Source organism: Prionailurus viverrinus, chromosome A2, assembly GCF_022837055.1.
Source record: "Prionailurus viverrinus isolate Anna chromosome A2, UM_Priviv_1.0, whole genome shotgun sequence".
Lineage (NCBI taxonomy): Eukaryota > Metazoa > Chordata > Mammalia > Carnivora > Felidae > Prionailurus > Prionailurus viverrinus.
Window position 1 is genome coordinate 90381267 of NC_062562.1, and position 72089 is coordinate 90453355.

The 72089-nt window shown below is 37.2% G+C and overlaps 1 protein-coding gene and 1 pseudogene across 1 annotated transcript; one reads left to right on the forward strand and one right to left on the reverse strand.

Annotated features, from left to right (window-relative positions):
• Positions 1 to 14688: 14688 nt before the first annotated feature.
• Positions 14689 to 44100, reverse strand: LOC125153555 (transmembrane protein 138-like). The gene is given in 3 exon segments (XM_047836846.1): positions 14689 to 14763; positions 21790 to 21868; positions 43646 to 44100. Coding segments are annotated over 3 exon segments (609 nt in total).
• Positions 44101 to 44298: 198 nt separating this feature from the next.
• Positions 44299 to 53468, forward strand: LOC125153557 (elongation factor 1-alpha 1-like; annotated as a pseudogene).
• Positions 53469 to 72089: the final 18621 nt, after the last annotated feature.

Below are 72089 nucleotides of genomic sequence, written 5' to 3' on the forward strand. Positions count from 1 at the left end.
TCTATTCTAAATGACAGACTTGCTGGATAAAGGATTCTCGGCTGCATATTTTTTCTGTCTAGCACCCTGAAAATCTCGTGCCAATTCTTTCTGGCCTGCCAAGTTTCAAAAGAGAGATCAGTCACGAGTCTTATAGGTCTCCCTTTATATGTGAGGGCACGTTTACCCCTTGCTGCTTTCAGAATTTTCTCTTTATCCTTGTATTTTGCCAGTTTCACTATGATATGTCGTGCAGAAGATCGATTCAAGTTACGTCTGAAGGGAGTTCTCTGTGCCTCTTGGATTTCAATGCCTTTTTCCTTCCCCAGTTCAGGGAAGTTCTCAGCTATTATTTCTTCAAGTACCCCTTCAGCACCTTTCCCTCTCTCTTCCTCCTCTGGGATACCAATTATGCGTATATTATTTCTTTTTAGTGTATCACTTAATTCTCTAATTTTCCCCTCATACTCCTGGATTTTTTTATCTCTCTTTTTCTCAGCTTCCTCTTTTTCCATAACTTTATCTTCTAGTTCACCTATACTCTCCTCTGCCTCTTCAAGCCGAGCTGTGGTGGTTTCCATTTTGTTATGCATTTCGTTTAAAGCGTTTTTCAGCTCCTCGTGACTGTTCCTTAGTCCCTTGATCTCTGTAGCAAGAGATTCTCTGCTGTCCTGTATACTGTTTTCAAGCCCAGCGATTAATTTTATGACTATTATTCTAAATTCACTTTCTGTTATGTTATTTAAGTCCTTTTTGATCAGCTCATTAGCTGTTGTTATTTCCTGGAGATTCTTCTGAGGGGAATTCTTCCGCTTGGTCATTTTGGATAGTCCCTGGCATGGTGAGGACCTGCAGGGCACTTCCCCTGTGCTGTGGTGTATAACTGGAGTTGGTGGGCGGGGCCGCAGTCAGACCGGATGTCTGCCCCCAGCCCACCGCTGGGGCCACAGTCAGACTGGTGTGTGCCTTCTCTTCCCCTCTCCTAGGGGCGGGATTCACTGTGGGGTGGTGTGGCTCGTCTGGGCTACTTGCACCGTGCCAGGCTTGTGATGCTGGGGATCTGGCGTATTAGCTGGGGTGGGTAGGCAAGGTGCTCGGGGGCAGGAGGGGCAGGCTTAGATCGCTTCTCCTTAGGTGATCCACTTCAGGAGGGGCCCTGTGGCAGCGGGAGGGAGTCAGATCCGCTGCCGGAGGTTTGGCTCCGCAGAAGCGCAGAGTTGGGTGTTTGCGCGGAGCGAGCAAGTTCCCTGGCAGGAACCAGTTCCCTTTGGGATTTCGGCTGGGGGATGGGCGGGGGAGATGGCGCTGGCGAGCGCCTTTGTTCCCCACCAAACTGAGCTCTGTTGTCAGGGGGCTCAGCAGCTCTCCCTCCCTTTGTCCTCCAGCCTTCCCGCTTTCCGAGCAGAGCTGTTAACTTATGACCTCCCAGACGCTAAGTCGCGCTTGTTGTGGGAACACAGTCCGTCAGGCCCCTCCGCTTTTGCAAGCCAGATTCGGTGGCTGTGCTTGGCAGGCGAGCCGCCCCTCCGCCCCGGCTCCCTCCCGCCAGTCCGTGGAGCGCGCACCGCCTCGCCGCCCTTCCTACCCTCTTCCGTGGGCCTCTCGTCTGCGTTTGGCTCCGGCGACTCCGTTCTGCTAATCCTCTGGCGGTTTTCTGGGTTATTTAGGCAGATGTAGATGGAATCTAAGTGATCAGCAGGACGTGCGGTGAGCCCAGCGTCCTCCTAAGCCGCCATCTTGCCGCCGACCTTCAAGGTTAACTATGTTCTATGTGGATCTGAATGAATTTGTCTTAGCCAACTGGTTTGTGTATTTGAAGTTATTATTTAATCCTTCAAGTAATAACAGTTATGGTGCTTTTTTTTAATAAGTTTTAGTATCCCTTGTTATTATGGGTCACCTTTCTTGATAATGAGGGGATTTTGCGTTAATTAAAATGCTTCAGAAATCATACCTTAAATGTAACTTTTATTGTTGAGCATCCTACTCCATCAGAAAACTAAAAACAGATTTGGAGAGACAGAAATGTCAGCAGAGTAGGAGGATTCTAGGCTCACCTTGTCCCATAAATACAACTAAATAAATATCAAATCATCATAAATTCCCTAGAAATCAACCTGAAGACTGACAAAACACTAATGGGAGAGAAGAGGCCGTACTGAAGAAAGCAGAAAGTGTAAAGATGTGGTTTAAGGGTGAAACAAATCCTGCCTGCTGTGGAAGGGTAGGAGGCATGGTGATGGAGAAGGGTGAGAGAGGAGCTCACAGGGGAAGGCACAAGGAGAACGTTTCCTCATAGCCATTGGCTTGGGAAATGGGAGGGGCTGAATTGCCTGAATTCTTGCAACCACCAAGGCTCAAAAGCCTGGAGTTTTAAAGGTCAGTGGACTTGGCTGGAGTACAGCCCAATGGACACTATGCTACTGTTGGAGAAAAGGCAGACATACAACCTGGGTGGCATCCAGCATGGAAACAATGATCTGAAGAGCTCCTGGAGCACACAGTGGGAAGATTATTTGCTCTTCTTTGAGCACGTCCAGAGACACAGCATTTGTAGAGACGCTTTTCCAGTACAAAGGTGTGCCATTTCCTTCCTCCACCTCTCAGCATAAACACAGAGCCACCTGCAGGAAGTAGCACAGTGTGGACATTGGCTGCCTAACTTGCTTACACCAAGCCTCACACATCTACACTCTGGTGGAACTGACCTCCTCAGTCATACTTGGCTAAGTCCCAGCATGTCAGACCTCTCCTCCAGAAGACCAGCACAGGCCCCCTGCCTACACCATGTCTCCTGAGAGTTTTACAGGGTGTCAGTTCCAGAGCAGATGGTGACACATCTCATTTCACAACCAGAACAGAGCACAGTTAATTAAAACTTACCACATTCAGGCTAGGGAATATTAAACACTGCTCACAGTAGAAAAGGAGAGCCTCTGCAGATGACTGGAATGAAGGATAGAGCAGTCAAAACACAATCGCAGAGGCACTGGAGGCACTCCCTGAAATGCTAGGCCCTGGGCACTACATGACCTCTTCTTCATAAGGCATTTACTTTCATAAGACATTTTTCAGGAGCAGAAGACACATGGGGCTTTTCTAACACAGAGAAGAAGGCAGAGACATAGACAAAATGCCAAGATGGAGGAATGTATCCAAAATGACAGAATAAGAAGGCCATGGCCAGAGATCTAACTTAATTAAATGGATATAAGTAACATGCCTGATGGAGAATTTAAGGCAACAATCGTAAAGATACTCACTGAGTTTGAGAAAAGAATAGAAGACATCAGTGAGGCCTTTGCCACAGAGATAAAACAGTTAAAAAAGAATTGATCAGAGATGAAGAGTGCAATACATGAGATTATAAACACTATTGATGCAATGAACAGCAGGCTAGAAGAAGCAGACTTAGAAGGCAGTGTCATAGAAAGTAATGAAGCTGAACAAAAGAGAGAAAGCAGAATTATGCAAAATGAGAATAGAATTAGGGAATTCATTGATTCCACCAAACATAATAACATTAATATTATAGAAGTCCCAGAAGAAAAAGAGGGGAAAAATTTATTTGAAGAAATAATACCTGAAAGCTTCCCTAATCTGAGAAATGTAGCAGATATTCAGATCCAGAAGGCACAGAGAGCTCCCATCAAAATCAACAAAAGCAGGCCCACATCAAGACATATTATAATTCAATTTGGAAAATATAGCAGTCAGTGAAGAAAAAAATCTTAAAACCATCAAGACGAAGAAAGTCCTTCACTTACAAGGGAAAACCCATGAGGCTACCAGGAGATTTTTCATCAGAAATTTGGCAGGCCAGAAGAATGGCATGATAGATTCAAACTGCTGAATGGGAAAAATCTGCAGCCAAGAATACTCTATCCAGCATGGTTATCATTCAGAATAGAAGAAGAAATAAAGAGCTTCCCAGACAAACAAGAACTAAAGAGTTTGTGACAACTAAACCAGCCCTGAAAAAAATATTCAAGGGGATTCTCTGAGTGGAAAGGAGAGACCATAAGTGACAGTATAAAGCAGGAAACACAAAAGCCATAAAAATGAATATTTCTGTGGAAAATCAGTCAAGGAACTCACCAAAAAAGGATATAAAATATAATAACGTACAGCTACGATGTAGAGAGGAGAGGGGGAAAGAATGTGTTCAAACTTAATGGCCATCAACTTAATATAAACTACTATTTGCAGAAGAAGTTATTTACAAACCTAATGGTAACTGAATACCAGAAACACTAATAAGCACGCAAAGAGAAAAAGAGAAAGAAATCTGAATATATCACTACAGATCATCAGCAAAACATGAAAGAGGGGAAAGACAAGAAAGGATCAGAGCAAATATCCATAAACAACCGCAAAACAAGCAAAAACTTGCAATAAATATACTTATCAATAATTACTGTGAATGTAAATGGACTAAACACTCAATCAAAAGACATAGGGTGATAAAATGGATAAAAAACACAACCTATCTATATGCTTCCTGCAAGAGACTCATTTTAGGCATAAATAAACCTTCATATTGAAAGTGAGAGGGTGGACAAAGGAAAGCCAGAGTTGCAATACATATATAGAACAATGTGGGTTTTAAAACAAAAAAAGTAGTAAGAGACAAAGAAGGGCATCATAAAATAATAAAAGGGACAATCCAAAAAAAAGATAACACAATTGTAAATATTTATGCACCTAGCATGGAAGCACCCAAATATATAAAACAGTAATAAACTAAAGGAACTATTGATATTAATACAATAATAGTTGGGGACTTTAACACCTCACTGACATAAATGGACATATCATCCAAGCAGAAAAATCAACAAGGAAACAATGACTTTGAATGACACACTGCACCAGATGGACTTAACAGATGTATTCAGAACATTCCATCCTGAAACAGCAGAATACACATTCTTTTACAATGCACATGGAACTTCTCCAGGATAGACCACATCTTGGGCCAAAAAACAGGTTTTAACAAATATAAGAAGACTGACGTCATACCATGCACCACTTCTGACTGCAATACTATGAATCTAGAATTTAACCACAAAAAAACATTGGGAAAAACCACAAATACATGGAAATTAAATAACATGCTACAAAACAACAAATGGGTCAACCAGGAAATAAAAGAAGAAATAAAAAAGTACATGGAAATATATGAAAATGAAAGTGAAAACAGAACAGACCAAAACCTTTGGGATGCTGCAAAAGTGATCCTAAGAGAGAAGATTATAGCTGTACAGGTCTACTTCAAGAAACAAGAAAAGTCTCAAATAAACAACCTAACATTACACAAAAAGGAGCTAGAAAAAGAACAATAAACAAAGACTAAAGCCAGCAGAAGAAAGGAAATAATAAAGATTAGGACAGAAATAAATGATATAGAAATTTAAAAAACAATAAAACAGATCAATGAAACAGGAGCTGGGTCTTTGAAAAAATATTAAAAAAAGTAATTAATCTCTAATCAAACTAATAAAAAAGAGAGAAAGAAGGGATTCAAATAAAATCACAAATGACAGAGGAAAAATAACCAACACCAGAGAAATACAAACAATTATAAGAGAATATTATGAAAAATTATATAACAAATTGGACAACCTGTAAGAAATGGGTAAATTCTTAGATGCATATAATCTACCAAAACCGAAGCAGGAATGGGCGCCTGGGTGGTTCAGTTGGTTAGGCGTCTGACTTTGGCTCAGGTCATGATCTCACGATTCACGGGTTCAAGCCCTGTGTCAGGCTCTGTCCTGACAGCTCAGAGCCTGAAGCCTGCTTCGGAGTCTGTGAATCCATCTCTCTCTGCTCCTCCCCTGCTTGTGCTCTGTCTTGCTCTCAAAAATAAATAAACATTTAAAAAATTAAAAAAAAAATGAATCAGGAAGAAATGGAAATTTTGAACAGATTTATTACTAACAAGGAAATTGAATCAGTAATCAAAAAACTCCCAAGAAACAAAAGTTCAGGACCAAGATGACTTCAGAGGCAAATTCTCCTAAAGATTTAAACAAGAGTTAATACCCATTCTTCTCAAACTCTTCTAAAAAAATTAAAAGGAAGGAAAACGTTCAAATTCATTCTGTGAAAAAATAAATAATCCAATTAAAGAATGGACAGAAGACATAAAAAATATTTTTCTGAAGAAGAAATACAGATGGTCAACAGACACATGAAAAGATGCTCAACATCACTTCTCAGGGAAATGCAAACCAAAACTACAATGAGCTATCAGCTCACACCTTTTAGAATGCTCACACCTTTTAGTAACGTTAGCAATATAAACAAATCTTGGTAAAGATATGGAGGAAAGAGAACACTCCTGCACTGTCCATGGCAATGCAAACTGGTGCAGCCACTCTGAAGAACAGTATGAAGGTTCCTCAAAAAGTTAAAAATAGAACTACTTTATGAACCAGCAATTCCACTACTACATATTTACTCAAAGAATACAAAAATACTAATTCAAGGGACACTTGCACCTGAAATTTATAGCAGCGTTATCTATAATAGGCAAATTGTAAAAATAGTCCAAGTGTCTTCAACTGATGAATGGCTAAGGAAGAAGTTTTATGTATATATACAATGAAATATTACTTAGCCATAAAAAATAATGAAATCTTGCCATTTGCAAGAACATGGTTGTAGCTAGAAAACATTATGTTAAGTGAAATAAATCATAATGACAAAAATCATTTGATTTCCCTCATATGTGGGACGTAGAGAGAAAACAAATGAGCGAAGGGGAAAGAAAAAGAGGAAAACTAAGAAATAGACTCTTAACTATAGATAACAAACTGATGGCGATCCCGGGATATGGATAAGGTGATGGGTGAAATAGACGATGGGGATTAAGGAGGGCATTTGCTGTGATGAGCACTGCGTGCTGTATGGAAGTGTTGAATCACTATATTGTACACCTGAAACTAATATTACACTGTATGTTTTCTAACTGGAAAAGCTTAAAAAAGAAAAGCTTAAAAGAGAAATAAATAAAAGCTTAAAAACGAAAACTAAAAACAACTTGTGTATCAATTCATCAGTGATTATGTAGATTTAGATTAGGCTTAGATTTCCTTAGTTTTAAGGTAAGGTCTAGTTTCTGTTCCAGGGTTTCATGCAGGATAGCAGTTTACATTTAGTTGTCCTGTCTCCTTAGGCTCTTCTTTCTTGTGACAGTTTTTCAGACTTCCCTGGTTTTTGATGACCTTGACGATATTGAAAAATAATTATCATGGGGCGCCTAGGTGGCGCAGTCGGTTAAGCGTCCGACTTCAGCCAGGTCACGATCTCGTGGTCCGGGAGTTGGAGCCCCGCATCAGGCTCTGGGCTGATGGCTCAGAGCCTGGAGCCTGTTTCCGATTCTGTGTCTCCCTCTCTCTCTGCCCCTCCCCCGTTCATGCTCTGTCTCTCTCTGTCCCAAAAATAAATAAACGTTGAAAAAAAAAATTAAAAAAAAAAAAAGAAAAATAATTATCAGGTATTTTTGAGATTCTCTTATATTGGAATTTCTTTGATGTTTCTGTCATAATTAAATTGGGGTTATGAATTTTGGGAAGAAGAAGACAGAAGTCAAATACCATTTTCCCCATTATATCCAGGGTAAATACTAACATGGTTTATCATTGTTGATGTTGACCTTGAATACCTGTTGAAAATAGTGTTTGTCAAGCTTTTTCACTGTAAATTACTGTTCTGTGTGTGTGTGTGTGTGTTTCTTTCTGCCTTTCACACTATTCAAATGATTCCAGCTTTGTCATTTAGGAGTTCTTTCAGTTGACTCATGTTTGTCTTCAACACAGATTAATCAATGTGAGTTATGTTTTTGTTTTGTTATTTTGTTTGCTTGTTAGTTTTTGCATGTTTTTGTTCTTCTTAGCATTTCTTTGCTTTCTGCTTTAAGCTTATCTTAGTATATTTCTCCAAAAAGCCTTGGTTGTTTCTGGTTGTTTTTATTGGAGACTGTTATTTAAATATACGATCTGGGTGTTACATTTGTTGCTGGGGGTGTGTTTTCTCTGAGGTCATCTTATCTGACAGATCAAGGAAATAAGTGTACATATCAACCAATATACAGGCACATATTATAAATATTTCTATATGCAATCATCTACATCCACATGAAACGAAACATGAGTACATGTGATATCTCTAATTCTTGTCTTTTTTTTTTCAATTCTTATCCATTACCACATAGATCATTTTATTTTCATTGCCTTGCTTATCTGTAGCATCTAATTACAAAACAAAGAGGATTACCTCCCGCAATCCACCACCATTTACTTAATTTAATTCCAATATATGTGTATAGTAGTATCACAATTACTAACCCATGTCCACATAGCCTTTGGAAATATTTTATAAACTAGAATACATGAAATTCCTTTTGTCTTTAATATTACAGATTTTATTTATTTCCCAATTGATTTGTATTGGCACTGCTTCCCCCCAACTTAAGTGAAGGTGTTTCACACATTTTTAGTATTGTTAGAGTCTCCTATCATAGTGTGGATACCTTATCAGAAAGTTCCAACGTCCCAAATATTCTTTTAAATGTGTATAAATTAAGGTTTACCTTTTGTGCGCTGATGTTCCATGTGTTTTGACAAATGCATAATATCATAGCCATCATTACACTGTCACACAGAATTCTTTCACATGCTAAAAATTATCTGTGCATTACGTAGAAAACCTTCACACCCTAACCACTCCCAATGCTTGGCGTTCTCTGATCTCTTTTGTCTTCACAGATTTGCTTTTCCTAGAATATCATGTAATTGGAATAATACGCTATGGAACAATATACTTTTCAGGATGGATTCTTTTACTCAGCAATATTTATTAAAGTTTCTCCATATCTCTCCATTGCTTGACAGCAAATTTCCTTTTTATTGCTAAGTAGTATCCCATTTTATGTTTTTCTCTAATTAGGTTATCTATTTATCTATTGAAGGACATCTTGGTTGCTTCTAGTTCTGGGAAAATTATGAATCAAGCTGCTATAAATAGTTGTGTGTAGATTTGTGTGTGGTCTTAAGCTTATATACCAGTTGGATAAATACCTAGAATGTGATTTTTGGACTACATGGTGAAATTATGTTTGGCTTTGTACAATACTGCCGAACTATCTTCCAAGTGGCTGTGTATTCTCTCCATAAATGATTGAGAGTTTCTGTCAATGCGCATTCTCACTAGCATGTGGTTTTGTCAGGTTTCACTGGTTTATCCACTGTTGCTGTTGTTTAATTGTTGTAGTAGCTATTCTAATAGGTAATGTAGTGGTTCCAAATTTTTTAAATATGCTATTCCCCAATACTCTGGTTTCTCTTCAGATTGCATAAATCTTTCACCTTTTAAATATGCTATTCCCTAATAATAAGTGAGGTAGAGGGGTGCCTGGGTGACTCAGTCAGTTAAGTGCTGACGTCAGCTCCGGTCATGATCTCTAGGTTCATGGGTCTGAGTCCCGCATCGGGCTCTGTATTAAAGCTCGGAGCCTGGAAACTGCTTCTGATTCTGTTTCCCTCTCTCTCTCTACCCCTCCCTTGCTCGCACTCTGTTGCTTCTTCTCTCTCTTTAAAAATAAATAAACATTAATTTTTTTTAATTAACAAAAATAAGTGAGGTAGAGCATCTTCTATACTCTTAGTTGTCATCTATATAGCTTCCTTAGTGAGTTGTCTGTTCAGATATTTTACCCATTTTTTCATTGGATTGTGGGTTTTCTTACTGTTGCGCTTTAAGATCTCTTGCATATTTTGGATACAAGCCCTTTATCGGATAGGTGTTTTCCAGATACTTTTTCCACGTCATGACGTCATTCTCTTAACAATGTCTGTATAGATACCCATTTGTAGTAGCACCATTTGTTGAAATGACTACTATTTTTCCGTGGAATTGCTTTTGTGTCTTTAGTGAAATTCAGTTGTCTCTATTTGTGTGAGCCTGTTTCTGGGTTTTGTCTTCTTTGCTATTCGTGTGCCTATTTTTTCACAATACGACGCTATCTTGTTTACTGCAAGCTTGTAATACATCTTGAGTTATGCAGTTTCAGTTCTGTTGATCTACATGCCTGTTCTTCACTATGACCACACTGTCTTAATTACTGCAGCCTTATAATAAATTTTGAAATTATGTGATGTATGTCTTCTAACTTCATGCGTCTTCACTATCATGTTGGCTATTCTTTATCTTTTGGTTTTCATATAAACTTTAGAATCAGATTATCAAAATTCTAAAATTATTTTCTGTATTTAGATTAGGATTGCATTCAATTTATAGATTAAACTTGAAAGAATTTATATCTTAATTATACTGTGTCTTCCAGTCCATAAGCAAGGATTCCATCCTCATGCATCCTTAATTGAGAGTTTCTTTTATATGTATGCATTATTAAATTCTAAATATATAAGGATTATCCTGCTTTGTTTCTATTTATTTACTTCTAGTTTAAATCCACTGTGGTTTTGAACATATGTTATTTGATCTCTATCATTTTAAATATGTTAAAGTTTACTTTTAGACCCAAAGTATATCATATCTTCATGAATGTTCAATATGCTTTGAGAATAATGTATATTTTGGTATTGTTGGATGGGGTATTTAATAAATGTCAATTAGATCAAATTATTTAATGATAGCCAAGCAATTTCACACACACACACACACACACACACACACACACATTTCAATATATTACATCGTGGTGATTTTGATTTTAATATACAGCACTGAGGCACATGACACATAGCAGATGAAAACCACCACCACCAACAAAGTCTTTTTTATGACCTAGGTGGAGAAATAACATAAAAGACACCTGGTCCTGTGTAGGTGACATACACGTACTTATTGGGACATTAAAGAATGGCTCTTTATTCCCTAGACACTTGGCTAAAGATCAGCAGTTCAGGGCAAGTCAGAATTCTCTAATTCTGAAAAGGTTAGTCTAGTCAAGTTTCTTTGACATTACAGGAATTTTTTTTAAAGCAAAAGAGTATAATCAGAACTCACCAAAAAGACTCTCTTAGTCTCTTATACTCACACAATTGAAGTTATCCTAATCTTCTACCAATATTTCTTGAAGTATTATATACCCCTTTCAGAAACTTATCTCCTATTATAATGCTCATTTGAATATATATTAAATCATTGAATACCATTCTCTCATTTGCTGCTCTGAACGTCATTTGACAGATCCCAAAGTATCTAAAGGTCGGTGATGTTTAAATGAATATTTTTAACTGACACTGTCTTCTATTTGTGGCAGACACTTAAAAGAAGGCTGCAAAAGTTTTAGTCCTTTATATACTCCATTTTATTTTATTTTATTATTTTTTAATGTTTATTTGTTCTTGAGAGACAGAGCACGAGTGGGGCAGGGGCAGGGAGAGAGAGAGGGAAACACAGAATCTGAAGCAGGCTCCAGGCTCTGAGCTGTCAGCACAGAGCCCGATGCGGGGCTCGAACTCACAAACTGCAAGATCATGACCTGAGCTGAAGTCAGACACTCAACTGACTGAGCCACCCAGGTGCCCCTATATACTCCATTTTAAAGCACATTGGCTTCTCTGTGTTCTCATCTATCTCAAAACCACCCAGCCATTTTCCTTTTTTAACACTTACATTCTTTTGCTGCTAAAAAATATATTTTAACATTCCTTAAGTTTCAATTAATGTAAAGTTACTTTGTTCTGAAATAAATTTAAAAAAATATGGTTGCTTATACTTGGAACTTATGTACAGAGAGATAGATGATAGATAGATGGATGGATGGATGGATGATAGATAGATTGATAATACACAAAGAATGGTGATGTTGTATACTTAAAGGAAACCAAAAATATAATAAATTATTTCTTTTAAATTTAAAACATTGTTATAAATTATAATGTTGGTAGTAGTAGAAGTGGCAAGAGTGACCATAGAATCAGAAGTATAGTTTAGATAGTGAGAATATTGGACTACTTTGTCCTAGTCTACTCTGCCATCTATAAGTATTACTGTACCTTTGACCAGATTTTCTTCTTTTTTTAATTTTTATTCATTTTAGTGTCATTTCCCTTTTTGTTATCTGAGATGACTGGCTTAGTCTCTCCATTGCTTTCGAACTTAAAAATGTTGAATCTACCGTCTGGACATTAGCATTTGGGGGAGAAGTGTTATCGAATTCACTTATTCACAGAGGGTTAATAAGCTTTAATAGGGAAGTTGTGATGTATGACAGTTTGAAATGTGCTCTGGAGTGATAGAGTGATACAATGATTACCCATAAGTATTAATGAACTAAAGGAGAGACATAAGACAACAAAAGCATATTGAAAAACATTATGAGTTGTATAAACTTGAAATTTATGTAGAAGACAAAGCATTTCTGAAAGCATATTTCTTTGGATTTGTGAAGACATTCAATTACAGAAATTTAGCAAATGTTTAATGAATGAAAGGATAAAAGTGAGTTTTAATTTGAAACAATGAATATAATTAGGTTCTGAAGGTTGGGTTAATTGAATTTCCTAAAAAAAGGATTGTAATCCAGGAAATCAGAGGTCCAGTTCAAATTTAACTCAGGATTAATTCTAAGCCACTTACTGCCCTCAAGTCACTTTCTTCCAGAAGCTATTTTTCAAAAGTGAAGGCTGAAGAGAGCTGGTCTGAATGTGGAGTGAACCAGGAATCATGGAATATAAAGAGAACGGATGTTCTAAAATGGATGTTGTAAAAAAAAATGGTAACCATGTGACTTCAGGAGTATGAGGGTGCAGAACAAATGCCTAGTTTAACACATGAAACACAAGATGTACAGAAACAGACGCAGTACAATTCCAGAGAATACACAAGGATGGGTGAACTCCCAAAAAAGCAATTCTGTACACTGGTAACTGAGGCTAGGAAAGTCAAGAGGAAATAAAGAAATCAAATACATCCCTTCTTAGGTAGTTTTAAAACTCTCTCAATTGTCCTTATTTTTCATTTCCATATATTTTTTAAACCTTAATGTCATAAATAGAACACAATGTCTTTTAATTAGCAGTCCTTTGTTGTTGCTGTTGTTAGGTCACTGAGATTTTTCAAGCTGAAGTGCCCAGATTTTAATAGCACCAGGTAGTCAAAGGACATGAACGTGAATTTGACAGAATATGACAGAGAATTTCTGAAAACTCTTTATGCATGATTTTTTACATGATTTCATGAATGAAAGAATGTTAAAACATAAAATACATGCTGGAAAACAATGATTAGTTAAAACCTATAATATGTGTATGTATTTTCTGAGAAGTATGAATGATGGAAGTTGCAGAATGATAAACATAGAATAATTGTGTGCTTCATTCAAAGGTGACAAAATAACGTGGTTTTTTTTTTTTGTGGTAAAGGTAAAAATAATCTCCACTCATGAAAATGGATGTGTTTGTTTGAAAACCTTATATTCTACATGTGTTCCTTTCTTGATTGCTTCCTCATAAGCTTATTTAAGGAAAAAAATGTCTAAAATAAAAATCTGAAGTATGAGGGATTTTAGCTGTAGATAGCATATTGAAAGTGTATTGCGTAGCTTAAAGAATCTCTAGGTGAGCCAAAAACAAGACTTGGAGTTTACACAGTTGGGAACAGTACCCAAAGAAATAAAACAGAGATGCCCTCCCAATGGGCATAGATTCTGCAGACAATGTGCAGTGGGCACTTCTGGAAGCCAAATTTGACATTGGGCCTGATTTTTTGTTCCTAACTTCTGAACAAAATCGGTACATGTGATTGCCAGATTACCCATCTGTGCCCTCGCTGTACTGAATCATAGGTTTTCTGAAGTACAGAAGACATAATACCTGTTCAAAGGCAAATACCTGCACCACTGACAACAGCAGACCAATTGGTAGCCTCCCTGTCTGAAATGAGATAAATTGAAATTATGCAGGGTAATGATTCACAGACCTTTAACAACCTGAAAGCTGTAAGTTAGTTGGGCTCTGCTGTCCAAGGTGCTGGGGAAAAGGGGGTTGGAGCTGAGTCCACTGTGGTTATGAATGTGTAAATCCGTAGGGAAACACTTCCAACTTCTTGTCCTACATATAAGGAGCTTAGAAGTCACCACTCTGTCCTAACAGTAAGTGAAAAGGTGATCCCACTGAAAAATCATTAACTTCTTGGATCCCTATGGGAAGTGAGGGCACAATAAAAATTACTGTGCCTACGATTGGAGAGATAGGCAAATACAAGGAATCACAAGTAGAAACGACAGTGGAAACCAGTGCTGGGGTAGGAAAACCTGAACTGTATTTGATGAATTTCTGGAGGCTCAGTTCAGGCAACCCTGAGAGTGGAAAGCAGCACAGGACCCCGCCACAGGAAGACTCCTGCAATGTTATAAAACGTACTCCAGGAGCTTACCGGGATTTCCACAGTAAATGCCAGTGATAAATCTCATGTTTCTGGCGAGGGGAGGAATAAAGTCCCCTTTTGAAATAAACCAGAACACTCTGTTCTTCTTAACAAGACATGCCTCAGGAGAAACTAGTTAACCAGAGCCTAACCTGCTGGGGTTTTATCAGAATTTACCTAACCTGAAGGAAGGAAAATCCTCAACTCCGGTCAGACTTAATCATCCTGTCCCACCCAAGGCAGAGAAGTTCACAAGTTAGAAGTCCGGAGGCAGGTTCACTAAAAGATTGAGACCTAATCTTAATACCGTTATGGATGCTTCCTGTTCCTCCACACCTCACCACTATTTAGAGCAGTTCCTTTTACCTGGTACATCATGTCCAGCTATGAAGAAGAAATTACAAGGCATAGCAAAAGGCAAAAAAAAATTGAAGACAGAAAAAGCGGAAGGATCAGACATGGCAAGGATGTTGAAATAACCAGGCTAAAAATGTAAAGCAATTATGGTTAATATTCTAAGGGCTATAATGGACAAAGTAGATAGCATATAAGAACATTAGGCAATGTGAGCAGAGCAATGGAAATCCTAAGAACCAAAAATAAATGCTAGAAATAAAAAACATACTCAGGGCAATTAGTAAACTGGACACACATGAAGAAAGACCCTCTGAGCTAGAGGATATAAACAATAGAATACTGAAAAACTGAAAAAAGAGAACAAAGACTTGAAAGAACACATCACAATATGTAAGGACTGTGGGGCAACTCTAAAGGTATAACATAAACCTAATAAGAATACCAGAATGACAACAAAGACAAAAAGAAACAGAAGAAATATTTGAAACATTAATGACTAAGAAGTTAATTAATGTCAGACACCAAACCACAGATCTAGAAAGCTCATTGAACACCAGCAGGATTAATGCCAGAAAAACTACACCTACACATATTATTTTCAAACTACAGAAAATCAAAGACAAAAAAAAAATTAAAGAAGCTACAGGGAAAAAATTTTTAACATACCTTACCTATAGAGGACCAAAAATAAGAATTGCATCCAAGTTCTCCTCAGGAACTATCCATGTAAGGAGAGTGAGATGAAATGTTTCAGGTACAGAAAGACAAAACACCCATCTAGAATTCTGTACCCTATAAAGTTATCTTTCAGAAGTGAAGGAGAAATAAAGACTTTCTCAGGCAAACAAAAATTGAGGGAATTTGCTGTCAATAGCTTGCTTTGCAAGAAATGTTAAAATAAGTTTTTCAGGGAGAAGGAAATAATATAGGACAGAACCTCAGATCTACAAAAAGAATGAAAGAGTATCAAAGAAGGAATACATGCTAGTAAAGTAAAAACTTTTGTTTTTCTGATTTTTTTTCCTGTTTTTAGTTTATTTATTTTGAGACAGAGAGACAGACAGAGAGAGAGAGAGAGAGAGAGAGAGAGAATATCAGGGAGAGAGTAAACACAGAGAATCCCAAGCACAGAGCCTAGCGTGGAGCCTGATGTGGGGCTCAATTCCACGAACTGTGAGATCATGACATGGGCCAAAATCAAGAGTCAGATGTTTAACTGACTGAGCCACCCCGTTTCCTTATTCTTTTTTTTTTTAAGTTTATTTTTGAGAGAAAAAGAGACAGAGCACAAGTCGGAGAGGGGCAGAGAGAGAGGAAGACAGAAGCAGAAGACAGTGAGCTATCAGCACAGAGCCCAACATGGGGCTCAAACCCATGAACCTCAAGATCATGACCTGAGCTGAAGTCAGAGGCTTAACCAACTGAGCCACCAAGGTGCTCCTGTTTTTGTTATTCCTAATTAATACAACGGATAATTGTTTGTTAAAAATAATAGTAATGATACATTTGATTATATAGGCTATGCATATTCATCTACTCATATATACCTGCATGTATATTCATCTGTTTATCTTTATGCATGTCATATAAGTGAAATGAATAAAAACATTGACACAGGATAATGAGAGGAAGGAATTGGGATTAATCTGTTTATATAAAGTATGCACACTACACATGAAATGACCTGTTGCTATTTGAAAATGGACTTGCAGTCAGAGAAAGACAAATACCATATGATTTTGCTCATGCAGAATTTAAGAAACAAAACAGATTAACATAAGGGAACAAGAAAAAAAAGAGGGAAGCAAATCACAAGAGACTCTTAATGCTAGAGAACAAACTGAGGATAGATGGAGGGGAGATAGGTGGGGGTGGGTTAAATGGGTGATGAGTACTAAGGAGGGCACTTGTTATGATGAACACTTGTTATGTAAGTGATGTACCCCTCAATTCTCCTGAAACCGCTATTACACTATATGTTAACTAACTAGAATTTAAATAAAAATTTGAAAAAAATATGGACTTGGATTAGTTATACATGCATATTGTAAACTGTAGGACAACCACTAAAAAAGGTAAAAAAAAAATACAACTGATAAGCTAAGAGAGAAAATGGAATCCAAAAATTCTCAATTAAAACCACAAAAGACATAAAAATAGTGGAAGACACAAATAGAAACAAAGAACATGGGAAACAAATAGATAAAAGTGATAATTAGGGTAGATGTTAATTGAATTATATCAATAAAATTTTGAATATCAATGATATAATGCACTAATTAGATGACAGAGTTTAGAGTAGATCAAAAATATGTCCCAACTATATGTTGAGTGTAAGAAACCCACTTAAAGTAAAAAAGATACGTATAGATTAAAAGTAAATGGGTGGAGAAAATTATACTATGCTAATACTAATCAAAATTAACCAGGAGTAGGCATGTTATGTTAATTTTAAGTAGAGCAAACTTCAGAGCAAGTGAAGTGATCAGAGATAAAGATGGCATTACATAATGTTAAAGGGGTCAGTTCTCCCAGCAGAATTCCATAACAATTCTTCTTCTTCTTCTTTTTACATTTAAATTAGTTAACATACAGAGTTGTCATAGTTTCAGGAGTAGAACCCAGTGATTCATCCTTACATATGTCACCCAGTGTTCATCCCAGAAAGTGTCCGCATTAATAAGCATCATCAATTTAACCCATCCCTCACTCACCTCCCCTCCAGCACCCTTCACCTTGTCGCCTGTATGTAAGAGTGTCTTATCCTTTTCTTTTTTATTAAAAAATTTTAAATGTTTATTTGTCATTGAGGAAGAGAGAGACAGAGCGTGAGAGGAGGAGGGGTGGAGAAAGAGAGGGAGACACAGGATTTGAAGCAGGCTCCAGGCTCTGGGCTGTCAGCCCAGAGCATGATGTGGGGCCCAGACTCACACACCGTGGCATCATGACCTGAGCCAAGGTCAGATGCTTAACCAACTGAGCCACCCAGGCACTCCAAGAGTCTCTTATTCTTAACGTGTATACACCTAACAACACGGTGTCAAACTATGGAAGGCAAAAACCGATAGATCTCCAAAGACAACCTGATGAAACCACTATCATAGTTGAAGACTTCAACACCCCTCTCAAAAATGGAAGATCAAGCAGACCCCAAATCAGTAAAAATATACTTGAACTTAATAACACCATCGATCAACTGTATATAGACATCTATAGATTATTCCAAACTAACAATAGGAGAATACACCTTCTTCTCAAATTCACATGAAACATTCAAGATAGACCACATTCTGAGCCATAAAATACACCTTAGCAAAATTTAAAAGAATGGAAATGATAAAATGTCTGCTTCAGACTACAATGGAATACAACTAAAATTTAGTAACAGAAACATAACTGGAAAATATTCAAAAAGGTGGAGATTAACACACTTCTGAATAACACCTCGTTGAAGAAGAAATCTCAAGAGAAATAAAAAATATATTAAACTAAGTGAGGGAACACATGATTTATCAAACTGTGAAATGCAGCCAAATCAGCTCTTAGAGGGAAATTTACAGCACTGAATGCATTTGTAGAACAGAAGAGAGATCAAAAATGAATCATCTAAGTTTCCACCTTAGTACACTATAAGAATAAGGGACAATTAATACAAAGTAAGCTGAAAATGAGAAATAAGAATTCCAGCAGAAATCAATGAAATGGAAAATAGTAAGTCAATAGAGAAAATCAATAAAAACAAAAGCTGATTCTTTGTAAAGGTCAATAATATTGGTAAGCCTCTAGCCAGGCTAAGAAAAAAGAAGACCCACTTTCTGGTATCAATAATGAAAAGACAAGACATAACAAAAAATACCATGGACATTGAAAGGAAAACTATGAACAGTATTTGTTCACCAATTTGATAACCTAGGTGATATGGAGCAAGTCCTTGAAAGACCATCTTCCAGACAATAAAAGATCAGTGGTTGTGGTGGAAAGAAGGAGGCAGAGTTGAATAGGTAGAGCACACGAGATTTTTAGGGCCATGAAAATACTCTGAATGATGTTACAGTGATGGATATATGTGATTATACATTTGTCCAAACCCATAGAATGTATGACACCAAGAGTTAACCCTAAGGTAAATTATGGACTTTGAGTGATTATATTGTGTCAATGTAGGTTCATCTTTGGTAAAAAATGTATCATTCTGGTGAGTGGTATTGCTAATTGGGGCAGCTCTGCATGTGTGAGGGCAGGAGGTGTGTTTGAAATCTCTCAGTTTGGTTGTAAACCTAAAACTTCTCTAAAAAACAGTCTTTGGAAATAAATAAATAAACTTCTTTTACAACATGCACACACAAATCCGCAGGGATGTGAGCTTAAGCAAAATTCAGACTCCTTCTGACATCTAGTCACCCAAACTTCATTTTTCATTGTATGTCCTTAACTTCCCATTAATTCTTCTGTTTAAGAAAAAGTAAGATAATATAATAAGAAAACACACTTTGGTCCCCCTGCCTTGATTTTTATATTGAGAACTTACTATCCTGTATTTCAGTGGATAAAAGCTATGGTTTCCAATTACTTCACATTGATGAACTATGAGAGATACATAGTGCTAAAGGAATAAATTGAGCTTCTAGTTTGAGAAATATACCCTGGGTTAATTTAAAATATTTTTAAATTTACTGCCATGATTCTCCAAAATTCCAAACTATGTGATACTTTATTTAAGATACCCTTTTTGAAAGGAAAAAATTATGACATATATAAGCGGCTTATAGCTGCTATAAATCTATTGTTTTATCAACTGAACAGCCTTATCAATCCCCTCCCCTCCCACGAAAAAAAAAAATTAGAAGAACCTTTGGGGAGTGTTTTATGGGGCATTAATTAAATAATAAAATATATATCTCATTCATATAACCTGGTAATTAGAATAAATTGTATTTGGGTGCACCTGGCTGGCTCAGTCGGTTAAGTGTGCAACTTTGGCTCAGGCCATAACCTCGCGGTTTGTGAGTTCGAGCCCTGCATCTGGCTCTGTGCTTACAGCTTACAGCCTGGAGCCTGCTTGGGATTCTGTGTCTCCCTCTCTCTCTGCCCCTCCTCCACTCGCACTCTGTCTCTCTCTCTCTCAAAAATAAACAAACATTTTAAAAAAGTGAATAAATTGTATTTGGGTTTTTTTTTTAATTTGACCCATCAATATATTTTAGTACTTCAATAGAGACCAAAAAATATTTAAAGTATTTAAACCTGATTATATAAAACCAATAGGCTATTGACACAAAACAAGTAGCACACATAGAAGTAAACAACAAGACTTTTATGGAACAATAACATAATTTTGACAAGATAACTCTAAACTAAAACATGAATGTATGTCGTTTGTACTGGGTAATTGGTACCATCTCTCAGGGCTGGCTGACAGGAAGTTTTTGTTTGTAGGTACATATGTATATATGTCATAAATGCATGTTGGTTTTCCTTTTGCCAACGTCCCTTTGTCTTTTGGGCAATGGACTTCGTTATATAAGGTTATGAGGGATGGTAATGACAGCAGCTATCAGAAACACAGGAAGTATCAATCTTGTCAGAAATAGGGCATTAAAGTTCCCTTTTAGTAAAACACAAAAAGTAAATCAGAAGAAGTGATTTAGTATTTTCAAGTAGGAAATTGGCTGCCTAAATGCTTTTTTGCAATTTATTTCCAAGCAAACTATGAGTGTTTCAGTAAGTCACAGACTCTCCAAAATGTCTTAAACTCTCCAAAATCTATATACGTTTCTAACGATATCATTATAGCAATAACTATAATGGGTGCTAGCAACTCAAATTCAAAGCAATACTAAAGAGAAAATTTAGAGGTCAATATTCATCAGGGTTTTTGTTGAAGTACTATCAATAGAAAATACCTTTTAGGCTTCTCTAGTTCTTAGCTACTTTCCCTCTAAACACTGTGTTTCTTCCTAAAAAGGATTTTCTTTTCACCTTACATCTATAAGGATAAAGATTTTCTTCTCAGATAAATGAATGTAATGGAAGTAAATATTTTATTTATTTTTTTTAAAGTTTATTTATTTATTTTGAGAGAGACAGAGAGAGCATGAGTGGTGGATGGGCCGAGAGAGAGGGAGGCAGAGAATCCCAAGCAGGCTCTGCCCTTTCAGCCCGGAGCCTGTTGCAGGGGTTGAACCCATGAAACCGGGGGATCACGACCTGAGCTGAAACCAAGAGTTGGATGCTTAACCAACTGAGCCATCCAGGCGACCCTGAAGCGAATCTTTTTAAAAACTACATCAGCTTTCTCTATATTCATTTGATGAAGCCTCCCTTTTAAAAGGAAAGAAACAATGACTATATCCGTTTTAAGCAAGTCGTCTCCTTATATTGATTGCATCCCTTATATTTCTCTAAGTCTGAAAATGTCTCGCTCAATGAGTCTTATTTGTCCATAAATGTTTGTATGTAGGTATATATGTATGTTCCTACATACATATTAAAAATAGAACATGATTTCTTCCGTCTCTTTGTTTTACTTTGCAATGTTTCTACAGTAAGACCAGATCAAGAGTGGAAAGAGTATACAGATAAGTGGAAAACAAGGATTGCATACACAAGAGTGAGCAGGTTTTGAAACTAATTAAGAACCTTTCTACCTGGTCCTGAGCATCCCAAAGGAGGTGCAGAATTAGCCAACATGTACACAGAGGAATATGATGGTGCTGGCTTATGGGGAGGGCAGAGCAGGGAGGCACAGAACTTGAGGCTGGGTAAGCAAGTATCATAGACTTGGGGGCACTTTCCCAAACATAGAGCTTAACACCCAGCAAAGACTTAGAAAATAGGACAAGGTCACTGCTAGAGTGGCTCATAGAAACCTGAAGAAAATAATTGTCCACACTGAGCAAAGTGGGAATGCCTGAGTTTCTCTGGGGCACAGTACTAGAAGGGGTCAAATCGTTCAGAAAAGTGACCTTGCCAGAAGAAACATATTTTGTGAGAACAGAGCACCCAATGGAGGATTATATTCTGCAAGAATGTCCAAAGGACACATCGATTTACCAAAGCCATCAGGAACACAGTGGTGATAGAGGCACTGTCACCATTTTGTTCAGTATTGGCTTTCTTCTGCAGGCCAGGGCTGATGGCAAGACAGACAATCACAGAATTTGGCTCTATACCAATAGAAAAGGTGGAGCACCAGAGGGAACGTGGGAGTTTTTAACTTCCAGAAACCAGGGGACCACAATTACTATGGCACCCTGTGTATCCAAAAGATAAGCAAGGGTCTTGACCTAGAGATGCCTAATAAAACATAGGTCTCTGAAAGCAAGAGTTGGGCAGAAAATGGATGTGAATGTAGGTAGCTTTTTCTTTTTTCTTTTTTTTTTTTTTGTATCACTTGTCTTGTATATCTTCCTTTACCTTTCCTTAGAGGTATGTTTATTCTCACAATATAAACCTTTTCGAGATTGTATTTGACACAAACACACACACATACACATACACACACACATATATATGTATATATTATATACACAGTTATATCAGTATTCTCTACCAAACTGAGAGAAGCCTAAGGTGTAAAGCAAAATCACCATAGTTCGTTCTTCATGAACATTTTTTAAAGTTTATTTACTTATTTTGAGAGAGATTGGGGGGGGCGCCAGAGAGAGAGAGAGAGAGAGAGAGAGAGAGGCAGAATCATAAGCAGGGTCCACACTGTCAGGGCAGAGCTGGGATGTGGGCGATCCTGCGAGATCATGACCTGAGCCAAAATCAAGAGTCCTTCAACCAACTGAGCCACCCAGGTACCCCCCTTTCTTGTCTTTATAATCCTCAGCCTCATTGTTCAGTGTTTTTCTCCATTTTTTTTGGCAACCAATATCCTCTTCCGCCTTTATTCATTCATTCAGCTGATGTTTATTGAGGGTATATTACATACTAGTTTTACTGGCGATACAATAGTGAATACGACAGAATTTCTGCCCATTTGGCACTTACATTCTCTAAAAGAAAGACACAGTAGAAAAATGATCACGTAAAGTCCCAGGTAATGATGGCTGCTCTGGAGAAAAAAGAAAAAAAAAAAAAAAAGCTAGATAAGTGGGATGAGCTGCCCGGAGTTGATAGTGAGGTGTTTTACTGAGTTTTACTGAGCTCTTGTTTCCTTCCTTCCTGTTAAAACCATGGTTTTAAAATGAATGATTCTCTTTTTTTTAATCTTTTTATTTATTTTTGAAGGAGAGACAGACAGAGTATGAGTGGGGAGGAGCAGAGAGAGAGGGAGACAGAATCCAAAGCAGGCTCCAGACTCTAAGCTGTCAGCACAGAGCCCAATGCGGGGCTCGAACTCATGAGCTGTGAGATCATGACCTGAGCTGAAGTCAGACGCTTAACCGACTGAGCCACCCAGGCGCCCCACAAAATGAATGATTTTCATATTCATCTGCAGAGCTTTAAGAAAAATTACTACGGGATAGTAGTATTTGTGATTTGCATTAATTGTGGAATATAAGATTCCATCCTTGTTTGGTAGAAGCAGCATTTGAAGAAAGCACACAAAAGAATCTAATCCTTCTCTTTGGACTAGCACTGAGCCCTCTGCCTAAATAGTGCCCACCCCCAAACCTTGCACCAATATCTTGAATCTTTTTCTATAAACTATAAAGACGATCAAAACAAAAAAGATTTAACCTTCTCTTTGATCCTTATATGTGAACACCCGCCCCAAAATCAACATTTTCTCCAAACATGGAGGTTTTAATATTGCTATGCACTCTTTTGTAGACAAACGTGCAAATAAGTCAACCAGACATCCGAGTTCTAGTCTCCCGTTTTGATTTCTGTGCAGTGTTTAAGCATGGCCAAGGTAGAGTGACTGTCATCGCCAAGAAAGGCTGATGTTATAGGCCTTTTTGCTCAGATGGCGGCAAGGAAGTGACGGCTGCCCATGTTAATGGCCATAGCTAAGAATATCCCATGCTGTTAAATTCTGTCAGCACACTAATAGCCTAGTTTAGGCAAAGCCAATGCCACACCGATCTTCCAGTTCAGAGAACAAATATATTGTCTCCAAATAATAGATATAATCAGTGGCCCTTCTTTCTTCCTCTCTCCAGCACCAGAGAGCATGTGATCTGTTTTTCTCTCGCTATTTGAACAACAGTGATTCCACGCCGAACAAATACCCAAATTGACATTTACAGCTGCTCTGAAGAAGACATTTGGCAGCAATTTGAAAAATGACAGCGGGGTCATTTAGAAGACCTCATGTCCCATGGCATTTTTTTTTTTTTTTTTTGTCGTGCTGCCTTTCCCTGGTAGCTGTGTAGAAGCACTAATATGACAGCATGCTACATAACCTAGGTGACCTGAGATTAATTAGCTTGCCTGAGCCTGCCAGTATCATCTGTGAAATGAGCCAAATGGAAAAGAAATGGCAAAACCATACTAATCATATGGATTACAGAACATTCCGTTTTTGGCAGAATTTCATTTTGACAGATACATTTCAAACCGTAATTTATTTCAGTTTTATTTGAAAAACAAGATTGTATCTTGAAAGGATGGTAATTATATATTGGAATTAGATTAGGGATTTTGCTAATATGAGAGGAAAATAACATGTTGGAAAGTATTATCTAAATCCCTAGGAATATAAGAGTGCTGAGTAAGTCAAAGTTGCTTGAAAGTCATGTTTCAAATTGGGTCACACTCATTTTGCTGTAGCCATTTGCAATCAAATTTATGCTAGGTGAAGGGAAAGTAAAAAAAATAATGTGGGAGTAAAAACCCTTCCCTTAAATACCATATGCTGGTAGCTGTGGCCAGATTGTTAATGCTCTCAATTAAAATCAATATAACTCTCAGTCCTTTATTTATTCCTATATTATAAGGGCATCAAAACAAAAAAGGCCAAATTTGAGTGTTCAGCAAAGGGAAATATGGCTATGTTTAAATAGCTTTGGACTTAAAGAAATCTGATTCGGGGAAAGAACAAGATTGCTGGTGAGTAAATAGTAGAAAAGGAAAAGTATGGCTTCCATGTTGTTTTTTCTGATTGGCCTTGTACGGAGAGAGTAGATTTTCGGCTAGTAATATCTCTCTGTCATCCTAGGTATTAGTGATGTGGGCTACACGTCTCTGGTTACCCCTGGATACTTGGCTCCTAAAAAATATATTAATAGTATCAACAACAAAGGCAAGAATAAATGGGAGAAATAAAACTCTGTCAACAGAATCAGTATGCTGGGGACCACAGACTAGAACATAGAGCAGCATTCCTCCTGTCTGCAAATGCTTCCCCTTCTTTGACTGAAAGGATCCATGTCCTGCATATTAAACACACCCGGAATTGCAGTGAATATTCTGTGAAGAGTTCAGCAGAAATCATTGATTAGAGTGCCCTTGTTGTGCGAGCTACATTTTTTTTTCCTGCATAAAGCTCTAGAAAATATCAGCTATGCATGGATCCTTTACCCTGATTTTGATTTTGTTAGTTTCCTCTGAGAAATTAAAATATTGGAAAGCATTTCTTCATAATGCACTGGAATGGAGACACGATTAACAGATTTCCCCGTTTGTCTGAGTTAAAATTCACCCTAAAACATTTCAACAAGTAATTATATTACCAAATATTCAAAAAGGGTCCAAAAATACTAGCAATGAAACAAATAGTTGCTGGCATATATATATTATCTTTTCTGAAGCCTGAGATGACAATAGGTAGCTTAGTGACACATGGAAACAATGTGGAAATATTCCGAGTATTCCAGCAGTGTTCAGTACTCACTTCTTGTTGCCTACACAAGTACATCCTTCTACCAATGCCTCCTTCTTCTTTCTGCGTATTTTACTTTTCCCTTCCCTATTGGTTTATTACCATCAGCAAATGCTTCCATTTCCAAGCTGGTTTTGACTTGACCTTTGCCTCAAATTTCTGCCATACCTCTGTTGCCTTTATAACAAATCTCGTTGAAAGTGTTATCTATAGTTTCTTCCTATGTCTCCTCTATTTCCCATTAACCCTCTGTAACCAGACTTATATTCCATGATAACACTATGACTTTTTTGTCAAAGTAATCAATGAAGCTCAGTGTTACTAAATCCAATACCAAATCTAAGCCATAATCTTAATATGGAATTGGGGGAATATTCAGAAGCTGTTATTGAAATTCAAGTTGTCACAAGACAACTGCTCTTTTGCCACTGTGCATATTGTTCCCTGATACTTATCCTTCATTAGAGCTAATAAACTTGATGCTTTGTGAAGGCTATTCTGCCTTATGAATTGGATTATCAATCAGAATCCCAGACCACTGCCACTACTGAATGATTTGTAGATCTTACAGATTGGCGTCGTGAAGAGCATTGACTTCCAGACCTACAACTCAATATGGCAAGGGTACTTGATGGTTAGACAGCGAAGATGGAAGAAAGAGCTCAGATTTTGATGTCAGGGCAGTTGCCGACCCACTCTCAGTATGCAGCGGCAGAATTTCTGTGGTGGAGGTTTGTTTGTTTGGTGTTTGTTTAATATCTGTGAGTGAAAAGTGTGAAATTGGAAAAATAAATTCATAAGGAAATGCAGATTGAGAGAAGAGTGAGAAGGAGTATTACCGGGTGAGTGCTTAATTGATTTTTAGTATAAGTAGAATTGCCAAAAATATGAGTCAATTATAGCAGGTGAAACAAGCACTTGAAAAAAGTGTGATTGTACAAGGAAGGTTTTGTTGGGAATTTTTGAACTACAGTGATCAGTTATGATTTTATTCCGGTGTGACCACTAGTGATTAGCCATAGTCTCCTCTATGACACAGCACTAAGGTGACCATGGACGTTTATGAATGTAGTTCAAAGGAGTGTGACACGTTGTTTGAAAATATTAGTACTGCCTGGTACATCTTAGTTCTCTCAGATTTGTTATATGATCAGGAGACTTACAATTTCGGGGTAGATATAATTGAACAGAATGGATTGTTCAGGTAGAATCCCAGCAGTGTTCAGCACACAGAAAATCCTCCAGAATTTAGATGTAATTGAATTGACCAATTTGAAATGAATGAAGGCATGAAGTGAGCAAGTTTATGGTGAAAAGATTATCACCTGACTCTCTTACCTAATTTAAACACTGAAATATCCCCTCAAGTCCTTGAAATGTACAAGCAAGGCGAGATTGTTGTATGATGACAAGAAATGACACAACCACATTGATACGGCTCTGGTCCAAACAACTATATACTTTATGATACAGGCAATTCCTCTTGCTTGGGCCACCTTATTTCAACCTCATGTTGAGAGGTGATAAGGCATATAGGACGCGACCTCTTGCTACCATAACTGCCATGTATTGTTTAATAATGAGAAAAAGGTAGAAGCCATTCAAAAGAAGGAAGATGGCTAATAGAAAAATAAAAATGATAAGAAGAGAAATGGAAAAAATGGTTTAGGCGAGTCAGCTATTCAGGTGGTGGATAAAGGAAGATGGCTAATAGAAAAATAAAAATGATAAGAAGAGAAATGGAAAAAATGGTTTAGGTGAGTCAGCTATTCAGGTGGTGGATAAAGAACAGGATGAAAATCAGAATGATAGTGATAGTGTTGTGGTCAAATACTGTTGCTACTCAATCACTGGATCTCGACAGTGGTGTATCCCAGCTCATGTGTTGGCCTCTCTTCAAAGGCACCATAAATCCTTCTCCATTTATTCTAAATTGGATATATATAAGTCCAGTGATGCTTAGGAAGCATGGGGGGAAAAAGGAAAGGCTGTGATACATTAATGAAGGTATTCAGTTTCTGACCTATGACTGGATGTCAAGAAATGTTCCTCTTTGTTTGCTTTAATGATCATGCCAAAAAGAAGTCTTTAAAAAAATAATTTTATTGAGATATGATGCAATTATACACAATTTGCTTAACCCCCTCTTCACAATTATATTGAGCAATAGTAAATTTCAAGATTTCTGCTTTAGTTCTATTTTGTATTATATAAACAAATGCCCGCCCCCCCATTTCACCTTTCATTTGGTTAACATATATTTTTACATTCCTTTGATTTTAAAATTTTGATTACATTCTTGCGTAAATATATGCATTATAATCTATATATGACAGGTTTTCTCTTTTATTCCATTCTAATAGTCTCTTCTTTTAAATAGATGCTTATATGTTACCACGAAAATTTCATCGATAGTTATTTTTCAATTTCAACTATAAATATGTCTTCTAAATTCGAAACTCTTCAGTTATTTTCCCATCCTTCAAACATAACCAGGAAATTGGCATGCTTCATCTATCAACAGAAAGCCACACACACACATTCTTTTTATGGCTCTCTAGAATTCCAGTTACATTGTTTTAAAATATGAACTTATAGTAAATACGCACCATTTGCCAATAGTTCAAGTTTTCTTTCTTTTTTTCTTTTTCTTTTTTGCAATTCACAACCATCTTTAAAACAAGAAAGACTCATATATGAATCTATTGCATTTCAGTATTTAGTTTCAACAAAACACAACGTCTTGGAGATTTACAAACTGAATAGCTTTCCTTTCCATTGTATATGTTGAGGACAACTTTTTTACCAAAGTTTTGAAAGTTAGAGAATTCGTTGGTAGGCAGCCCTGAGCTCAGTTGATGATAATGCTGCTGATTGTATTGTGTCTGTTTTGAGGTTTTTGTTTGTTGTTTTTTTTTTTTTTCTTTTCCAGGTTTGGAGGCTCCTATTGAGATGTTCTCAAGGGCAGAGACTTTTTCCTCAGCTGGGTCCAGTCTACTAAAAAGCCCATCAAAAGTGTTTTTCATTTCTACCACAGTGTGTTTTATCGTGAACATTTATTTGGGGTAATTTCTTAGGATTTCCATTTCTCTGCTGACACTGCCCATGTTCTTCTTGCTTGCTGTCTGCTTCATCCATTATAAACCTTAGCATATTAATTATAGTTCTAAATTCCTGGTCTGATAATCCCAATATCCTTACTATGTCTTGTTCGGATGCTTGGTCTGCTTGGTCAAATGGTGTTCTTTGCCCTTTGGTATGACTTGTCTTTTATTCTTGATAGTCAGACATGATGTGAGGTCTCATAATCTTTTAGTTAGTATTTTAGTTACAGGATGGCTAGAATGGGCTGGACTTGGCTAGTTCCCTTCTTCCACGTGCAAAATTAGAACTGGCAGGATTTGGCTATTTTTCTTCCCTCAGGTCAGCTGTCTATGATAACACTCCAGCCGGTTAGACTCTGGTTAAATAGTTTCCCCTGAGGGTAGGCTATGTTAAGAAGAAAGCAGCTGTTTCTGGTTATTCATTTACTTTTTCATTCCTTTTTAAAAAATTTTTTTTTAACTTTCTATCATTTTTTTTATTTCCGTGGAATATTTCAAACATTCACTAAAGTAGAAGAAGCAGGATAATAAGCTCCAATGTGCGGAGCATTTCATCCTCAACAATTAACACGATTTGCCAGTTTCAAATAATTTACTTTCCCCTCTCCCTGCCGGAAACAAGGTGGGGTAGTTTTTTCCATTATTTATTTGGAGAACCTGCTGAAGTTCCTGGAGGTCGATCTTGGGAGCCTGGCGTTCTGTGACTCATCTCCCGCAGATTTGTTTTAACTCTCTGACTTGTCTGCACTGACCCTCCGGGAATTCAGCAGTTGCAGTTCGGGTTTTCCTAGCTTGTTTTGGTTCCACGCTGGTTTCGGCTATAGTCTCTACTAGGTAAGTCATAACTCCCTTGTTTGCTTGTTTGGTTCTCCAGTCGTGGGGGTAGTGGTTTGTTGGCCCCGTGTCCTCCCTTCTTTCCTAAATCCAAGAAGAGTTACTGATTTTCAGTCTGTTCAGCTATTTTTTTTTTAATGCTTATTTAGTTTTGAGAGAGAGAGAAAACAGAGCGAGTGGGGGAGGGGCAGAGAGAGTGGGAGACAAAGAATCCCAAGCAGGCTCAGCACTGTCAGTGCAGAGCCCAAGGAGGGGGCTCAAACCCACTAACGTTGTGATCATGACCTGAGCCAAAAGCAAGAGTCACATGATCAACCAACTAAGCCACCCAGGCGCCCCAAATGTTTGGCTTTTTTATTTGTTATGACACAGTGCGAATTTTTAAGTTACTTACATGGTGAACTAAGACTGGAAATTGTTTTTGTTTTGTTTAATTAATATACTATATTTTAGATTAGTTTTGGGTTATAGAATAAGCAGAAACTACAAGTTTTCTGTATGTCCTCTTCCTCCACAGAGTTTCCTCTATTTACTTTCCCATATAATTAATAACTTGCATTAGTGTGATACATTTGTTAAAATTGAATCATTGCTGATAGGCTATTATTTCCTAAAATACATAGTTTACATTAGGGTTAATTCTTTGTGTTGAATATTCTGGAAAAGTTTTGTTAAATGCATAATATTGCGTATATATCATTACAGTATCATATAGAATATTTTCCTAATCTATGCTTACTCTATTTTCCTAATCTATCCCTGTGCTTAATCTATGCATCTTTCACTCTCTACTTACCGCTAAATCCCAGCAAACGCTTATCGTTTTACTGTTTTAATATAATTGTCTTTCCAGAATGTCACTAAGTTGGAATGATACAGTATGTAGTCTTTTCAGACAGGCTTCTTAGTGATAAATATTTAGGGTTTCCCAGAGTTTTTTCATAAGTTGATAGTTTCCTTTCATTGCTGAGCGGTATTCTGTTAGGATGCCCCACAGTTTATCTATTCACAAATTACATGACATCTTGGGTGCTTCCAGTATTTTACAATTATGAATGAAGCTGTGTAACATTCATGGGCAGCTTTTAGTGTGAACATAAGTTTTCAGCTCACTTGGGTAAATATTTACAAGTGTAACTGATGGATCATAGGATAAGACTGTGATTAACTTCATAATAAGCTACCAAAGTGTATTCTAAATGAAAGTGGCTTTACCATTATTTTTTCCTGCAAGCTGTGAATGAGCATTTCTGACGCTCCACATTGTCCTCTGCATTTGGTGGTGTCAGTGTTCTGGGTTTGAGTCATTCTAGATGCACAGCGGTATTGTGTTGTTTTAATATGCGATTCCCTAATGACGTAGGATATTGAGCAATGTCTCCTGTGCTTTGATCTGCCATATGTATTGTTTCTTCCTTCTCACTTTGTATACATTTTATGTACTTCTGTTCCTTACCGCATTAGCAAGGACTTCCAGTGCACTGTTTGATAAGAGTAGGGAAAGATACTCTTGCCTTCTTAGGGGGAAAGTATCTGGTTTCTTGCCATTACATACATTAGTGTTTTTTTTTAGTTTTTTATTTCTTTAAATTTAAATCAAGTTTATTAATTTGCCCTCCGTTTCTAGTTGGAAATTTTTTGTTTTTTTAATCATTAGTGATACTGAATCTTTCCAACTACTTTTTGTGTACCTATTAATAAGGTTTTTCATGTTGAGCCTGGTGTGATGGATTATAGTAATTAATTTTAAAATGCTGATCCAGCCTTATGTACCTGGAATCAATTCTACTTGTTCATGGTATACAATTATTTTAATACACAGTTGAATTTTATTTACTAATATATTGTTGTGGGTTTTTAGATCTGTTTTCATGAAGGATACTGGTTTGTAGTTTGTTTTTTTTTCCTTTTTTGTCATGTTGTTTTCCAGTTTTGTTACTTGAGTAACATTGGCCTCAGAATGAATTAGGAAGTGTTTGCTAGATATCTATGTTTTGAAATTACAGAGAGTTGTATCATTATTCCTGAGATGTTTGTTAGAATTCACTATTAAAACCACCTGCAACAGGTAATTTCATTTTGGAAGGTTAATTATTGATAAGGTTTTTTTTTAATTTTTTTAATGTTTATTAATTTTTGAGAGAGAGATGGAGAGAGTGAATAGGAGGAGCAGAGAGATAGGAGACAGAATCAGAAGCAGGCTCCAGGTTCTGAGATGTCAGCCCAGAGCCTGACGCAGGGCTCGAACTCACAAGCCGCAAGATCATGACCTGAACTGAGGTTGATGCTTAACCGACTGAGCCACCCAGGCTCCCCGATATGGTTGTTGTAATAGAGATCTATTCAGATGATATAACTCCTTGTGTGAGTTTCTTTAGATTATGACTGGCATAGAATTTTTATTTCATTGAGTTACCTAATTTGTAGGCATACAGCTGTTAATATTTGTTTATTAACATTGTAATGTCCACGGGTTCAGTAGTGATGGCACTCTTAAGCTTCTGGTAATTGTAACTTGTGTCTGAGTGTTGGTAGCCTGAGCTTATAAATTTTACTGTGAAAGAAGACTGAAAAAGTAGTGATCCACATTTTGTTTTGGCAAAGGAAAAGTGTTGGCCTAGTTAAAGTGGGCGGTAGAAAAGATACCTAGTGAACTTACTTTGGTAGAACAAGTTTGAGAAAGAATGCTAATACTGCAAGCTGTATGTTATTAATTTCATCTCCTTAAGAACTACAAGAAGTTTAATTCAAAAAGGAGTTCAACTGTTTTCAATAAGGAACTCACTGAAAAAAATAAAATGTTCTAGAATATCTGTAATGAGCCTCAGAAGCTGTGACTGTTTCTTTATAAAATTATAATAGATGAGTTTGAGAAGTGAAATGAATAACATTTTGCTACTTAAGATACCGTTTTGGGCAAAGAGAAATTTAAAGGACCCATGTTTATAAAATTAATTGCTAAGATACCTGCATGGAATAATTCAGTTCAGAGGGAATATTTTCATATGGACATCTCAATTCAAGTTTCCTATAAACCAGTCAAATTAACAGAGCCTAGAAAAATTGAACCAACTATCTGAGCTACAATCATCCAGGAAACTTCACATAACATAGGTTAAAAAATAAATGTTATTTTTGTAAGTTACCAATAAAGTTGGTTTTGTGGCAGAAAAGAAGTTGTATATTACAGTAGGGGAGACAGGGCCCCATTAGAACTATTTTTTCTCTACAAATATTCTAACCTACCCAATATTTGTGTATCCTTTGTCATTGAAAAAATAGTTTCACACTTGTAGCATCTGATCCTTAAAATGTTGTGAGTTAGACCAAATATATGCTGTGTGTCCTCTAAGTGTTAGAGTCAAGAAAACTGAGGTTTGTAGAAGTAATTTTCAAGTTCCTAGAAAAGATAAGGAAAGATCTATACCTTTGGATAATGCAGCTAGTATTTTTTATTACACTAACTTGTTTGAAATTCATTATGCATTAACTACGTAATTTTATCTGGTTTATACTTAAATTAGTAAATTAAATAGCAATGCAAGTAATAAAAAAAATCACTCTTCAAAGAGATACAGACATTATTAACCTATTCTTCATTGGTGTGAGAAGGCAATAAGTCATCCAGAAACCAGACTATGTGTGGTCATAAAAAAACACAAACATCCCCTTGATTTTTAGAAAATATCACTGTGTCTGGCTTTCTGATTGGTATCATAAGTGACATTTAAGATCAAAAGAAAGTACTAGCGTTTCCTTCACTCTGCACCGTATATTCTAACACCTGATGTTATTTTCATTTGTTTTCATTTCCAAAATTTACATGTTATCTGATGTCCTTATGTAGATTAAAATCTATTTGAGGACAAGTACTTTTTTTTTTTTCTATTAACACACTCACTATGGCATTAAGAACAACGGTAGATGTTTATTTTTTTTAATTTATTCAATGAACAAATGAACGTAACTTTGACTCTTGTTACCAAAATTAAATTTTGTTTACTTCTGTTAAACTGGTACTAATCTATGCAAAGGCTAAACTTGTATTTATTTCCATGCATGAGCATTTTTCTCCTGATTAAGGAATGTAAAGAATAGCCCTTCTTGTGTTCTTTTTTGAAATAGTTTATTTTTTTTATTTGTTTATTTTTGAGAAAGAGACAGAGAGACAGAGAGACAGAGACAGACACAGAGCACGAGTGGGGTAGGGACAGAGAGAGGGAGACACAGAATCCAAAGCAGGCTCCAGGCTCAGAGCAGCCAGCACAGAGTCCAACGCAAGGCTCAAACCTATGAACCTTGAGATCGTGACCTGAACTGAAGTTCAGTGCTTAACCTGCTGAGCCATCCAGGCGCCCAGACCATCTTGTGTTCTATATTGATTTTTTTTTTTTGGATACTGTCATTACCTATAAATTACTCATAATATGTATCTCATATTAAGAACCTCAGAGTTCTTACATTATAGAATGCTATTTAGTAAAAGTTTGTTAGACGGACAGTTGCTATTATTAAAAACTTTTAAGGGGAATTATAAAATTGATTAATTCTCTGAAAAGGAAATGATTTCAGTCTGTTTTATATTCATGAAATTTAATTTCATGGTTACCCAAAAAGTTCAAATCTGTCAGTGAAAAAATGTCGTCAGCCTAATTAATGTCAAATTTTGGAAATGCACAGTCTCTGCTTTGAATACTGATATTTCTGGTTAAAAATAACTAAATTAAGACTCAGTAGAATTTAAGAAGCAATGTATTACCTGTTAGTTTCAAAAATGTTGATCCCTAGCTGAAACTTTAACATAAATCTTCAGTGCTGCCCCATTGCTACTTAATTCCATTTACAAGTTACTGTATCATTGCTCTATTCTAAGAGGAGGTAATGTGTTGTTGTTATTACTCATAATCCGAAATGTAATAGTGCCTGAAGATCTTTAAGCCACTTGAGGACTTAAGGCAATCTCAAAATGGTCAGACTTTCTCAGAAATGATCATTGTTTCAACAGCAGACTTAGACATCTGTTTAGATATTCAAGTCAATAGTTTTATTCCAAATGTTTCTCCAGAGTGCATAATGGAATTATGCGTATACAGATAGGTTGTCACATTAAAGGTTAACATTACTGTTGTAGCTATCAAAATACTTCACTGTGCTGAACAAACTGTTTTGTTTGCTTTTTGCTTTGTGTTACTAGGCTACTACAAAGTTCTTGAAGGTTTTTCTTAAACAGTGTGATGGCCAAATCCTCCTTGTGGGTGCCTTTTCCAGTTGGTCCAGGATCTTGTGTTTGATCCTAACAGTTGTCCTCTATCTAGAATTTAGGGATGACTACTGACGACTACTTTGTCCTTATACTTCAACTTAATTCAATTCAAAACTTTTACATTGAGCTAGGAACTGTGCTCCCCTTTGAGGATGACTAGGAGACTGTGCCCTAGGAGTATCCCTGGGGAGCAGACAAAGAGCTAGGAGAAGAGGCATGGAAACAAATAATGATTACAGTAAGGTTATAACAGAGGAAAACATTCACTTTTTTTGTGGATAAAAGAGGATGGTGCTACTAACTTTATCAGAAGGGGTTCATATTTATATGCTACCAATAACGATCTGATTATCCCATATAAAGCTATAATGTATAAATCTATAAAACACCTCCAAACTGACTTAAATTGTTTCCTTACTCTCTCAACTATCAAATGATTTTGATTATAGTATTTAATTTATTCTAATGAGAGTACAAAGTACATTATTTAATGGGTTAAGAACTATTTTTAGGGTCATAATTGAGGCCAAAAATCTGAATCACCTACCTTGAGCTCTTTTGAAAGTTCTGAGAAAGAGCTACAGATAAACTAGAAACCACGACATATGTACCATAGTTTGCTATTACTAGATGAGGCACAGTGAAAACAGGGATTGGCTGGTACATTTAATTTTGGAACACCTTAGATAATACTGATACTGCTAAGGGTTTGAGGTGTGTGTGTGTGTGTGTGTGTGTGTGTGTGTGTGTGTGTGTGTTTAATACGGAAGACATGAGAAGAAGAGTCTTCAATTATTTTTCCTTACATTGTTGATTGTTGTGGTTGTTACTCAGTCTTCTTAATAACTTATTTGTTGAATGTCATTCTGGTTCCTACTTTTTAGCTACTACTGTTTTTAGGTGTAATTTGTCTTCTGGACTGCTGCCTTATTGCACTAGCTATGATCTTCAATACAATGTTGAATTGCCCTGGTAAGACTAAAACACCTTGTATTCTCCCTGATCATGGGGTAAGATGGTCTGTATTTTACCATTAATTATAATATCACATACAGTTTTTGGTTTTGATTTTGTTTTTGAGACTAAATTTATCAGGTTGAGAAAATTTGATAGTATTACTAATTTGCTGAGAGGTTTTTATCATGAATGTATATTGAATTTTCTCAAGTACCTTTTCTGTCTCTTTTGCCATTAGCATATAATGTTCCTCTTTTAATATTAATTGAATTATATAGAAGGGTTTTTTTTTTTATGTTGACAACTTTGACTTTGGGTTTATTTTCTTGAACTAGCTTCTTCATGTGGAAGTTTATATTATTGGTTTGACTCCCTTTTCCTTTTTCTTTCTTGAATTTAATGTTATATATAAATCTAAGCATTGAATAGCTCATGAAAAAGCTTTTAACAAATTGTGTTTTCATCAGTTATTTTTGTTGAGGTTTTTTTCTTTTGACCCATGATTTATTACAGATATATTCTCTAATCTTGAAGCATGTGGATATTTTCTTGATACATATTAGTTAGTGATTTATGATTTGATATTACCATAGTTCATAACAAATTCTGTACAAATTGTATCTAACAAAATGTTTGTGACTTGTTTTATGGCTCAGCACATGGCTTTTGTCATGGAATGTTTGTGGTACATTTGAGAGAAGTGTGTATTTTACCACTATTGGGCATGATGTTATATAAATATCAATTAAATCAAATTGTTTGGTACAGTCCTTCAATCTTATATATATTTACTATTTTCTTGCCTAATTCTTCTATCAATGACTGGAAGAGTATAAAAGAGGCTAATTACTAATTGATGAAGAGGTTTTTTGTTGTTTTTTAAAGGTTATATTTACCATGTATTTTTCTTCTGGGCATTTTCTATTCCTTCAGAATTAGTTTTCTATATGGAATCATTTGTTCTTAATCTAAAGAAATTCTTTTAGGGATGCCTGGGTGGCTCAGTCAGTTAAGCGTCCAACTTTGGCTCAGGTCGTGATCTCATGGTTTGTGAGTTCAAGCCTTGTGTAGGGCTCTGTGCTGACAACTAAGAGCCTGCAGTCTGCTCTGGATTCTTTGTCTCCCTCTTTCTCTGCTCTCCCCTGCTCATGTTCTGTCTGTCTGTCTGTCTGTCTCTCTCTCTCTCTCTCAAAAATGAATAAACATTAAAAAAATAAAACGTAAATAAATTATTTTTAACAGATTTTATTTAGCAGTTCTGCTAGAGATAAATTCTTCCAGATTTTGTTTGAAGTGTCTGTGATTCATTGATCCTTTCTCTGCTGCTTCCAGTCTTCTGGAAAGTCACCTCCCCGCTTCCAAAAAATCTCAATGCCAAATGTGAGATTTTTTTTCAATCCTAGAATTTCCATTCAGTGCTTTTGAAAATTTCCATCTCTTTAGTAAAAAGCATCATTTATTCGCTCATGTTGTTGGCTTTCTTGTCTAAATTCTGTAACAGGCTTATAATAATTACCTTAAAATCCATTTCTGATCATTCTAACAGTGGGACATTTCTGGGTCTCAAAGTATTCTTTCTTTTGGGTAGTAATATGTTTTTACATTTCACAATATTTGATAAAATGTGAAATACTTTGATTAAAAAGGCTGATTTAAATTGTTAAGATTCTCATAAAAATGAGACTATTTCATCTTCCAAATCATCCATTTAGGTTTGAAGGATAGAGGGCCTGATGCATTGTGTAAGCTCCTCCCTGTTGGCTTTCTCTTGGTTCCTTCACATACGTCCTTACTCTCCATCAGGCCTTTGTTCTGTCCCTTGGCAGCTAGTGACCCTTACTTCTCCTGCTTCTACTCAAGAGACAGACAGTCATTTGATGTTCAAACTTTAGCTTTTTCCCTCTGACCAGCATTTAGGGAGGTGACTTCCTCCTCTCAATGCTCTGTTAAAGGTTAAATCCACCATGGATCTCATTGAGCAGGGGGCTTGTTACACTCTTATATTTTAGTACATTGGGTTTATATTCCCATGTCTACTTTCTTTCGGCTTAAAATAACTATGATTTTTGAGTATTTGTCTTGGAATAATTACTGGGTTTTAAGTGGCATTCCTTAGTGATTTTTTTTAATAGCATGGTACCATTTTAAAAATGCACTTGAGGATCTGGTCTTAAATTAATCGTGCTTGGAGCTACTGTGACTATCAATATAACAGTACTTGGGCCAAAATACCCATGGTTGGGGGTGACTCAACTGCATCCCAAGAATTATAGTTGTCTTGGGTAAATACTTGGAAATGAAAGACTAAGAAACATGTATACTGAGAATTACAGGTTTATGTTTTCTAGAGAATCAGGCAATAAGGCTTCCCAACTGAGTCAAATAGAAACTCACAAAAAATACATTGTAGACAAGCTTTGGACCATTCAGTATAAACACACATTCCTGCCATAAGAGTAAAAATGAGAATGAGTCAGCATATTGGAGGTCATTGAGTGGACAATCTTTATATCTTGCCAGGTAGGTATTAATCAAAATACCCTGGTCACATACTATTCAAATGAAAAAAAGAACAGTCAACAAAAAACAACAACAAATATCAGTGGCATGGGAAGGAATGCCACTCGGAAAAGAGGATGCCAGGCCATACTTGAGGAAAAAAATACCTCCTACAGTAATCAGAAGATAACTTAGGTTCACTTTTAATTCCCTTGCTTCAGGGGCCATATCTAGAAAGAAGTTGCTATAGCCGATGTCAGGTTACTGCCTATGTTCTCCTGCAGGATTTTTAAGGTTTTATGTCTCACAAATTATGTCTGTAATCCACTTAGAATTTATTTTTGTGTATGGTATAAGAAATTGGTCCAGTTTCATTCTTGCACATGTTGTTATCCAGCACTTGATCAAAATAAAGAGCTTCTGCACCGTAAAGGAAACAATCAACAAAGTTGAAAGACAACCTATGAAATGGGAGAAGATGCTTGCACATGACAAACCTGATAAACAGTTAGTATCCAGAATGTATAAAGAACTTACACAACTTAGACCCACAAAATGAGTAATCCAATTAAAAAATGGGCAGAAGACATGAATAGCCCTTCTCCCAAACAAGACATGCAGATGGCCAGAAGGCACATGAAAAGATGCTCATCATCACTGATCATCAAGAAATACAAAAAGAAATAAAAATCAAAACTACAATGAACTATCACCTCACATGTGTCAGAATGGCTAAAAATAACAGCACAAGACACAGCAGGTGTTGGTTGGTGAGGATGTGGGAAAAGGGGAATCCTCGCACTGTTGATAGAAGTGCAAACTGGTGTGGCCTCTCTGGAAAACAGTATGGAGTTTCCTCAAGAAGTTAAAAGTAGAACGACCCTAGGATCCAGGAGTTGAACTACTAGCTATTTTCCCAAAGAATACAAAAATATTAATTCAAAGGGATACATGCATTATAGCAGCATTATCTCTAATAGACTAATTATGGACATAGTCCAAGTCTCCATCAACTGCTGAATGGATAAAGAATATGTGGTGAGTGTAAATACGTGTATATACAATGGGAATATTACTCAACCATAAAAAGAATGAAATCTTGATATTTGCAAGGACATGCATGAAATTAGACTGTAATATGCTAAGTGAAATAAGTCAGTCAGACAAATACCATAGGATTTCACTCATGTGGAATTTGAGAAACAAAACAAAGGAACAAAGGGGAAAAGAAGAAAGAAGGAAACCAAGAAACAGACTCTTAACTATAGAGAACAAACTGACGGTTACCAGAGGGGAGAAGGCAGGGGATGGGTGAAATAGATGATGGGCATTAAGGAGTGCACTTGTCATGATGAGCACCGGGTGATGTATGGAAGTGTTGAATAACTACATTGTATGCCTGAAACTAATACTACTGTGTGTTAACCAACTAGATTTGAAATAAAAATTTAACAATGAAGATAGCTTAGAAAATGGGTTTCAGTTCATAATAGAACACAAATCCATGAAATTCAAGGAGAAATTCACAAGGAGAGAACAGAGATGCGAGGAAAAGAATTTAAGTTGAAAGGAGGTGACTGACTAAAGAAAAATTAAACTTCTAGGAAGAAAGTAACTGTATTATAGTATTTGTTGGAAATAGCAGGAGGCAGAATTTTAAGTTAAAAAAACTAATCGTGTAGACACTTAACATTGATAAACAGAGAAAACAACATGGTTGACAGGGATGTAATAAAATAAAGATATACTTTGAGAATGAGAGTTTTCTCAGAGAGAACAATTAGAAGAGACAAAAAATGTAAATCATAATTTTGAAATAGTTGGATGTAAGGAGTTAGGGCAGTTTTTGATTTTTTTTGTAATAATAGTCTTACTTTATTTTACGACATTTTTAACAACCAGAAAAAGAAGTAAGAACTATTCTTGTTCTCATCATGCAGAAATAATCACCGTTTTCAAGCACAAAATACTGCAAAATTGTCATCATAACAAATTTACGTTATTTTCAAATAGAAATTATTCTAATGTTATAGTGTCCGTGATAAAGACACTATCTTATTCACCGTTCAGAACCTAAAACAGTTGCTTCTATATACTAGTGTTAGTAAACACTTGTAAATGAATACTTTTTTTATGTAACACATGTTTATAAAAAGAAAAACCTATAATCACCCTGCTGTTGTAATTAGTACATTTTAGTACTAAATATCTTACCAGACTTTTGTTCATCAGAAATGTGTATGTATATTTAAAGAGATACCATGTATACACTAAAATGTGTATTTAATATTGTTTGAATATAGTCCTCAGTCTGTCTTAGGAAGCATAATTTTTCAGAGATTGTCAGAGTCTAGGCTAGGTTCAGAGGGGGGGATATTTGGCTTGTCCATCTTGTTCTGATCTTACTCATGCTTTAAAATGAAATCGGATGTTGCACCAACATCAGACCTGATTTTTTTTCTAATGGAAAACATGAATATGAGTGTATTCCAGTAACCCTGAGTTACATATAAAATATCTGGTATCTTTTAAAAATGCTTCACTTTCCATTTATCCGATCTGGTTTCATAAGAAGACTCGTCTTCTTGGATAACGATATTTACCTTGCATATTTTACAGAGTTGTCTAAAAATGTGGTAAAGTGCCCTATCTGAAAATACATTAAAATGTAATTCATTATAAAATTGATTACTGTTTCCAAGAAAGGATCTTTAGAAGATTCTCCCTCATGGCAAATGCTGCTTCATCACACACAGACCCATTTTAATGCTCTCCTAGTGGTATGATCTGTGAAGCAGTCATAAAATACGTTATACTAAATATTCTTTATACTTAAAAGTGATTCTTAAGCTCTTGATCTATATAATACCTGAAGTATCCAGTGATAACATAGTGCCCGATTGGATCGGATCTGAATCATGTTCTGCTCCCATGCAGTGTGCGTTTCTATTGGAAACTCTATGACTGCATTGCAATCTGAGGCCAGTAGACAAATGAAATCTTTGATTTACCTGCCTACAATTTATAGACATAGGATTTATATCTGAACTCTGCTGAAATAAAAATAGCCGTACTAATGGTAGTAAAAACCGTTTCTTATTTAAGTGTAAATCAGAGAAGGTGTTAAAACGAAATAGTAATCATTGTAGCTCTTTTTTCACCACATTATCTCTCATGGTGAGGTAAGATAAATTGCGTGAAGTATTGGAATGATTCTATATTTAGTTGATCTAAAAGTGGATTTGTTTACTCATACATGGCTAAATAAACTGATTAATGGATGCGATAGAATGTGATCGACATCGACAATGCATCATTCTTTCTACAACTCTGCAATACGGTATTGAATGAAAAGACCACGTTGGAAAAGTAACAAGTTTCATTAATCTAGATTTTGAGAACGTGCAAAAGAAAACATACTTTTATGAACAAATCTATCCAAGTATAAGTATAAAATAGTTGAGTGATAATTGTAAACTCTTACTTCAATATTGTTCAGAGCTGAGTTGAGAAACATTTTCCCTGTATCTATAAAACATAAAAATGTGAAACAAGGCTTCTAAGATGCTCAGGGAGGTCATGGAGACAGCGGTAGTGCACTAGTTTTTCAAATTTAAATCCAGCTTAACAGTAGAGTGTAACATGCAACTTTTCTTTCTCAGCAAAGAGTGACTTTTAGGGCCATTTTCTGAGTATATGTACCATCCAAGATTTTCTTCAAAAAAATGTATAGCAGGGCAGAGAGAATTTTATCTAAATTAATGAAATAATGTGGGTACCAGAGAAGTGACCTTCTTTTGTTTTTCTCATAAAATATTACCCAAAGCAATTCTATCACATTATTTTCTACCTTTCGTTACAGAATTACATTTTTGATGGAAATAGTCCTAGAAAACCACACTTTTGTCTATTTGGCCCCATGATAGTGACATTTGTGAAAATTACCTCAATTGTTAAGCTTACTTGAAATGACTATTATCTGCCTGTAGCAGCACTTAGACTTGTACTTTTAAATAGAAATCTGGTTGAGCTCAACAGCATTAAAAGTCAACAGACTTTTAAATCCAGTCTCTTCTCTGAGGCAGTCTTTTTATCTCTAAAAAGGCAAGGGGGTGAATCTCAGGTTAGGAAGACTTGAAAGCTATTTCTTACATTTTTAGTGCCATTATTTCGTGTGTGTGTGTGTGTGTGTGTGTGTGTGTGTGTGTGTGTGTGTGAGATATTTATATTCTTGAAACTCCTACAAAAATAGCTGCTGTTTAGCATGATACATAAATATTTTTACTAGGAGATAAAATGCTTGTTGATTGACATGTCACATACCTGAAATTTCAGCATTAAAACATTTGTCATTTGGGTTAAAATTCATTTTCCAAAACTATTTTCCAAAGAAAACCAATTTACCCCAACCTAGTAACATATTAGTAAATAACAGAAATTAACACAGATTAATTTATTTTGAATCTGGTTTTGTTCGCAGGTGCTTGATAGATGGGTGAATGGTACACTTATAAAAGATACTAGGATCTGATAAATATGCTAAGGTCATGGTGATGAAACGAATGATATACTGATAAGAAAAAGGGATTGCAAGGAAGTAAGTGTCCATCAGGAATTACGACTTATACCCAAGCTTTGTTTTGAGAAATGAGATGAATACAGTAACATGTTCCTTCTTTTCATATAACCTAAACATGGGCAAGCATATGTTCATACATAGGCTTGTGTGTGTGTGTGTGCACATATATTGATATTTATTAAAACCATCAAAAATTTTCTGTAAATGTATAAAATTTAGGAGGGTAAAATTAGGGAAAATACTTTGTGTGTGTGTGTGTGTGTGTGTGTATATATATATATATATATATATATAATCAAGACATCTAGAGTATTTTTTAGCCTCCAAACTTGGTTACCTTTACGTTATTGTAAAATTATTAACAGAAAAAATACATTTAAAAAAAACGAGACTTAGAAATTAGTGTTAGTTTATGCGTCAACACTTTAACTTAAGAGTTCTAATGCTGATTTTTCAATTGAGCAACTATTTTTCTATGGAAAAAGAAATCCGTTTCTTCCCTTATAAAAAGGGGAAAAAAGTGTCTTGGGTATAAAATCAAACTGTCTATAGTGTGATCAGTCACGAGCTTAGAAATGTCACTCTGCAACGTTCAGTCATTAATTAGTGTCTGGTGCAAAGAAGGCAGGTGCCAGGAGCCCCTCCTGTACTAGGCTAAGTGACAGCTTCCCAAAGATAAAGTCGCACAGCCTTCTGTGAGGAAGAGGGGTAGCCAGCAGGCAGGAAAAGGGGCAGAACTGAGGGAGGAAGCCAGGGAGGGTTATGCACTGAAGTCTACTGGGAAGCACTTGAATTTGCAAGAGGGAAGAGCTTCCTTCATGACTGCTGAATAGAAGAGTCCTGAGCCTGTCCTAGGAAAGTTAAGCTGCTTTCTGTGCATGAGCCATCCTCCCTCCCACCCTTGAACTTGCGTGAACTCCTCCTGCAGTCTTGAAGAGTACTGGGAGAAGCGAGGATCACCCAGAGTCCCTGCTGCTAGTCTCTGGAATACAAACAATGTTTGAAGTCCCTCTGTCCAGACCAAGTGGTTGGAGTCTTTGTGGGGTAAATTCCTGACCCAGACATGAAGGGAGATGCTGAGAACAAAGAACAGAGCTGTGAGGATGAAGTTAGGGCATAGAATGTTGGCCAGGCCAGCCTGGAAGATGAAGTGTGGAAGAACATGAGGGAAAGGATTGTAATAACCTGGATAATAAAAATAAAAAAAAAAAAAAGGCTAAACGACAGGGGCCAGTCAGGGTGGCTCTGAGAAGGAACTGACAAAGAGGTCACATGATAGCAGCAGGAACTGCAGGGAGAGCACCAGGCTGTATAAGCAGCTTTCCTCTGATCTCTTGGGATGCCTGGGTGACATTCCACAGAAAACAGCTCCTGGCTTTCTTCCCAGCACTGAAGGAAGCACCCGTTAGTCAAAATCAGCTTGTTTCCCTTGCTCTAAGACAAAGGCTTCAAAGACCCTGCCTGGGTCGATGGTCAGGAAACCACATGATGGTTTGGGGAAACTGGTTTTAAATTCTGTAAGTGGACGGGGGGCGCGGGCCCTGTCTGGGCAATGGTAACCCGCTGGTCCTCGTTTCCCCCTCGGGGCTCTGTGGCCGGTCCTGCCACTGTGTTTGGGCCCCTGCTTTGCTGGGCCCACCCCTCTCCTGCCCTCCCAGATCCTTGCGCCCAGCTCCTGACTCTCCTAGGCAGCCGTTGCCCAAGGCCTCGGTGAGGGGCAGACCCAGGCAAGAGCTTTCACATCTGCCCAAACACTTCCGTGGCCACCAGATGGGGGGATGAGGGATGGGGGCATAGCTGTAGTCGTGCTCCTTGGGGGAAGATATGCCGGCAGAGGAACTGGGTTTGGGGTGAGCACCTTGGCATGCTAGGAGCGGACCACCCTGCAACCCCGGACTCCATTTCCGGGGCCTGAAGACTATTTTTGTTTTAGTTACCTATCATCCACATCTCTTACCATTCCAGTTTTGTTAATTATAGCATGCGTTTGTGTGCGGGGTGTGTGACTGTGTGATTGTGTCGTGTTTGTATGTGCATGTGTGTTAACTTACTTTCTCCCATCATTCCTAAAATGTTTGTTGGAAATTTCTTCACTTGTTGCCTTTTTGTTTTAAATTTTTTTAGGGTTTTATTTATTTTTGAGCGAGAGAGACAGCATGAGTCGGGGAGGGGCAGAAAGAGAGGGAGACCCAGAACCCCAAGCAGGCTCCAGGCTCTGAGCCGTCAGCCCAGAGCCGGCCATGGGGCTCTAACTCCCCTCCAGTGCTTAACCGACTGAGCCACCCAGGCGCCCCTCTTCACTTATTTTCTTGTGTTCTATCCACAGAGCCTAAAAAGCATGCCTTGTATATGGGAAGCACTTAAGAAAACATGTTGAATGGATGAAAGATGAGTACAAATGGCCTATCTATATTAGCAATCCATGTCTCAAGTGTATCCTGACCTACTTACAAGATAAGAAATGTATGACTTAATATAGCATTCAAGATGTGTCTACTTAAAGACCTATATTTACAGGAAAGCCTGTGTAATATGTGTATACTGGAAAATGATACAATTTGAGTAAACTGTATTAAAATACACATAGTTTAAGTCAATCTAAAATGCTAGGTGTTAATAAAACCCCTGTAATTTCAGTAGTTTTTCTTAACATTAGAGCAGTTACATTATTGAATAGGTGTGTTGAAATCTTGTGAAGAGACACAGACACATCTAGGTAATCCAGCCATCTGAAAAGAAGTTTATGAGTATCAATAAAATCAGGTTTGCAAGCTTAGACTTTAAATGATGACATAGGAGTCTTAGGATTCATGGTGTACAGAAACTTCCTGTGGGAAACATGAAGAGAAATAGTTGACTTGCAAATCAATATTCAAAAATTAAGATCCTGGGGCGCCTGGGTGGCTTGGTCGGTTAAACATCCGACTTCGGCTCAGGTCATGATCTCACGGTCCGTGAGTTTGAGCCCCGCGTCGCGCTCTGTGCTGGCAGCTCAGAGCCTGGAGCCTGCTTGGGATTCTGTGTCTCCCTCTCTCTCAGCTCCTCCCCTGTTCATGCTTTGTCTCTCTCTGTCTCAAAAATAAATGGTAAAAAAAAATTTTTTTTTAATTAAAAATTAGTTAAGATCCTTTGGGCAGACGGATAATGATGTGAAAGCAGGTCAAGACATTATGGTTAAGGTTTGTGAAATTTGGCAGTTACCGCTGATGATAAAGTTGTAGGAAATTTCAGTCTTCATCCCCAAAACTAAGGTCAGCCTCACATTGAACTATCTTTTTAAAAAGAAAATTAGGTAGTACTTGGTAATCCTTATGCCTGTGTTCAAGGATCATACGAAGGGGTGCCAATAAAGAAGAAAGCTTGAACCACAAGGCTGACTAAACAAAATCACTAAGCTCTCTGTTAGTCTCAGGAGACGAACAATCCAATGAGGTGACAGAGGGTTGCTGACTCAGGAAATCCTTGACTTGCAGATCTGTCTTCAGTTTCCTAAATAGGTTTTTAGGTTTGTGGTTGGCTAACATTAACAAAAGAATTCTGGGTTCTACAGTAGATTCGGAAGCACATAGGCAATGTTTATAACATTCCTCCATTCAGTGTGGTGTCATATGCATTAGTTTCACTCACACTCCGCATTTTACTATGTAATAGAAGGCATTCGTCACCATCCAAGACAGCTATAATTGACTCTCTGCAAGATGGTAAGTGTGCTTCAAGACAGGTCTCCTTTCCTCTAAGGCTCAAACTCTACCAGCCAAAATTAAAAAATGAGTACTTTATCTAGCAATGCTCAGGTCAGACCCATCCCATTTATGTCATTAGGGTTCTTTTCTAGCTAACTTTTGAGTCCTGCTGATACACATCCTCTAACAGTTTTGACAAGGGGAAGATAACTAAGCGATTGGACATACCTTCTCTGCAGTGCATTTATAAATGCAGCATTTATGAAGTCTTGTCAACATCTCTACTCACACTTAATGTACCCCATAAAATCGATACATGTTGTAAAAACTGAAGATCAAAAAGCTGAAGCTATTTGTTGAAAGTTGCCTAGCTGGTAAACGCCACAGCCAAAGTTCAAATATTGGTTGTTTCACTCAAAATCTCTAACCAAATTTGCTAACCAAAATGTTACATGGTGAGGTCTGTCTTGGTGTTTGTTTTTAGCAGAATCTGGAAGCTGGTAGCCTTAAAAGGAATATAAAGTGTTTTTATTGATAGTTACATTGATTATACAAATACTTGCACATTGAATACTTAAGGAGATTATATAATCGACAGGGGCTTTATTGCAATAAAAATGCCACTGGAAAGCTTCAAACAAAAATTATAAGTCTTAAAAAAAAGAAAAATGGGGGACTTGATAACCATTCAATCTAAGAAGATGGGAGGCATCACAAATGGAATAAGAAAACTGAACCCAGGGTCAGAAATTAAAAAAAAAACAAAAAAAACAAAAAAAAACAAACCCAACTTGAATAGAGTATACACAAGAGCCTTAGAAATACAAGACCTTGGGGCACCTGGGTGCCTCAGTCTGTTAAGTGTCAGACTTAAGCTCAGGTCATGATCTCGCAGTCCATGAGTTCGAGCATCGCGTCAGGCTCTGTGCTGACAGCTCAGAGCCTGGAGCCTGCTTTGGATTCCGTGTTTCCCTCTCTCTGCCCCTCCCCTGCTCACACTCTGTTTCTCTCTCTCTCTCTCTCTCTCTCTCTCTCTCTCTCTCTCTCTCTTTCAAAAATGATTTAATGTCAAAAAATTAAAAAATACATGATCTTAGACACCTCTATAAATGAGGTTAAAAATAGCTGACGCAGGATAGTCTTTTGAAATTGCATCTCGTTTGTGTGTGAGAGAGCGTGCGATGCAACTGAATACAGCCTATTGATGAAATACAAATAAAGTCCTATATGATTAGAAACTAGAGGAGTGATGATCACTTTTGGGTGGACTGCGTGTTGGTTTATATGAGAATTTTCCCAGCATTTTAATATTTTGTGCTCACAAGCACCAACAGTTGAATGCAACAGTGTCAGCTGAAGGCAACAAGCACATGATGCAGATCCACTCCACGTTCTTCCTTTCTTTGCCTCAAGCTTGGACTTGGAAGTGCTAGCGGGTGGTCGCCATTAGTCTCCCCGCAGTTCAATAGCGTCAACTCTTCTTCCCACCCCCTCTGTTGAGCTTTCTTCACAATTTAAGATCATGTATTTGTAACAGTGCTCCCTTACTTGATGATCTGCCATGTCTTTACCTGTACTAGTATTTTTCCTTAGTAATTATTGTTAGGATTCTGGCTGTAAGTTCCATTGATACTGAGGACACTGTTCTAATCCTATTGTTCCTCATAGGTATTTGATTGAGCAACATGTGAAATTTTTAGCAACATATCCATTAGATACATGATAAATGATAAGTTGTGCTATGGGAAAATTTTCAAGATAAATGTAGAGTTTTTCTTAAAAAAATACATAATACTATGCATAGTGTGATTGCATTTTGATATGAAAGAGAAAAAATGAAACTGTATATAGATTTACTTTTGTATCACAGAATATATTTAAAAGATCTCCAGGTAGATAACACAAGGGTAACTACCTAGGTGTGTATCTCCCAATATTTCCTCCTGAAACTAAAAAGAACAAGAAAAAGAACAGAGAATGTACTAAAGTCATGCTTTTTGCTTTCATAAGTTGAAAATGGAGCATGCTCAAACTTTAAAATAAAAAAGAAGGTGGGGGGGATAAGTAGAGAAGTTATTAGATCCCAGTGGACACTATATCTTAATCCTGCCCTGCTGCAAGGCTTTGTGTTGAAGAGAGCAGACAGAAAGAGGGGGAGAGAAAGGGATGGAGGGAGAGAGGGGCGATGGGGGAGGAAACCCTCGAAGGGAGAACAGGGGAGTGGGCACTAGATCTAAAGTTAACCTAAAACCATTGCCCTTAAGAGTCTGACAGCTGTAATAGTAAAAATACTTTTTAAAAGTAAAGTGTTCTGAATGATCACAGCGTGATTTTCATAGAAGAAACTTAAGTTCTTGCATTGTGAATTGGCTGTCTTTGAAACACATAGCATTTGAGAAAAAGAAAAGGAAAAGGAACGGTATCCCTTGGGGAGAAATAATATAACTAAGATTTTAAAATACCATTTTGAGTATCTTTAAAAAAAAATAAATGAAGACCCGAACCTACAAATTAAAGGGCAAATAGGAGAAAATTATCTCAGAATGATTAAGTCTTAGAAGTATCCTCGTGAAACTATTAAACTTTGAAGATAGAGATGAAAAAAAATATTCGAGTTCTTTAGCCAAAAAAGATCAAATAGCTTACAAGGCCAAAAGGATGAAGGTGATATTCAATTTTTTTAAAAGCAACATTCAGAGCAAGACCGTAATGGAGCAGGATATGCAAAAGATCATTAAAAGAAAGTGTGAACCAAGGATTTTATATCTAGTTAAACATTCCTTAAATAAGAAGGTTATGGAAAAAGTTTTAAACATCTATGAATTTAGGGGATTCTTGACTAATGAGACCTTCTTAGGGAAACTCGAATGAGCTCCACTAAAACGAGATGCCTGGGGAAATTTCAACAAAAGGACAGATACCGAGCAGTTTAATATATGCAATTTAAATTTAATGATAAAAAGTGGGGATGGGATGGACTGCTAATGTACAAATTCTATATAGGGTGGCATAGTACATTTTTTTAATGGGAGGAAAAGATTCAAAGAAAGAATTCGAATGAGAGCATTAATTCTTTTTAATTGATGTATAACATTCTATTAAAGTATACTCCTTGACACATGTATAGGCAATAAATAGGAAATAAAAAATGCCCCTAAAATCAGGCAAAGCAGGTATTAAAAGTTGGAGTACGAAAACTGGAAACTAAAGGGCAATGAGGACCTGGGGTGGCTCAGTTGGTTAAGCGGCCAACTTCGGCTCAGGTCATTATCTCATGGTTCATGAGTTTGAGCCCCGCGTCAGCTCAGAGCCTGGACCCTGTTTTGGATTCTGTGTCTCCCTCTCTCTGACCCTCCCCCATTCGTGCTTTGTCTCTCTCTGTCTCAAAAGTAAATAAACATTAAAAAAAATTTTTAAAGGGCATTCACAGGGTATAAATACAAAGGTAATTAGAACAAAGATACAAACCTTCCAAAATATAGTTTTTAGTTAAGATTTAATCATATAAAGAAGCATAAATTAAAACACAAACCTGAATTATATAATCTTGTTACAGAAATAAAACCAAACATACCGACAGAACAATAAATGGGAACGAGCTTAGCTTACCTACTAAAAAAAAATAAAGATACTCCATTTGTTTAAAGAACAAGACCCAATTATGTTACTTTCAAGAAGCAGGCTGAAATTGATTTACAAAGGCAAAGTTTTAAGGAATGGTCAAATGTATGTTAGGCAAATAGAAACAGTAAGAAAGTAGGGGTAGCAGTTATATTATCAGACCAAGTATTATTTAAGCCTACAAGTGTTAACAATGAAAAGGAACATTTTTAAATGGTTAAATCCCATTGGAAAAAGAAGATGTTGATAAACCACAATAATTAAGGTAGAGAAGAAACTTCTCTAAAAGACCTTAGAAGCAATGACATCATGGGACAAATGAGCACCCCAATCTTCTTGATGTTGGTTTTTAAAGCCATCCTCAAATAAAATAACCAAGGCTCCTTAAATAAATGGTTGATTGCATGTCAAGGAGAGAGCAAGATGAGTTTGGAACATCTTAGGGTATAAAAAAGAAAGTAGGAGGTGCTCAGTGTATAAAGGAGGCATTTCAATCAGACAAACATTATTTTGGTTAGATACATAGTTGGTACCTACTGTTAAACTTCATTCTTCTTGTTGCATTATTTCCACTGTATGAATATATCAAAATGTTTGTATGCATTGCGTTGTTGATGGGCACTTGACAGTTTCCAGTCCAGATCTATTTAGGACTATGTTGCTATGATTATTTTTGTACATGTCTGTTAATCAGCACTTGTACATGTCTATTTTGGGTATATGTTTAGGAGGAGGACTGCTAGGTTACAGGGAATGATTCTGTTCAGCTTTGATAGATACCACCAATTTTCTAAAACAGTCATCCCAGTTTACTTTCCCATCAGCAGTGTGTGAGTTCTACTTGCTCCATATTTTCTACAAATTCTGTAATCTTCTTCCTTTCTATGTTGGTCATTCTGACTTTTTTAAAAGTCAGTAAAGAGAGACAGATTATCTTAAAGAAGTGATAGTCAAATGACAGGAGACCTCATAGCAGTTACTCTGGAAGTCCGAAGGTAGTAGAAAATACATCGTGAAACAACCCTCCCAGATTCTGTCCTTGACTTTCTGTAGCCTATCAGTAGCTCAACAACCTGAGTCATTTTATCAAAACATCAAGTCAGATCCTGTAACTCCGTCTCAAAATTATCCATTGGTTTTGCCTCTCATTTTAAGTGAATAGCCCAAATTATTTTTAATTTTTTTTTCAGTTTATTTATTTTTGAGACAGAGATAGAGCATGAGTGGGGGAGGGGCAGAGAGAGAGGGAGACACAGAATCGGAAGCAGGCTCCAGGCTCTGAGCCATCAGCCCAGAGCCCGACGTGGGGCTCGAACTCACGGACTGCGAGATCGTGACCTGGCTGAAGTTGGACGCTTAACCGACTGAGCCACCCAGGCGCCCCCAAATTCTTTTTAAAAAAAGTTTATTTTGACACACAGAAAGTGCAAGTGGGGTAGGAGCAGAGAGAGAGAGAGAGAGGGAGAGAGAGAGAGAATCCCAAACAGGCTTCACACTGTCAGCGCGGAGCCCGATGTGGGGTTCAATCCCACCAACCGTGAGATCATGACCTGAGCTGAAATCAAGAGTCAGACGTTCAACTTACTGAGCCACCCAGGCATCCCAAAGCCAAATTCTTCATAGAGTGTAGTAAGACCTTCATGAATTGATCCCCTCTTATGCTTTGTTCTACTTGCTTATTTGACCCTGACCACTTACTCTTAATCACACACCAAGTATATTCCCTCTCATGTACTTTGAATAGGCTGTTCCTTGGCCTGGAAAATTCTCCCCCCCCAGATGTCTACATGGCTTCCTTGTCAAATATTTTCTCAAATTGCTTAAATAGCAACCTTCTTGTCATGCCCTAGCCTTTTTCCTGCATTATTCTAAATTATGCCCATCTCAAATATGTTTTTTTATCTTAAGCTCGTGTGATACATGATTAATTTGTTAATTTTTTAATCCACTATTGTGTAGCCACAGCTTAAAACAACTATTGCATAAGAAAATCTTGAAAAAATAATCGTTTTTTCTCAGTGGGTTCGCCACCGGAACACAAGTGTGAAAATCACCACTAAACCTGAATCAAAATGGCAAAGGAAAAGACTCCTATCAACAGTATCATTATTGGGCATATAGGTCAGGCCAGTCTACCACTTCCAGTCATCTGATTTACAAACGTGGTGGACTGACAAAAGATCTACTGAAAAATTTGAGGAGGCTGCTGAAATGGGAAAGGGCTCCTTTAAGTATGCCTGGGTCTTGGCTAGACTGAAAGCTGACTGTGAATATGGTATCATCGATAACTCCCTGTAGAAATTCGAGACCAGCAAGTATGATGTAACTATCACTGATGCCCCAGGACACACAGGCTTTATAACCCTGATTTTACTATCCTGACTATTGATGCTGGTGTTGGAGAATTTGAAGCAGATCTCTCCAAGAATGGGCAGACCTATGATCATGCCCTTTTTGCTTATATACTGACTGTGAAACAATTGTTAACAAAATGAATTTCACCGAGACCCCCTAGAGCCACAAGATATAGGAGCAAATCTTTAAGGAAGTCTGCACCTACATTAAGAAAATTGGCTACAACCCCAACATAGTAGCATATTTGCCAATTTCTGGTTGGAATGGTAATAGTGTCCTAGAGCTAAGTGCTAACTAACATGCTCTGGTTCAAGGGATGGAAAGTCACTAGTAAAGATGGCAATGCCAGAGGAACCATGCTGCTTGAAGCTCTGGTTTGCATTTTCCCACCAACTTGTCCAACTGACAGGCCCTTGCATCTACTCCCCCAGGACGTCTACAGAGTTGGTTGGTATTGGTATTGTCCCTGTGTGCCAGGTTGAGGCTGGTGTTCTTAAACCTGGCAAAAGTGGTCACCTTTGCTCCAGTCAATGTCACAACTCAAGTAAAGTCTATTGAAATACACCATGAAGCTTTGAGTGAGGCTCTTGCTGGGGACGATGTGACCTTCTGTGTCAGGAAAACGTGTCAAAGATGTTCATCGTGTCAGTGTGACTGGTGACAGCAAAAATGACCCACCAGTAGAAGCAGCTGGCTTCATGGCTTAGGGAATATCCTGACCCTTCTAGGCCAGATCAGTGCTGGATACACACCTGTGCTGAATTGTCACCCAGCTCACATCTCTTGGGAGTTTGCTGAGCTGAAGAAGATTGATCACCATTCTAGAAGAAAAGCTGGAAGATGGCCCAAGTTCTTGCTATCTCGGGATGCTGCCATCGTTCATATGGTTTGTAGAAAGCCTCTGTGTTTTGATCGCCTCTTTGACTATCCCTTTCTGGGCCACTGTGCTGTTCATCACGTGAGATGGACAGTTGCTGTGGGTGTCATCAGAGCAGTGAACAAGAAGTCCGCAGGGGCCGGCAAGGTCACCATATCTGCCCAGAAAGCTCAGAAGGCTAAATAAATATTATCTCCAATACCTGCTACCCGGTCTTAATCACTGGTGGATGAACAGAACTGTTAGTGTCAGTTGGCTGTTTTAAATTTAAATAGAAGACTGGTTAATGATAACAATGTATTGTAAACCGTGAAAAGGAAAGAAGGTTTTGTGCACCATTTGTGCGCGCGTGCGTGCATGTGTGCGTGTGTGTGTGTGTGTGTGTGTGTGTGTGTGTGGCAGTTTTAAGTTACTAGTTTGTAGAATCTGTACTATTTGAAGGAAACAACTTGACCAAAAATCTGTTGCGGAATTCTGAGACCCATTAAAACAAAAGTTTAATGAGGGGGGGGAGAAAAAGAACAATGAATAACTTAACAGAAATTTATATTGAAAACACATTTTTAAGCTTATAGTTAGCTGTCTGAAGGAAATTGGTGTGATTTCCTCTATTTGCTTAAAATGTTTCTTTCCTTCTGGTTTTCAGAGGTTTAATTGTATGTGCCTGCTTGTACTTTTTCTTAGTATTTATACTACTATGCTTTCATACTCATTTTTGAAATTGTGGCTTGATAAGTGTCATAAATTTTGGAAAATTTTCTGCTTGTATTTTTTTTTATTTAAAAAAAAATTAACGTTTATTTATTTTTGAGACAGAGCATGAACAGGGAAGGGGCAGAGAGAGAGGGAGACACAGAATCGGAAACAGGCTCCAGGCTCTGAGCTGTCAGCACAGAGTCGGACGCGGGGCTCGAACTCACGGACCATGAGATCATGACCTAAGCCAAAGTCAGACGCTTAACCGACCAAGCCACCCAGGTGCCCCTCTGCTTGTATTTCTTAATACATCCATTCTTTCACCTTCTGTCTTCTGGAACTGCAGTTACACAATTTTCCATCTTTCTATCACATCTATGTGTTCCTTTCATACTTTTCTACAATTTCCATCTGTTTTCTTCATATTTATTTCTGGATATTTTCTCATTATTAGTCTTTGATGTCGCTAGCCCTCTCTTCCGTCTTATCTGCAACATCTGGTTGTGGTGCGCATGTTTTTAATGTCTAGAAATATTTGCCTTTAAAAAATGAGATGCCAGTTCCCTGGTGAAATTATCCATCTTTGTAAATCTATTTTATTAAAGTTATTAGTGTAAGTCCATTTTTGAAAACTCCAGTAGCTGGATTACTTGTAGATTTCTTACTTTATGTTCTTCCTGATTTTTGTCACTTGGTTTTCTTTCTTGTTGCTCAGGATAATGTTTACTGAATGCAGTATACATGAACAATAGCAAAGGCTCTAGATGACGTTTTGTTTGTTTCCCTACCACTACATTTAATTTTCTTCAGCTCAGGTTTGTCTTTGTGTCTGTTGCTCTGTTTTGCCTTCTAGAATTTACCTCTTTCAGGAGCTCATGTAAAAGCCTGAATTTTAACAGTAACCTCTCATTCTTGTCCGGCTGTGATACCTATTTCTGTCTTGCAGCACTAATTCTGGAAACTCTGATTAGTGTTATAACCTCTTGGGTGTCAGTTTTAACATTCTCAGCATCTCCTCCAATGCATGTATTGTTGATTTCAAGATGAGATTATGTGAGGACTTTGGGGCTCATTTGATTTGATTTCCAAGATAGCGATACTTCTTAAATCCTCACTGTCTCTGTATTTCTCTGACAGATTTAAACACCTTAAAAAACCCACTTTATTTGTTTTCATTTTCTGCAACAAGAGTTAGTCTAATCAAGCTATATCATTCTAGCTAAATGTGGAAACTCTCTTTACAAATTGATTTGGGGTTAAATTTGCGACTATTTCAGTTGATGGCATGTTGTGCTGATTGAGGTCTCAGAAAAGAGAAAAAAAGCGCTTTTATTTTTAGACCAATACATATTAAACTCAAATACCTTTCATTCTTTTGAGTCAGGCTTTTAATTTTAATAACAGAGAATGTATTGATGACTTCCAATTGTTATGGTGATTGGTTTCTTGTTGTACCATGCCAGTTTAAGGAAGCATCTATATCTGGAGAGAGATAGATACATACATACATACATACATACATACATACATACATACGTACCTATGGAGAGAGAGAGAGAGTTGGGAGAGATCTTTTTTTTTGTGACAGCAATACAATCCTTCTAAAAACAACAACATATAATAATTGTCCGCATTAAGCAAAAGAGAAATAAGAAGCAAGACTGGCTAAGTAATTTGTCATAATTTAACGGAATGCAAAATGAAGATGCGGGGCATCTTGTTTAAAAATGAAGAATTTCAAGAGGCCTAAAGCAAAGCTTCAAGTAGATTTCAGAATAACAACTACTCCTTTATTTCTAAATTTTATAAATAGGCTAGGGTTGAGGCAACTCTAAAACTTGCCCTCATTGTAATGTTCTAAGTAATTTCTGTAATGATGCGTTGTTGGGTGCCCAGTATGATATGTAGGCAGTAATACATAATCCACGAGGGAAAAAATCCATATAATAGGAATGTATACAAGTGGTATTTTTTTTAAAGGATATAGGTGAGCTGTGAAGGAAAATAACTTATACCTCTCTGACCATAGTTAGAAAAAATACAAAAACATATTTTTATATATTAACTATAATGTATATTTTCTTCTGGAGAACTCTGCTGAGAGCTGCCTACTTTTTTTAAAAAAAATTTAAATGTTTTATTCTTGAGAGAGAGAGAGACAGAGCCTGAGTGTGGGAGGGGCAGAGAGAGAAGGAGACATGGAATCCAAAGTAGACTCCAGGCTCTGAACTGTCAGCACAGAGCCCGACATGGGGGCTCAAACTCAAGAGCCATGAGATCATGACCTGAGCCAAAGTCAGATGCTCAACCGACTGAGCCACCCAGGCACCCCGAGAGCTGCCTATTTTATGCTTAGAACCATTGTTTTCATGCTGTGTTAGTCTGAGCCCAAATATCCCCAAAAGTACAACTTTTTTTTCATGTCATGATACTTTTCTTGGTAAAAATTAAATTATGTGTAAAATAGGATTATATGGTTTTATAACCCTTCTAATTAGAAACATTTGACAAAAGTGAGTTTCAACATTGCTTGATAAATATATATATGTATATGTATATATATGTGTATATATATATGTATATGTATATGTATATATGTGTATATATATAGTCAATGACTTAATTTTTCCCCCCATACATCATGTTTTCTCATGCTTTAACATTTCTTATTCTCTTCCCCTGGCCCAAAATGCTTTTATCATCCCGATTTAAATGGCAAATGCTTAGTTTAATTTCGGGATTCAGTTTAGACAAAACATCTTGTTGGAGCTTGCTGGCAGAGTTCTGACTATCTCTGTGCTCCAGTGGCATCTCACACAGACTTCCAGCATAATCGGCTGTTAGGTAGACAATATCATGTACTGTCAGTGTGGCTGCTTTTTATAGCAGTGCCCTGCTTTATTAATCTGTCTCATCTCAGCCTGTAGTAGGTGTTCATTAAATAACCATTCGAGTCAACCGAAGTGAACCATAACTATTGGGTTCCTAATTTCACCCATCAAACATTCCTTGAGTGCCCACAATTTTTTAGACAATGGACCAATACTCCTCAGCAAGCCAGATTTGTCACTGCCCTTAGAGAACTTCAGATACTAGCAATAAAAATTAAAAAGGAAAAAGAACCAATTTGACAATAAATTTCATATTTAAACAATAAAAATTAAAATTAAAAATTAAAAATTAAAAATAAAAAACTTCTATTGTAAAGTAAAAAAAAAAAGATAAATACTGTGATCATAGCTCTGAGGAGAGTAATAGTGTTAAGGGCATGTAACGGCATCTTAGCACCCCAGAATTACTTACCTTAAAATCAAGTTGTTGAAGTGATATATTTAGTATTAGCCCCTTACAGATTACCAGAAAGATTGGGCAGGCATCTAATCTTGTTAAGTCTATTTTCCCTTTGTTATTAGATAATGATGTCATCTCCCATTTGCTAATTTCAGACTTTGTGATTGCCTTGGTATTCATATGAACCCTGGGGCAAAGAATATGGGTCTGCACTTTAAAAAGCATGATTAGATACCCAGGTTTTGCACATTATTATCCCAACTATACTCCCTTATTGGTGCTCCCTGACCTCCCCATTAGGAGCCTAACCCTCCCCTCCTTGGCCCCACCAAGCCAGCATGGAGTTAATACTGCCTCCCTTCAAACACAAAGGAGAAAAGAAAATACTGTAGTTAGGTTTCTATAAAAATCTGAAGATGTAACCCCAGTGTAATTTTCAGAAATCTAGGCCATCTCTTAAATTGATGCCTTTCTATTACAAATGCCTACTATCTATTCTTTCAGAATATTAAAATAGAGAGTGATACACAAATAAGAAAATAGAAAATCATATGTCGACATAAATGTGCAACATACTACTATAGTGTTCAGGCTTTTAAGATGTAGGTAAAATTATAACAAATGTCTATCAAAACCTTTTAGTCAATCACTTAAAACTTAGGGAACTAGGTTGTTTAAATGTGGTGTCAGTATCACGTGAAGTTATAAGTGGAATGCACTCTAAGACCACCTGGTTAGTCTGATGATTTGCATTTATGCTGGTATAAATCTTCATCTGTACATTATTCATACATATAGCTAAAGTATGTGTTATTCAAATCTGACTTTTCCTAATTCAGGGATGGATAATAACTTACTGGTTTACATCATTAATGCATATTAATTCATGTTAAATATCATTTATAGTAATTTAATGTATATTAAATTATCATCGTATTAAACTATCATTTAGTCGTCATCTTCATTTGTAAAATGAACATTCTCAGCTTTGGCTAAAAGCTATGTATGACTTAAAAAGTAAACAGGGTCTTGGAGGGCATGCCAAATGAGAAAAGCTTTTGGGCTCCTACACCTACTCTTCGTTGTTCCTTACATTTTCCAAGAGTGGCTTTCTTATCATGAGTGATTTTACTAATTTAATCTCCGTTATTTTAGGGAAATTGATGTTCAGGCAACTTTAGGGGACAGGTTTACCATATTCAGGATTAAAACTCTTGAGAAACACCCAACGCATTTTTAACTTTTCAGTACAAATCATAAATTACAGAGAATCAAAGTTTCTCCAAAGCCAAGGGAAAAATTCTTCTCCTTAGGTAAGATAATACAGCCCATATATAGGATGGGCCACCATGTTTGAAACTTAGGCTCTCTCTATGTGTTTGAATAGTTAAGTGATGATCAGAGTTCTGATTTGGGGAGAAACTTGAGAGAGCTAACCTTAAAGTCCTCAAATTCTAATAAATGAATGTAATTAAAATTTGAGCTTTGGGGTTGGTAATTTTTCAGTGGACCCCATGATCATCTAATCTTTTTGCTAACATTCTTAAAAGACGGAAGCCACATTTGGATAATTTCATCTCCCCTACCCATTGGGGGAGACAGAAGATTACCTCATGTATATACTTTGGCCTTTGATCTTGTAACACTAGGCCTAAATTAGTTTAGAAAAATAATTGTAGTTTAGATGAGCCAAGATTCTTCTTTCCTAAGAGCAAAGGAATGATATAGCAAATTAATTTTAATACGTTATTTCTAAAGTGTATATGGCCAGAGGTATGACATAACAGGTCTGTGTTTAAATTTAAAGTTGGTTTTTAACAGTCTTAAGAGAACTAAAACACGACACAAAAATGTCTCCGTTTTTAACATCAAAGGAAACTGTGTGTGTGTGTGTGTGTGTGTGTGTGTGTGTGTGTGTGTGTGTGTGTGTCTCCTACAGCTCAGACCCATATCTGGGCTAAAGAGAATATTGAATAATGACTTCTTATTGAAATAAAATCTAGAAAAGATTTCAACCCTACTTAACCTTTCCTTTTTGAACTATGTATTTTAAGTATTAAAAAACCCTCAAAAATGATTATTCTTATCAATTTTGCTTTCGGTCTCTGGGGACCCACAAATTAAAAATCATAGAAAAAAAAAATCACAGAAAAATCCAGGTCTTTAGGAGAGTAAAAATAAAGTAACTGAGGGGCACCTGGGTGGCTCACTTATTTAAGTGTCTGACTTTGGCTCAGGTTATGATCTCACGGTCTGTGAGTTCGAGCCGCGCGTCGGGCTCTGTGCTGACAGCTTAGAGCCTGGAGCCTGGTTCGGATGCTGTGTCTCCTTCTCTCTCTGCCCCTCCCTTGCTCGCACTCTGTGTCTCTCTCCTTCAAAAACAAATAAACATTAAAAAAAAAAACAAAGAAAGAAAGTAACTCGGATTTTCTTCCTAAAGGCATACTTGTGTTCATTAAGCATACCGATTTGTTGAAATCATCATCTGCATAATTTGCAGGGCCCAGGAGAAAACGAAATTGTGAGGATTTGTATTAAATTATTAACATTTAACAACCACAGAGGAGCATGAGACCAAGTGTGGGGTTCTTCTGGGTTCAGAGCTCTGGGCTCTGTGTGTGATTGCCCAAGTTGCATACCCATAAAGCTACCTCTGCTTCTATATTTTCAACGTAGTTGCTTCTCATTCTAAAATGGCTTGTGACTTCTTTCTCTTTTTCCATTTTAAACCATACTGGTGCTTATTAGAGGGTAGATGTATATTTGCTAAAAATGCTAAATGTTTTCATAATTTTTTGATAGAAAAGAAGAATTATGTTCTGATACATTTTGGTAAGTGAGTTTATTGGTTGGCATATATATTCAAGAAAATGATCCTTGGTTACTTCATTATAGATACTCAGGGGCACCTGGGTGGCTTCATCAGTTTAGCAGCAAACAGTTGGTTTTCGCTCAAGACATGATCTTTCCGTTCATGGGTTTGAGCCTTGATACGGGCTCTGCATCCTCAGCATGGAGCCTGCTTGAGATTCTTTGTTTCCTTCTCTCTCTGCCCCTCCCCACTCATGAGCTCTCTCTCCCTCCCTCCGTCTCTCTCTCTCCGTCTCTCTCTCTCAAAATAAACATTTAAAATAAATAAATATGCAGTGAAGTGAAGCCAATGAAAAACTTCGTACTTGAATTGGTACCAGTTGCTCTGTAATTGATTTATTTAGATGAAATCATTTATCCCATGTCTATTACACTTACGAAATTATTTTATTTAATATAATTGCAATGTGGGCTAAGTTGTGTTAAGTGCCCACTGACAAATTGAGACCAATGAGATGTAATAAAGAAATGAAAACTATTACATTTATATGAAAATTAACTGTTAAATTTGATTACAGGCGGAACATGGAAGCAAATTGAGAGTGAGTCAAGTTCATAACTGAAAATTATGTTAGTTACTTGAAATTAATAGAGAAAAAAAATAAATGAATAAATATAAGAAAATGGTCACATTATGGCCTACAAAAATAACTTTTGCCTATATTTGAAATGTATACATCATTTTTTTTAAAGTTTATTTATTCTGAGAAAGAGCACTAGTGGGGAGGGGCAGGGAAAGAGTCGGGGAGACGATCTCAACAGTCTGTCCACCTCCTGTGTGGAGCTCCACACCATGCTGTAGCTCAGGAGCATAAGTTCATGATCTGAGCCAAAATCAAGAGTCCTACGCTGAACTGACTATGCCATCCAGGCACCGCTGTAATAAGTTATTAGTCTCATAACTAAAATTTCAGACAGACATGTATATAGTGTGTTGATTTATTTTGTTTTTTCCCTGTTTAATATAAAGCCATGTGTATATGCATGGTGAAAAAAATGGTGAAGGAATCATAACTGAAAGCCAGAGTCCTAGCTGAGCCCAGTACCTTCTCAACAATGTAACTGTTAACTGCTTATCACCGAATAACATAGTGTCTGTTTTTTATCACTGGCAATTATGTCATGACATTGTGTTATGATAGCTGAGGCATTATATCAAAATCACTGTCCTGTCACTGTTACTAATATTCCTGTCTGGTGGTCCATGTAGATAGAGAATTTTAGGTTCCAAACCATACTTTACAATCCAAGTGATCAGATACTGCACAATTTTATTTGTAGATTCTACTCTGATGAGAATCTTTTTTTTAATGTATTTTATTGTTTTAAATTTTTTTAGTGTTTATTTATTTTTGAGAGAGAGAGAGAGAGAGAGAGAGAGAGAGAGAGAGAGACGTACAGTGGGAGCAGGGGAGGGGCAGAGAGAGAGGGAGACATAGAATCCAAAGCAGGCTTCAGGCTCTGAGCTGTCAGCACAGAGACTGACGCTGGGCTCAAACCCATGAACTGGGAGATCATGACCCGAGCCCAAGTCAGATGCTTACCAGACTACGCCACCAAAGTGCCCTTTAAATGTCTGACTCTTGATTTCAGTTCAGGTCCTGATGTCACAGTTTGTGAGTTTAAGCCCAGCATCATCAGTGTAGGGCCTCCTTGGGATTTTCACTGCCCTCTCCTTCTTTTCTCTCATTCCCTCCCTCCTTCCCTCCCTCTCTCCCTCCCTCCCTCCCTCTCTCCCTCTCTCCCTCCCTTCCTCCCTCCCTCCCTCCCTCCCTCTCTCCCTCTCAAAATAAACAAATAAACTTAGGAAGGAAGGTGGGGAGAGAAAGAGGGGGAGAGAAAGAGAAGAAAAGAAAGGAAAAAATTGTTCCATGTATGGACTTCCTGTTAACCACCCACCCTCGCTTCCCGGCTGTCTGCCTTATTTTCCTCCAGACCTGCCTAGCTCTCCTGAGTATATTCTTTTGCCTCTTCCTCCTCTGCTTCATCAGTAGAGAAGTGCCCCCTCATCACTTATTCTTCCATAAAAGGATTTACTTGTGTTCCCCGTGGTGCTCCCCCTCCCCAACTCACTCATCCCCAGATTTCTTGGCTGTGACAAGTACATTTGCTTACCCTCATTTTAAATGGGTCTAGAGAAGGATAACAGTCAATATATGTGCTCAGATCCCTCTTCCACACTTATCTTCATTCCTACTTTTACCAATTCGTCTTTGGAATTTACATTTTCTGTATCTTCTCCTTCATAGCCATATTTAAAATTTAAAAAAAAAGGTACGTTCCTGTCTTCTATGCCCCCACATTTCATTCCTTTTGATTTTGATGAACTTTATAATTTTGAAGCCACTGCCTATTTAGAAATAACGCAGTGATTTTCACTTAAAATATGTTTATATGTTTTTTTCCTGTCATTTATGCTTTAATCTGTTTTATCCTAGGCTTAGTTTGTCTTAATAGAAACAATGTTTAATACTTTGTACCACAGTCTACCAACAGTAAACCTTCTCACTCATGCTTTTGTCTGGAAATGTTCATTTTCTCCTTAGTCTTCAATGATATCGTAGTGGCATATGAATACCGAAATTGTTAGCACTAAGCGCATGGAAAATGTTCTCTAGTGTCTGGTCTGGATTGGAAATATGAACTCCTGTCATTGGTCTAAATTTTTATAATTTCATGTTTACAACTAATATCCTTTTCTATTTTTTTTTAACATTTATTTTTGAGATAGAGAGAGACAGAGCATGAACGGGGGAGGGTCAGAGGGAGACACAGAATCTGAAACAGGCTCCAGGCTCTGAGCTGTCAGCACAGAGCCCGACGCGGGGCTCGAACTCATGGATCGCGAGATCATGACCTGAGCCGAAGTCGGACGCTTAACCGACTGAGCCATCCAGGGGCCCCTCCTTTTTCTATTTTAATATTCTTTTTTGCTTTTATTTTCTCCTTTTTTTAGTATAATGTACACATATATGGAGTGTGTCTATATAAATACAGGTATACATACAAAGACACATATATCTCCCTATTTATATATCTACAGAGAGAATAACTTACTGCACTTCCTTAATGTGAGGGTTAATATTTTTTGGAAATTCTAGAGAATTATCAATTGTTTCTTTATTTAACACTTCCTGTCTCAAATTTCTTATTTAACTTTATGACATTTATATTGTACTTTTTCATTTTATGTTGATAATTCTTAACTCATTTTTATCTGTTTTCTTTTTTGTTTGAACCATTAGATGGGTTTCCATTCCATCAATTCCAGTCTGCAGGTGTGTTTAGGTCTAAAGTGAGTGTCTTTTAAGCAGCTTATATATGGGTCTTGTTTTTTTATCCGTTCTGATACCCTATGTCTTTCCACTGGAATGTTTAGTCCATTTATGTCACAGACTTTGAGTCTGGAATTCTCTCTTATCCAGCAAGAGAGCGGGCGCAGAATTAAATGCAAGAGACTAATGTCCAGGAAGAGACAAGAGCCCCAAGGAAGGGTCCTTGCTCCAGTTTTATTAGGATCGGAAGACTTAGAAATGTGATGGACATGCAGCAAAAGACTGTGAAACAGTGAACATCAACTCCTGCGTGAGAGAGAGAGAATGGGTTTCAAAGATAGGCGGTGTTAGGGGTTTGGGTCAATACAAAACAAGCCAAGCAGATGACTCTTGGTGGTGGGCACCAGGTGCCACAAGGCATCTGTTTGTCTTAACTTGCCTAGGAAATGAGACCTATAGAGCGTGCTACTTTAGGGTCAACAAGTCACCTTTCTTCTGCTAATTAGCTCCGGGCAATTGCACCCTGCCGTGGCAGTCTATAGCCCCATTTACCTACTCAGGTCCTTCCCTCCTGTGAAAGCAGCTTTCTGCTTTTGTACTAGGCTGAAGGTACTTTGGCCCCATGTATCTAATCTTTGATGCTTTCATCCTGTGACCCGGGACAGGGGATGTCACACTCCTTGCTGTTCAGGCAGCCCTCACCGTATAGCAAGGGTAGTCAGCTCACCCCGTGCCACTACTCTCCTGTGTTTCTAATTTGGCTTGCAGCTGGGGTTCAAAACTGGATCCCGCGCTGCACGTACCCGTCCCCCTCCTCGGAAGTAAAGCCTGGCTATGCTGTGTCTGGTGTCCTTTGTCCCAGAAACACAGTCCCATGCCTGCCCAGTTCACAGAATCTGTGGTTTATCACTGTTGAAATCAGCGACAAGGTTTATGCCTTCTGCATACGCCTTGGTTCCCTGCCAATGAAAGGCCTTTTGCTGGCACCTACAGGGTCTTTTGCCCTTGGAGAGGCAACGTACCTTTTTTCCAATGTACTCCAGCAAGGAGAATGTTTTTGCCCAGTATGCCCGGGAGATCCCCACACTGTACTTGCCCTCCAGGGTCATCTCCCTCCTCCCCAGGAGCGCACACCATAGCTCTGCTCCAGAGAAAGTCTTGCCCTTCTAAAACCTGAGTTTGAACGCCACATGCTGTTTGCAGAGAAATCTGCAACACTCAGTACCTGTTGTTGCGCAGTCTGTGGTCCAAAGAGGTTCATCCTTGTGTGAACCGGATGCCACATTCTCTCAACCCCTTTTTCTTTCTCTCTCCTTTTTTGTCTCTCCTTGGAAAGTGTTCCCTCCCCTCCACGGCACTCCTGTTTTTCTCTCCCCCAATTCACTTCCGTGCACCTTGCACCTGCCATGCTGTCTCCCTCCAACTGTAGAGATCCTTCTGCTGGACCTTCACATTGATTTCCTGGGTGTCCCAAGTGATCTGACCTCAATACAGCTGTGTTTGAGGGGTGAGGAAAGCCCAGGATCCTTCAACTTCTCCATCATCTTAACTCCTCCCCTATTTTCTTACAGAAAAAATAATCATTACCGGTGAGGAACCATTAGCTAATGCTACAGTGGTAATTGTATTGCAATATACAAGTATAAAAAATGAACATGTATACACCTTCAACTTATATGATGTTATAGTTGAATATATCTTAGTGAATCTGTGGTGGGGGAGGGAATGAGTTATACAATATAGTGATTCACAGTTCTGTACATTACTCTGTGCTCATCATAAATGTACTGTTAATCCCCATCACCTACCCCCCCCCCCCGCCGCCCCATCTCCCTTCTGGAAATCAGTTTGTTCTCTATAATTAAGAGTTTGTTTCTTGGTTTCTCTCTCTCTCTCTCTCTCTCTCTTTTCTTTGTTTGTTGTGTGTCTTAAATTCCATTTATGAGTAAAATCCTATGGTATTTCTCTTCCTCTGACTGGTTATTTTGCTTAGTGTTATATGCTCCAGGCTCATTCATGTTGTAAATGGCAAGAATTCATTCTTTTAATGGCTGAATAATATTCCATTGTATGTATATAACACACTTTCTTTATCCATTCATCTATCAATGGACACCTGGGCTGCTTCCGTAATTTGGCTTTTGTAAATAATTCTCCAGTAAAAACAGGTTTGCATGTATCCCTTTTGATTTGGTGTTTTATATTTTGCAGTTAAATACCCATTAGTGTGATTAATGGATCATATGGTAGTTCTTTTTTTAACTTTGGAGGAAGCTCTACACTGTTTGCCACAGTGAAGCCACTATGGTGTTCCCACCAACAGTGCAAGAACGTTTCTTTTCATCTACGTTCTCACCAAGACCTGTTGTTTCTTGGTTTTTTATTTTAATCATTCTGACAGGTATGAGTTGATATCTCATTGTGGTTTTGTTTTGCATTTCCCTGATGATGAGTGACGCTGAAAATCTTCTCATGTGTTTGTTGGCCGTCTGGATGTCTTCTTTGGAAAATGTTTGTTCGTGTCTTCTGCCCATTTTTTAACTGGATTATTTGTCTTTTGGGTATTGAGCAGTATAAGTTTTGTATATATTTTGGATGCTAACTCTTTATCAGATATGTTATTTGAAAATATCTTCTCAATTCAGTAGGTTGCCTTTTAGTTTTGTTGATTGTTTCCTTTGCCGAGCAAAAGCTTTTCATTTTGATATAATCCCAATAGTTTACTTTGGCTTTTATTTCCCTCGTATCAGGGGATGTATCTAGAAAAATATTGCTATGGCTGATGGCAGAGATTACTGCCTATGCCCTCTTCAAGAATTTTTATCTTTTCATTCCTCACACTTGGGTCCTTAATCCATTTTGAGTTTATTTTTGTGTATGGTGTAAGGAAGTGGTCAAGTTTCATTCTTTTGCATGTTGCTGACCAGTTTTCCCAACACATTTGTTGAAGAGACTATTTCGTTTCCCACTGGATATTCATTCCTCCTTGGTAGAAGATTAATTGACCATATAATTGTGGGTTTATTTCTGGGCTGTTTGTTGATCTCTGTGTCTATTTTTGTGCCAGTCTCATACTGTTCTATTACAGATTTGTGATATAACTTGAAGTCTGGAGTTGTGATACCTCCAGTTTTTTTTTTTTTTCAAGACTGCTTTGGCTATTTGGAATCTTTTCTGGTTTCATATAAGTTTTAGGATCGTGTGTTCTAGTTCTGTGAAAAATGCTGGTGGTATTTTGATAGGAATTGCGTTAAATCTGTAGATTGCTTTGGGTGGTATATTTGGGGAAATATTTTAATAATATTTCTTCTTCCAATCTATGAGCATGAAAGGTGTTTGCATTTCTTTGTGTCCTCTTCAGTTTCTTTCACCACTGTTGTAAAATTTTCAGAGTATAAGTCTTTCACCTCTTTTATAAAGTTAATTTATTATTTGAGAGACAGAGAGTGAGAAAGCACAAGCAAGTGCAGGAGGCGAAGAGAGAGAGGGAGAGAGAGAGAATCCCAAGTAGTGCACTGACTACCATCAGTACAGAGCCTGATGTAGGGCTTGAACTCATGAGTCATCACATCATGACCTGAGCTGAAGTTGGATGCTTAACCAACTTAACAGGGTGCTCCAGTCTTCAACCCCTTTAGTTAAATTTATTCCTAGGTATTTTGTTATTTTCAGTGTACATTTTTCTATTTCTTAAGTTGCTGGGTTCTATTTCTCCTTTTTGGGCTGTCTTTGATGCTATCTAATTGGAATTATATATTTTTTTTTTATTTTGGGGTTGTAAACTAATCTTGAGTGCCGATAGGTTAATTTGTGTCACTACTGTGAGAGCTGTTTGTAGAGCAGGGGAATTTGATGATAGTAATATGTAATATCTTGCCTTGGCAGTATAAATTCAGCCTCTGAATTTTTGGTAGCAGAGGTGAGAAGTCTGATTTCTTTCACAGGTTCACAGATGACAACTTAATTTGTCTTTTCTTCTCGATTCCCCTCCTGAAGAAACTTGGCCCTGAATGCATATCAGTAACCTTTCTGGTTCTTGGTCAGTGGGTGGAGTTCTGTGTTCTGTCACTTAGAGCAGCCTCAGGAGAATCTTTGTAGAACTCTCACTTGCTGTTTCCTGGTATGTGCAGAGGCAAAGCCTTATTGTACAATTTGGCTTGCATATTATGCATCCTTTTAGGATCTTGGCGTAGAAAAGGGTCTTATTCAGTGCACCATGTGTTCAGATTGCTCTTGAGAGTAGATTACAAATGACTTGGAAGTTGTGTTTCCCCACATGTAAAGAAGACTTTTGTTCTAGATTTGGCTAACTTTTTCCTTAAGTGGCTAGATTGCAAATATTTTAGGCTTCGGGGTCATACAGTCCTATAACTACTCTGCCATTATAGCATGAGAGCAACCATAAATAATCTATAATGAGCTGAGTTAGGCTGTGTTCCAGTAAGCCTTCATTTATATAAAAAACGGCCACTGGGCTGGATTTTGCCCATGGGCCTTAATTTGCTGACATTTTATTCTGATATCCCCAACAGAAATCAGGAATATATGGTTCTTTCTGAAATGTTGGTAAAAAACATACTCATATACAAGACTTTCTGTTAATGTGTGTAAGTCTGACTATATGCAAATGTGTATGATAGTGTCTTTGTATATGGATATGACCAAGAATGTGTTTGAGCAAAAGTATGTGCATACACCTAAATTTTCTTCTCTGGGGAAAATTACATCTTTTTTTCAAATGTTTGAAAATCCACGTCTAAAAATATTAATGAAATCATGAAAATGTTCCTGAATTCTAAAACTCTAGAATTCCCCGATAAGCTTTTCTCTCAACACATTACCTTTCCAGCATAAAAATAATTCATTGCATTTTACTTAGCTTTAATTGCTGGTCTTCTTTTTCACCTGAATGTGGGCAAGGAAGGGAGAGCAAGTGGGAGATAAGTGAAATGCAGTTTGATAAGACAAGATGTGAACATCCTTGTTGGATAATTCTAAAGCTGTGCCATGCCATTTAAAGAACTTGAGGTCAACTTGTTGAAAAAAATACTTCCTCTCTCACTAATTTAAACTGCTAATTTTAACCTCCTATCAGCAAAACTACATACCTGATGTTCAACTTCTGATGTAGAATTCAAACCACCCATCTGGACTTACTCTATTATTTTCATCATTAATTGTTGGCTCCAAAAATAAAAAATAGTGCAACCATAGCTTTGCCTTTTGAATGGAATAATGGCTTACCTGCTTTTCTTTTTTTTTTTTTTTTCTTTTTGTGATCACTTGGGCTAAGATAGATCTACTAGTAAATGCAGGTGTTTATGTCAGGCTTTTAGCCAAAGTTTCTGTTTAAGGTCGTTGAATTGGAGTACATCATCCCTGGCAGGTGTTTTTAGCTTCCATTGTTTGGCATAATACAGGTAAATGAATAGTGTTCTAATAATTTCTTGATGAGCTTCTGTTATGATTTAATTCTCTATGTAGTCTTAATTATTAACAAACATAAATAGTATCTTATGATATGTCTCTGTAAATCTACTTAGAAACGTTAAACTCACATTTGAGGGTAATATAACAGCAGGTATTGATAAGGTTTAAAACACCCAACTTGGTGAACAGTCTGACAGTCAAAATAAGTTACAGGTCATAATATTATTATTATGAATATTAACCATTTGAAAAAATGAAATTCGTGTACTCTTACAATAGTACATTTCAGTATATTTTGGAGTTTCATAACAACCTCAAGCTCATTATTTATACATAATAGGCCATAAGATGTTTTTTTCCTACACATCAAAAAAAAAAAACACCTAAATCTCGTGGCACCTGGGCAGCTCAGTCGGTTAAGCGTCTGACTTCAGCTCAGGTCATGGTCTCACGTGACTTCCTACCCCGCGTCGGGCTCTGTGCTGACAGCTTGGAGCCTGGAGCCTGCTTTGGATTCTGTCTCCCTCTCTCTCTGCTCCTCCCCCCACCCCCACTCTGTCTCTTTCTCTCAAAAATAAATAAAATATAAAAAAAATCTAAATCTCAATCTTGTTAGTCTAATTTCACTCCATAGTCCTTCTACAGTAATTCAGCCAAGTTGTTTGTATATTTTTCTGTTTTGTTCTTCTCATCATTGACAAAACTATCTATATTTTATACTTTCACTTCTCAACCTTTGCTCTATGATACATTGCTTTAAAGATTGTAGAAAGGTATGAGATCTTACCCTATTTTCAAGCTAACAATTTAGCCTGCTATGGTTTTATAGGTGCTGGCAGAACACAAAAGACTCCTTGGCCAGAAAAAAAGAGCTGTTGTTACTCATGGCACCACAGTGAACATGAAGTGGTTAGGGTGTGTTAGGAAAGTACACATTTTCTAAGAGCATTGCTGGAAAGCCTGCTTCACCTTTCCCCCCAAAGGAAATGTTATCTTGCATAATCTGTCACGGAAATTTATATGCTTCTGCCCTGAAAGGAGACACTATCTCTTTCTTCTAAGGCTGCTTTCTACATGAAAATCTTTGAAAAAATCATCCAGAATGAAAGCTGTCAAAAGCTGTTTACAAGATGTGTAAAATCAACAAAAGCCCATGGAGAATTGTCTCCCAGTAGGTTCAAAATTGCTCAACAACATTACAAGTGCCAAGATTTTCATGCTACTATTGAGATTTGTAATGCTGACTACTTCTGTTTTGTCCTTAGTGTCTTACCCTCTGTCCCCTTTCCTGGTTCTATCCGTCTTCCAAATCTAATACCCCATATCTGTTATTTTTATAATAAAGTTTAATTAAAATTATATTAAAATACAACATATAACATGCATCTTACAGAAATTTGAAGTAGCTGAAGTTTGATTTAAAAATTCTAAACTTCTATAATACTTTTGGATAAAATATGTTTCATGATCTATTTTCTTGCCTTAAGGAAGGGATGTAAAAAGTAATTTATTTTAGTGTGTTAATTGATAATGGACTGAATTAATTACCCTGCAAGGACATTTGTATTTTAGCAAGTGTATAGCCATAACCAAAGGAACTGTCATTATTTGTACAAGTAATAAAGGTTAATGGAAAAGTTGTTTTGGATGAGAAAGAGCCTTTTGTGACCTATGGGACTCCATCTAATTTAGAAAAGGACACCTTCGTGTGAGTACAGTGTGTGACCTTAGCTGCATAAAGCAGACCCCGGTGACCCAGACCTGGTCTCTCCAGAGCAGTTCTGCTTTTTTTGTTGTTGTTGCTGTTGTTATATAGTGGATCACCGCTAAAGAGTTCTTTGAATTAAGAGCTTTGTAGCTAAAGAAAGGAAAACAGCAGCAGCAGCAACAAAAAACATCTGAAGGTCATTGGTCTAATTTATTTATGATTTGGAGCTGTCCATACCTTGAGTTCTTTGCTCTTCTCCCGTCTTATCTGTTAAATATCACTGAGGAGGCACAGAACTAAATTTGTAAATCCAAACTTAGTAATGTCTGAGAAAAGTACATTAGTTCATGGTGATTTGGTTATTCTGTATTCTAGAGAACACATGTTCAATAGAGTGTTTAAAAACATTTTAAAATATTCACATTATCTGAGGAAAATATTTCTATTTACTAAGGAGGCATTTGCTGATAAATTTTACTCTACATTATTTAGAGAAGACACATTTTCTATTATATTTGATGTGACAGAATGTAATGTCCATGAATACTGGAAACTTGGAACAATCTAAGAATGTGACTTTTGAGTTGTAGAGTCGAGTCAAGTAGCATGGGCATAATTGGTGGAGATTTGCATTATGATTTTCCAGAAAAAATTCGTTCTTCTTTCTGTGACGGTGTTCCCAGAATGCCCAATTATTTCAACTCAACAAGATATACCAAGGACTTGTCTTACTGACTCAGTCATTAAAACTGCATGATAGAAACTTGATTATAATATCCCATAGAATTAATATTTCTCAGAGTAAAAAATGATGTGGTTTTTTTTCCTTAGGATATTATTTTTCTTGTAAAACAGCATTAAAAAAAGAACAGGTTTGGGGCAGCTGGGAGGCTGAGTCAGTTCAGCCTCTCTTGATTTCAGCTCAGGTCATGACCTCATGATTCCTGAGGTTGAGCCCTTGTGTTGGGCTCTGTGCTGACAGTGCAGATTCTCTCTGCTTGGGATTCTCTCTCTCAGCCCCTCCCCCGCTCACTCTCACTCTTTCTCAATATAAATAGAAAAAAAACTTCAAAACAAAACTAACAAAAAACAGGCTTTCATTTCTCTCATCCAAGTAATTAAGTTGTTAAAGCTAATTTTAATTTGATTACTATTCTTAAACAGAAAGGCACTTCTAATGCTTAAAAAGTGTCCATGTTTTTGTTGTTCTTAGAAATTCAAACAAAAGTATTCATGGTCTACAGCACATTTCTCGTGGTCACGCTCAGACCACTGCCCTTCACCTTCAGGGCATATTTGCTTGAGTCTGCGTGATCATTTGCTAAATATGTTGTGATAATCTGTCTCCTTTGGTTGACAGCATTGAGTCCTGTCTAGAGCTGGGTTGCATCCCTCCAGGAGTTACATAAATAAATTACTGTCACTTCTCTCTACTGCCTATTAAACCTAGGAAATCAATATGCTTCTCTGTGTGTGTGGGCTTCCAGGAAGGTTTCTCATAAAAACTGTCAAATAAATACTGCTTGATAACTGAAC